General features: G+C 36.3%; 6 protein-coding genes and 2 long non-coding RNA genes across 8 annotated transcripts; 7 read left to right on the top strand and 1 right to left on the bottom strand.

Moving 5' to 3' along the window:
* Positions 1-4,233: 4,233 nt before the first annotated feature.
* Positions 4,234-4,947, top strand: LOC113360839 (F-box protein CPR1-like). The gene is made up of 2 exons (XM_026604289.1): positions 4,234-4,459; positions 4,559-4,947. Exons 1-2 carry the CDS (start codon positions 4,234-4,236, stop codon positions 4,945-4,947), a joined length of 615 nt encoding a protein of 204 aa, XP_026460074.1.
* A 14,410-nt stretch (positions 4,948-19,357) lies between these two features.
* LOC113316804 (ferredoxin-2, mitochondrial-like) lies at positions 19,358-20,142 on the top strand. The gene has a single exon (XM_026564956.1). The coding sequence runs from the start codon at positions 19,433-19,435 to the stop codon at positions 19,898-19,900; it is 468 nt and encodes a 155-aa protein (XP_026420741.1). The 5' UTR covers positions 19,358-19,432; the 3' UTR covers positions 19,901-20,142.
* A 1,290-nt stretch (positions 20,143-21,432) lies between these two features.
* Positions 21,433-25,181, top strand: LOC113337308. Its single transcript, XR_003354172.1, has 2 exons — positions 21,433-24,093; positions 24,449-25,181. It is a non-coding gene; the product is annotated as an uncharacterized LOC113337308 (long non-coding RNA).
* A 179-nt stretch (positions 25,182-25,360) lies between these two features.
* Positions 25,361-26,992, top strand: LOC113360849. Its single transcript, XM_026604296.1, has 4 exons — positions 25,361-25,369; positions 25,794-25,908; positions 26,044-26,510; positions 26,894-26,992. The coding sequence occupies exons 1-4, from the start codon at positions 25,361-25,363 to the stop codon at positions 26,990-26,992; spliced, it is 690 nt and encodes a 229-aa protein (XP_026460081.1).
* Positions 26,993-30,422: 3,430 nt separating this feature from the next.
* LOC113360863 lies at positions 30,423-31,691 on the bottom strand. The gene is made up of 2 exons (XM_026604303.1): positions 31,301-31,691; positions 30,423-31,201 (listed from the first exon to the last, which is right to left on the bottom strand). Exons 1-2 carry the CDS (start codon positions 31,689-31,691, stop codon positions 30,423-30,425), a joined length of 1,170 nt encoding a protein of 389 aa, XP_026460088.1.
* Positions 31,692-32,248: 557 nt separating this feature from the next.
* LOC113360875 lies at positions 32,249-34,871 on the top strand. Its single transcript, XM_026604312.1, has 4 exons — positions 32,249-32,384; positions 32,542-32,812; positions 32,990-34,399; positions 34,496-34,871. The coding sequence occupies exons 1-4, from the start codon at positions 32,249-32,251 to the stop codon at positions 34,869-34,871; spliced, it is 2,193 nt and encodes a 730-aa protein (XP_026460097.1).
* A 63-nt stretch (positions 34,872-34,934) lies between these two features.
* Positions 34,935-39,612, top strand: LOC113337316. The gene is made up of 4 exons (XR_003354176.1): positions 34,935-35,464; positions 36,890-36,962; positions 38,361-38,449; positions 39,312-39,612. It is a non-coding gene; the product is annotated as an uncharacterized LOC113337316 (long non-coding RNA).
* Positions 39,613-43,462: 3,850 nt separating this feature from the next.
* On the top strand, positions 43,463-44,777 carry LOC113360903 (F-box/kelch-repeat protein At3g06240-like). Its single transcript, XM_026604332.1, has 2 exons — positions 43,463-43,562; positions 43,945-44,777. The coding sequence occupies exons 1-2, from the start codon at positions 43,463-43,465 to the stop codon at positions 44,775-44,777; spliced, it is 933 nt and encodes a 310-aa protein (XP_026460117.1).
* The last annotated feature ends 22,275 nt before the right edge of the window (positions 44,778-67,052 follow it).

A 67,052-nucleotide genomic window follows, 5' to 3' on the forward strand; every position in this document is an offset into this window, starting at 1 on the left:
CTTATTTTTGTGATTCTCCATTAGTAAAGCGATGAATTCCGATACATGAATACTAATTGAACTAAAACGATGTGACAATAACTGAGGATCACGCCCATTAATGTTTCCCGTTTCAGCGGCGAACGTTTCATGAATTTTCTCCCACATCTTCGATTGGGACACATCCTACCGATAGCGACAACATCTTGTGTGTGAAAAACGTAGGCTCTGCAAATAGTTAATCCTCTTGTTGAGTGAATCTAGCACCACGAACTCTGGGAGGCATTTTTGTGGATGACTTGAGAGTGAAGAATGTGTAGAATGTGTGAATTTAGAGTTGAAATGAGGAGTATTTATAGAACTCAAAAATTATAGCCGTTAGATCACAAGAGTTTTCAGCAGACCAGATTCAGTCCTTGGCGCTTTCATGAAAAATGCGGCGCGTTTAGCAAAAACGCTGGCGTTTGAAGTAACAACGGGCAATGGAAAGACAAGAGTCAGCGTTTTTGGCTCATGCGCCAACGTTGGTGCCAATCTCACCCGGTCTTATATCGCGCGCGCTACATGTTCTATCTCACTCAACAAACCAACAAATTTGTTGGTTTGTACATCCGTTTTTCATTTTTGTTGAGTCCATAGTGGGATCAAAATCAACAAATTCTTGCTTTGTTGAGTGCATACGAGCTGCTCTAATAATATAGAAATAATAGTTAGATCCGGTAACAAATCTGAATAAATGATGAAAATCATATCAGATTCTTTTCAAATTAACTTATTCCTAGTGTTTACTTTTGCTAGTTGGTTTCATAGATGCAGCTACATCATCACCTTTATGCTTCTTCATTTTACGTTGTATACTATTGAAAAATAAATCATTGCCATGTTTGCTGGTTTCTTTGAAAAAATTATTTTCAAGAAAGGATGTAGATTTTAGTAGATATGAGAGAAGCTTCAATATGATAGAAAAAAATCTTAGGGTTCTAATTCTATTTTAAATGACTCTTCTATTTGTAAATTATATTCTTCGAAAGCTATTACGGATTATATGCAAATGTTATCATTTACTCTAAATAAACATTTAAAATAAAAAGTAGAAAATTTTACAAAGTTGATTTTAATTTGGGGGTAAAAATAAAATTCATACGTGACTTGTACTTGAAACATAAAATGCTTGAATCAAAACTTGCGGGATTACAAAATATGCATTTAAGTAAGAACCCAACTAGTGATCTAAGTCTTATTATTGGACACTAAGACTTGAATAGAGTCGCCAGTCGGTTTAATGTTTTGATTGTTGTTGGTTTGCTAGGACCTTTTTTTTATGGTTGTATACAAGTGATTAGTTTTGTACTCTTGGAGATATACTATGTGTATTTGACTTACCTTCACCACATTCAACTTGAACATGCATAAAGCCGTGAATTCTGAACCTAAGTGCTTTGTTTTAATAGTAGATATAATTTAGTGACTAGATGCATCTTGAAAAGTTTAACGAAATGATGAGCAACTGCACTTGGTTGGACATGTTAAAGTCATAAAATTCGTATTGATGAAATTGTCGAGAGAAATATGGAGCTGTGTTAGAGGTGCAACACTTGGGGATATTTCTCTCCATGAGACAATCCAATGGCCACAACAATATGTTAACTCGCGCACCTAGAAATTATATCATACGGTTTTAAATTTTAATTTTTTGTCTTTTTTTTATTTATTTTTGAACATGAATGAATTTTGTTGATCAAAAACAAATGTACGTATCTTTTATTGTTGAACTTGAGATGTTTGGGTTGTCAAGTTGTAAGTAAATTCTGGTTAATTTTAATAAAATGGGTTGCATTCGTTAACAAAATCCTTGTCTCAAGTATTAAATCTAAAATAAAACAATAATAAAAAAGAAACATTGCATTGAATCGGCTAAATCAGATTAAGATAAAATTGACGCAGCTGAACTTGATTTGGTTGAACCTAGTTGAATACCTATTCATGTAAATTTGTACATACATAGTTAGTCGTTATTTTGAACAATCAAAATCTGTTATTATTGTTTGACGCAAACCTCCCGTCCTTTAAGAAAAACACACTAAAAATATGACAGACTTTAGGACGGAATGAATTCGTCCTATAAGCCTCTTTTTCGACATATTTGGTATGTCCTAAAATTCGCATTTGGGATTAGTGTTAGGTTGTATTGGGGTAATACTTCCCAAACTTATTACGAGTATCAGAACCCTTTGTTCATGCTTTTCTTAGAGGATTTCTTCCCAATGTGGTCATCATTCTTCTTTCCACTTTGATAGTTCTTTGAGATGCTGCAAGAAGGATCATTAGTAAGAGATGAACTGATATAAGAGATATTTGAAACCTTTAGATATGTTTTTATCCTGTCGGTTGGATTTTCGTAAGATTTTCTTATTCTAAGGATTTCCTTATGACAAATCTCAGTTCTTTCATCGGAGGTTACAGGATTTCTTGGAACCCATTTCTGATTGATTTTCTTATTGGTAGAATCCTTTTTTCCCCTTTCTTATGGCTATTCTCCACAGGTGTTGACCCTTCATGCAAATCATGATGAACATGAGTATGGAGGAATCTTTTTACAGAAGATATTTTCAATTCATTTATCATGATCATTAGAGTTGACTGGTTTTGTTTGAGACTTGGATACAATGTCTACTGTAGAATGATCATTCATACATTTGAGACAATATACTTATTTTAACACTTTCACAAGAGTATTTTGAAGTAGCACTAGCTTTTTGTCAATGAATTGAAAGTTATATTCCTTATGATCTTCCTTCCGAAATTGATTCGAAGTCCCCTTTGAATCACATATCGGATGATCAATAACAATACCAAAATACCAGTAGATAGAGGAATCCCTAGATTTTTCTTATGACTTGATGATTCTAACATGTAATAAAACTTTAATGAGAGAATCATGATCTGTTATAGATGTGACAGAACCAGGCTTATTATCACAATCCGATAAAGTCGTGAAAGGACCTTTTGTTTTTTCATCGGAAGAAATTATGGCAGTTAGTTAGTCAGTGTCATATCTCGCAATACTTGTTATTGAGTAGGGATTTATTAAGAACTTCTACTTTGACAAAAAGAGACTTGTTCTCTTCGGATAAATTACTTAGTTGCATATCCTTATATCTGATCTCTTTTCTAAGAGTATTAGTTTATGCTTTCAACTTCAGAACCTCGGCGGAAAAAAGACTAATAGGCTTTAGGAGTTTTTCCAACTCTTTTTCATCATCTCTTTTGACAACAAAATCAGACATAAACTCTATATACATATTTTCCAGGACCATTAAGTTGTTCTTCTTGCAATTGTAGTAGGTTTTGTCCATACAGGTTGTCGAACGAAAAAGTTGGTGGTGTACTTGGTACCCTGTCATTTTCATTTAATAACAAGCATACCAATTTTAGTAACTCCCTGCACCAATTTTTGCCGCAAATAAAATAAACACGAACTTTGATAAAAAAAAACATATCGAATCTAAACATAAAAAATCGTTTTAAATTAAAATACCTTCTTATCTCAAATATTTGATAGCATTTGGGTGTGGAATCTAATGAATCTCGATCCCTCTTTTTACTTCCCCTCGAAAAATATATTTGTTTCTGATATATTTATGTTGTCCCGCGAACGAAAAATCAACATCTTTATTCCTATGAATGACTTTGAGAGATCGTCGGCTATATACAAACATTCTCTAGTATAAACTGAATCGCCAAGAAACGGTCTTTCGAGCCTTAGAAGTGGGTATACAAAAAGTTCCTAATATCTACAGTTTTAGCATACTCACCATAGGTTATCTATTTTTCTAACATAATTTGTTCAATCATTTACTACTCATAGTTTTTGCAGCTAGAAAGGACAATGACCATGAAAACTTTCTTACTCTCGAAATCAACTAGAGAAAACTTGATTTTATATAGCTTGTGATACAAAGGACTTCACTCCGTGTAATTGGTGGGTACGAATTAGCTTATATTAAACCAACTTTATCACTACAAAAAACTCCAATTTCTCTTAATTTTATGTAATCAGTATTCCTTTATTTTAAGAAACCTTACTAGAAAACTGAGAAGTTGATTCCCGTTCTTAATATCTTGGTTGTTCATAAAATAAATTATTTTCATTAACTATCTAATAATGATTTTGGCTTTTAATATATTACCATGTTTAACACAATTAACACTCTTCATGTGTGGAATCCAGCAACAAGAGAATACAAAATATTAATGGCAACAACACCAATTGGATTGAATAGAATCAGTGGTTTGAGTTTCGTTAACATGTGTGGTTTTGGATACGACAACAAGATTGATGATTATAAGGTAGTAAGAATTGCAGTTCCTTATAATATTGCTGACATTATGGTTTCTCAAGTCGATGTTTATACACTGGTCTCGGTTTCATGGAGAATGGTCAAAGACACACCTTACGAAATTATAGGTAGATCACCGGGTATGTTTGTGAATGGAGTTGTACATTGGTTGGCCAACCCCTATCCAGGTAGATCAAAAAGTAAGTTCTCACAAGTTTTTCTTTTTTTTAACATGTCAGAAGAAGTGTTTGATAAAATACCATATTTAGTAACTTTTGAAGAGTTTGAACATAAACGTGTCGATACATTGGAAGGGTCATTATGCATGCTTTGTAGTTCTGCTGTTGGTTTTGAGGTATGGATGATGAGTGAGTATGGATTTGGTGACTTTGGGACCAAACTCTACAGCATTTTCTGGCTTCTGTTACCGAAGATAGTTGATATTGTTCCATCCTTTCTGCACTTAAGGCGCATACAATCGTTAAGGAATGGGGAATTCTTATTAGAGATTCAGTTAAGTAGCTATTATGCGGGTTTATCTTTTTATGACCCAAAACATGAAAAAGCTCGAGTCATGATAATCAATCAAGATACTATTTGCCAAAAATGTGTTTTTGGCGTTACATGAAAAAGCTCGAGTCCTAGTAGTTACTATTCGCCAGTCGTTAAATTAACATTCTCACCAGTACTATTGAAATTGTGTGAATCAAAGGTCTTTATAATCAATCAGGTTTCCCCATAATGAATATTAAATATTTCGAACAATGTTTCGTTGCTTTAGTTCTTCCCCTATGTTTAAAAATGGAGATCAATTTCCCGAATTCCCGAGGGTCTTATTAAATTATTTTAACTTTTATTTACTATGGGTAGCATCCGAGTGAGTTATCTTATATTTGGATCATACCACCCAAGCCAAATAAGCTTTAATATATGTTTTGTCGAACATTTTGAGAGCAACCTTTTGTTACTTATCTTGTAAACCTTTCTCTTTCTGTGTATTGTACATGTTGGGTTGTGATCTTATACATTAGTATAATCTGAATTAGATACTAATTTTTGTTCGACGCAATACATATCTTCACCAAAAGCTTCGGCATACATGACCCTATCCAGTCTACACATGTTTCTTTTATTCCATCAAGTGAACTTTTCGTCAAATAATGGAGGATCAACTAGTTGGCTCTTCACAATGAAATCAATCACACTCTCCTTTTGTGGATCGTTTGCAACCTCCGGTTGGTTTCTTCATGGCCACCTAAAGTTACATTAAAATCGCCTAGTACACACCATATATATATTTTCTATCCTTAGTTGTGTTGATTCTTCCAAAAAACGTTTGTTTCTCTAGCTCTTACCTTAGCATATATAGGTAAGAGCTAGTATATTTATATATAACTTTTACACATTAAGATAATATTAATATATTGCCGATAACTTTTACTATTGAAGAGTTTTTCTATACATATTTCATAAACTTACAAAACTTAGCAGGTTGTATTGTTTATTTGTTTAAGAAGAATTAATTTTTACCCACTGCGTTCCTACTCACATTCTTGAGTGAATGTAGGTTTTGATCGAGGTTGATCAACCCATAAACAAAGGATTTGTCTCGTTTTTGTCAGAAAAAAGATTTTAAAAAGAAATAATAGTTAGATCGGGTAACAAATATGAATAAATGATGAAACCATATCGCATTCTTCTTAAATTAACGAATTTCTAATGTTTACTTTTGTTAGTTGGTTTCATGGTTGCAGCTGCATCACCACCTCTATGCTTCTTCATTTTTACCTTGCCCACCATGGGGAAATAAACCATGCCATGTTTGCTGGTTTCTTTGAGAAAAAAGGAGATGGATTTTAGTAGATAAGAGAAAAGTTTTAATATCATAGAAGAAAAAATCCTAGGGTTCTAACTATATTTAAGATGACTCCTCTTCTTTGTGGATTATATTCTGTCGAAAATTATTGTGGATTGTACGCAAATTTTATCATTCACTCTAGATAAACACTTAAAATAAAAAAAAATAAAAAAGTTACAGATTTGATTTTAATTTGGGGGTAAAAGTAAAATTCATACTTTTACAATATTTAATAAAAACGTAAAAGATAGCGGTTTGTGCTTGAACCATGAAACACTCAATTTAAAGCTTGCGAAAATACAAAAATATGCATTTAAGTGAGAACCCTACTACTGATCTAGGCTTTGTGAGAATATATATATGCTTATCATAAGCGAGAACTCTACCACTGATCTAAGCATTTAAATGATTATCATACAAAAATAAGCATTTAAGTGAGAATATATATATTCTCCACTAAATCATATAAAATATAATATTTTTCCAATATGTTTGTATATATTTGAAAAACACAAAACGATTTTAAATCTCTTAATCACAATTCAACATGCGAGTTGATAGCTTAAAATAAAAATCAAGTCATGTTACGATTCAAAAACCTTGTTGAAAAGAATATTATTGGAGATTAGTCTTCTAGTATATATGGTAATAAGTAATAACGATATCTAAAGCCCTGTTTACTTTTATTTTTATCAGTTTTAAATCAAAATCACAGTGTCGTTCACCTTATTTTCTACCATGTTTAGCGACAACAACTATTTTTCAGTATTGCTCGTATTTTCATTTGTTGCTTTAACTTCGTCTTCAGTAACATCATAAGGTCCTTCACCTTATTCTTCATCATGTTACCAGCAATACCAAGCTTTTCAGTTCTAACCGAACCTTCCTCAACTACCATTTCTCTATTTTTTAGACTCAAGTTTAACATCTGAAGTTTCCGTCCTTGTCTTTTGTTGCTCCCAAAATTCAATATTTCTCCTTATATATTTCCTCTTTTGTTTTGTTCTTTGGGTTTCACTCTTTCCTAGTTGCTCTTAGTTTTAGTGCTCACTCGTTCCGCTTGAGGTACCTTATGAATGTCGATTGATTACAAACAAGATTAATATGCAATTAACTAAGTAAAACATACAAGTATGTAATATCTAAAAAAATATAATTGAGATCTCTTATATTATTTAAGTAAACCACATTTTTTCTTAAATCAACATGTTCATGTCGAGAAAGATCTATTTGTGTGGAATTTTATTTTTTTTCTTCTAAACATTTTTTCTTCCTTTGACTCGAACAAGAGCTGGTGGTTCCTGAAAATTATTTTTGTTGGGTTGTGGAATTTCGGTCACGAAATTAGTCACCATTTCAGTAATTCGACTCTTTTCTGGTTCAGTAGAATTTTTCCATTTTTTTCTTAGAATCCTAACTGGCAGTCATAACATCGGTTCGGTTACTGAACAACGTATAATGATTGTTCGGTTTGGAAAGTTAGCCAGAGAACTAAAAGATTTTTTATGTTCATTTAAACACTTAAGAATTTAATCATAGTTCACACACATAAGTGTTTAAGTGATCAATGAATTCTTAGAAGTGTTTAACAGAGTTCTAGCAATGTTAAACATATTAAATTAACAAGTCTTTAATAATCTGCAAAACATTGTCAGGACAATCGGTAAAACTGTCTGCTAACTGTAGGGCTTGTTCACGAGTCAGGGTGCTACGATTTGTGAACCGAGCTCCCAACCCTTTTAGACTACCGAACTCAGTTGACCACGGTTCGTGAACCGGGTTCACCAACTGCTAGCCAATTTATCCAACTTATAAAAAAGTTTCACCACGGTTCGCCAACTGGGTTCGTGAATTGTTCCCGACTGAACTTGTGGTTTGCAAACTGGTTCGCCAACCTACCCCGAGTAGAAATTTCTGTATATTCATATTTCTCTCTTATGATGTTTGAAACATTCCCAAGTGATATAATCATTTGCATGGTCATTTTTCAATTGATCATCTTCTTTGTGAATATACTATAAGTGATACGATATAGTCTCAATAGAGAATGATGGTATAGTGAGTAAAATATAATGGTTCAGTCTTCACATACCTGATAAAACAAGTTCTCCAAATGTCTCCGTGGATCTTCAGTCTTCTACGGTGATCTCTGATAATCAACTACAATTCTAATGTATCCGGAACTTGACTTAGTAGACTAGAAATCAAGAGTTTTGGTCACCTAACATTTACAACAAGATTGGGATAGCAAAACTTTTGTGTTCAACCTAGAAATGCTCTAACAAATTGTTCTTCAAATGACTAACCCCTCTTACACACTAGAGAGTTAAAAAAAAGAGTCTGTACAAACAAATTGCCTAATTAGATTCCACTTTTTCCATGAACAACATCAATCATTGTATACATGAGTTATGTTTTAAAACCCTTAACTCCTTACCTTTTATTTTCTTAATTTGGATCTATCGTAATTGCATAAAATCTACCAACTACACCAAAGAAGGTCTAACGAGTGTAAACAATAAAATACAATATAAATGACCGATTACCACCATAAATAATAATTAAAGTGCATAAAAGTAAATATGAATACCACGTTTTTTATGTGGTTCGACATAAATGTCTACATCACGTGTTAAGTTACAACAAGAATCTTAGTATTGTTTCTTCACCTCTCAAAACCTCTAATAATCTCTCTCTTAGCTATCTCTTAATCTTCAACAATCTCTCCAAACCTGAATTTTGCTAACTCATGTTACATATTTATAGCCAAGAAAAATCACAAGATTTTTGTTCCACTATATTTCATACTACAAAGTTTGGTGCATCACTTTCTCGCTCAAAGTGACGTCTGTGCAAGCTCGTACTCCTTCTGTTACTGCGACAAATATGGTCTACTCCCCTGCCCTTGCATTAACTTTCAGTCCCATCGTCAAGCTCAACCATTAAATGGTTGATCAACTCTCCACGTGTTTTCATCTAGTCGAAATGGTAGATACCTTGGTATAGGTGCAATAATTTTTAGGGTTATTACTTAGAGGGAGGATAAATAGACAATCTTATATGGACACTATCTTACAATATTTGACCAGATTTTTATTTAGAGTCTAAACAACAATGTATTTGAAGCCAATACTTTGGTGAGACGCTCTTCTTATCAAACTTCACAATCCTACAAAAAAATAAGCATAATCCGAGACGTAGAACACCACCATATACCACTTTGAAAATCAACCGTTGAAAATTAACAGTCGAAATTACAATCGGTAGATGATGAGGCTTGGTATTTAGAATTGTGCTCATCTTTTACAGGAATCTAAAGTTCAATAAGAAAAATGTATCATCAAAATATATATTAACCTCAAATTCATTGTTGTTTGGATTCTAAAAAAAATTGGGCAAAATCTTGTAAGATAGTGTCCATATAAGATTGTCTATGAACTTAACTGTAGTATAACTACATTTTGGATCAGAAAAACCAAGGCTGCTAAGAGGGGGCACCATTTTTCTTGGGGGTGTACCATTCTAAAGAATAATGATGTATTGTCTTATATGGAATTCATGAATTTAGTACTCAAGTAATTTGGTACCCCTAATTTATTTTATTTTTAATACCATTTAGGCCTATTCCTATGCACATGCCAAAATATGTTGTTTGGCATACTATGTGACATGACAAACGAGTTGCGCCACTATGGGAAAATCACTGAGCGAAAGAGTTTCTAGCGAACGTTATCGACAATAACGCCAGAGCTGCCATGGATATCGACTCTAGCGCTAGCGTTATAATCAATATCGCCAACGTTTAACTTTCTAACGCCTATAAATACCGCACGTTGTCATCTATTCTTCACACTTTACCTCCTCTTCCCTTCTTAATTTTTCTTTGGCTTCTGTTCTCTTTGCTAAGAAAATTATCTTTCGTTTTACTTCCTGAACAAATATGGAGAGTGAGAAGAGAAAAAGAAACAGAAAACTAAAAGAATATACTAGTACCCCAGCCAGTGGCTTAAGTTTTGTTGTGGATAAAGAATATGAGTTTCAAAATGTTAGACAAGTACGCGGTAATGGTGTGTTCCCTAATCACATATCTGACCATCCAGAGTGAGTTAATTCAGTATTTCTAAGAGGTGGATGGTCTGAGTTCCGTACAATTTTGCAGTTACTTCCCCCTGTTGTTCAAGAGCGAGTCCGAATATATCCTTGGAAAATAATCAATATTTGTTCCTTGAACATTATGAGGAGATCGAACGTCTGTTAGTGTTGTGGACACTAGGCAAATGTCTATTTACAAATGATAGATCAGTGGTGTTAATTAATTTATTTTCTCAAGGTATTAGAAGATTTAGAGAAAATGCCAACATATGATTGGGGGTCTCCAATTTTATCAGAGATTTATGTATCCTTCGTTACTTGCTCGACGTATGTCAAAGATAGTTTTAATGCTTTTTCGGGAATGTTTGAGGTAAGAACCAATATTTTTCACACTATTTATTTTTTATTTTCACATAAAAAATTTACCAACAAATAATGTTATTATTTTCAGTATTGGTGGTATATATACATATTTTCGTGTTTCAGAACCTTCTCTTAAGAATCACATCGATGTTTTTCCGGTCATACTGAAGTACGATTCCGAGCATTCGCAAGCAGAACAAATTGAAGATGGTCAACATACTGCTATTGTTCATAAGATTCAACAGTTGTGTAGAACAATCCTTAACCTTGTCTCTCAGCCGTATGAAGCAATCCTTGAGTTCGAAGAAGAACAAGCTCACAAAATGGTACAATTAAACCTTAAAAGGATCGTGTTATACATCCCTATTTCTGAAAAGGGTGTTTGGTATTATGGTGAAAGACAACTTATTCAGTTGCAGAAAAGACTTGTGATACCCGTCAACCCCTATCCAAGTTCAGAGGTTTCTGAAGACGACTACCTGAAATTGATAAGGGAAGGTCATCATTGGCAAGAAGCTGATGAATAGATCCAGGAGCCAATGGACAGAATTGACTACCTATATTGGTTTAACACTATTTTCAAGGCCAATATTGATACGCAACTGCAAAGTTTGTGTCAGATGGATTACCCATCTTTAGGTAGGATGCCACTTGGCGATGAATTTATTCCTTACCAACCTCCACCAGAGACTGGCGACGCATTTTCATATCTTTATCAAGCGGGTTCATCGTCAGTGAAAATGCGGGGGTCTAACAACCACACCCAACAATTCGTTTGACAATCTGAGAGGACTTACTCCAATACACTTTCTAGAGAATCAAATAGACAAGCAGACTCAATCTAGAATAAAGTATATCAAAGAGTTTAATATCTCTAACTCTTAATTCAATCCGCAATCAGCAAATAGAAATATGCGATCCCGATTGAAAATAAGAGGAATTACTTGAACGGTACCAAAGACCAATGTTCAAGTGTCAATCACTGTAAATCGACAACCAAAGGTTGGATATTCTAATTTATTGATCTTAACGCATAACTTGTGATATTCAATTATATAACAAAATATAATGCGGAAAAGAAATAACACAAACACCACAATTTTATTAACGAGGAAACCGCAAATGCAAAAAAACCCTGGGACCTAGTCTAGTTTGAACACCACACTGTATTAAGCCGCTACAGACACTAGCCTACTACGAATTGACTTCGGACTGGACTGTAGTTGAACCCTAATCAATATCACACTGATTCAAGGTACAATTGTGATCCTTACGTTTCTGATCCCAGCAGGATACTACGCACTTGATTCCCTTAGCTGATCTTACCCACAACTAAGAGTTGCTGCGACCCAAAGTCGAAGACTTGATAAACAAATATGTATCACACAGAAAAGTCAATAGGATTGAATAAATCTGTCTCCCACAGAAATACCCAAGAGTTTTTGTTCTGTCTTTTGATAAATCAGGGTGAACAGGAACCAATTGATAAACCAGACTTATATTCCCGAAGAACAACCTAGTATTGTCAATCACCTCACAATAAACTTAATCGACTAGCGAAACGAGTTATTGTGGAATAAAAAACGATAAGAAGAAGGTGTTTGTGACTACTTTTCTATCTTGCCTATCAGAGATATAAATCTCAAGCCAATTTTACAATTGCACTCAATCACGATAGAGTCAACAAGATCAGATCACACAACTACAAAGAGAATACTTGGGTCTGGCTTCACAATTCCAATGAAGTCTTCAAGTCGTTAACCTACAGGATCTAGAGAAAAAACCTAAGGTTAAAGGAGAATCGACTCTAGTTATGAAACTAGTAACACACATAAGGTGTGGGGATTAGGTTTCCCAGTTGCTAGATTTCTCCTTTATATAGTTTTCAAATCAGGGTTTGCAATCCAAGTTACCTTGGTAACAAAGCATTCAATATTCACCGTTAGATGAAAAACCTGATTCAACCAAGCTAATATCTTTCAACCGTTATATCGAACTTAGCTTGTTACACACAAATGAAATGTACCCTCATTTAGGTTTATGTAATTTTACCCAAACGTGTACACCATGTTGGTTCACAAATAGTTAACCGAGGTTAGCCATATGATTACTCTCATATCAACCTTATTCATCTTAACCATAACTAGTTCAAATGACTCAAATGAAACTAGTTAAACAGTTTTTCAATTGCTATATTCTCATGGATTTATACAAGAATACAACTGAAGCGAAATCGGTTTGATTCACTCGAACAAATACATGAACATTATAGCCACAGTTTGCAAAGATTACATTCCTTATTAATAAATGTTTAAGTTCATGTACACTACCGATTTTAGAAAGTAACCACTTAAGTACGCGTACTTAAGTAACCGGTTTTTTGAGTTTGGTTTTTCAAAACTCGACAGAAATTCTCGGACGTGAACTTTCCTCTAGTATGCGTACTTAGGTAACTGAATGAGTTGGTTTTGAAAATCCAACATCAGCAGAAATTCACGGACGTGAACTTCCGCCAATATGCGTACGGGTACGCATACTTATCCAGTCTCCTTCAACCATTTTGTATACACACAAGTATGCATACTTTAGGTTCCCGGTTTTGGACTTATACACAAATGTACGAACATACTCTATGCTTATATCCAAAGAAGGTCACACGATTCTAAATCTTTATTTAAATCATTGAAACATTCTTCTATAATGACAATAGCCGTTTTCACACACTATTAACATCAAAGCAATTTTCAAGATATTGGAATAATCATTATCGAAACATTCCAAGTCTTACATCAGATGATTGTATCACACAAACCATGTAAGATGTTACTCGGTAATTTTCTCATGATATAAGATGAACTTGGTCGAAGCGAAAGCTTACCAACACATATTTCGAGAAATATGTAAGCGAGATATACTCATCTCGAAATCTCAAATGTGTATATAGAAAACTATATCGTAATACGACTTATGTCTCAATATAGGAGATAAAGTAGAAATAGACTTTCCAAGTGATAGATAAGTTTAAGTCTCCACATACCTTTTGTCGATGAAGTTCCACAAGCTCTCCTTAATAGTTCTTCGTCTTCAAGTGATAAACGTCGTGAAGTCTAAGCTCAACTACACAAACTATGTCCTAGTCCGAGACATTAATAAATATGTTAGAAATCAAGACTTATAATTTTGATCACTAACATTGACAAACATGCTTGAGATAGCAACGCATGCGAGTTCGACCGAGCAGTGCTCTAACAGTCAGCTATGCCACCAGTTTCTTAGGATGTACATACAATATCCGCCACATATTGAGAGATTGTTACTTATCCAATTGCTTCCTGTGCACTTTATCGTACTTATCCATACTTGGGGGTCAATGCTACACCGGAGCAATATCAGACCCAGTTTAACGATTATCATGCTTTATTACATGGATTTCAGAGATTCCACTTGGATGAGTTGTAAAAATTGAGGGAAAGCATGATGTTTGACATGAGTCAAGGATTTTTCGGTCAAGATGGTTCATGTAGTAGTGGAGGCATGAGTCCCAGTGTTAGAGTAATGAGTCCCAGTGGTAGAGGAAAGACTCATTTGAGTCTCAGTGGTAGAGGCATGAGTCCCAGTCGATCAAGTCATGGAAGTGCAAGAAGTTTGAGACGTCGTTCTATGAAAGAGGTACCAGAAAGTTCTACTCCAAACCAAGTGTTAGATACTCAAGTAGTACGTGAAGGTGAAGAAAACATTGGCATGGATACAACTCCTGCACGTCTGTTTAGGCAAATTGTTAGAGCATTGCTCGGTCGAACTCGCATGCATTGCTATCTCAAGCATGTTTGTCAATATTAGTGATCAAAACTATATGTCTTGACTTCTAGTATACTTATGACTAAGTCTCGGTCTAGGATAGTTAGGAATAGTTGAGCTCCAGACTCCATGGCGATTATCTTGCAAAGACGAAGAACTACTCAAGGAGCCAGTGGAACTTCATCCGACCAAAAGGTATGTGGAGACTTGAACTCATCTTGTCACTCAAAAGTCTATCTACTCTATCTCCTACTCTTGAGAAAAAAGTCGTATAAGTATGATAGTTTTCATACATACACATTTGCTATTTCGAGCCGAGTTTACTCGCCTATCTTTTTCTCAAAATACGTGCTGGTAAGCTTTTGCTTTAACCATCTTCATCTTTACCCGTGACGAAAGTCATGATGACCTTCAATATGGAAAATAACTTTGATGACGATAGTCGATTCTTTATGTCTAACGACTGTTATAACATTATAGAAGAATGTTTCAACGATTGAAATGTAGAGTTGAGAATATGTAACCACCTATGGATGTAAACATATAGTGTTTTCGCACATTAGTGTATAAATCCATGTGCCGGAAACCAAGTGCGTGCATATGTGTGCATGCAGTATTGGTGAAGGAGACAGATTGGGTACGCGTACTGGCGGAAATTCACGTCCGTGAAATTCTGCCGAGTTTGAAGTTTATGAACTCAAAAACCAGTCACCCGAAAAAGTCTGCTGAGTTTGGAAACTAAAACCAACTCAAAATCCGATAGCTAAGGTACGCATACCCAAGCTAGTTATTTCTCAAATCGGTAGTTCATGGACTTAAAACAATAAATTATAAGGAATGCAATCTTTGTAAACTGTGGGTATATTGTTCATGAATTGATTCAAATGAATCAAACCGATTTTGTTTCAATTGTGTCTATGTATAAAGACCTAAGCAATTAAACAACTCTTGAACTAGTTCTTATGAGTCATTTGAACTAGTTATGAGGAAGATGAATACGGTTAATATGAAATCACTCATATGGATAACCACTGGTCAACCATTTGTGAACCAACCAATGTACACGTTTAGGTACGGTTACTCAAACGTAAATGAATACATTTCATTTGTGTGTGACAAGCTAAGTTTCAATATAACGGTTGAAAGATATTAGCTTGGATAAATCAGGTTTTTCATCTAACGGTGATTATTGAATGCTTTGTTACCAAGGTAACTTAGATTGCAAACACTGATTTGAAGACTATATAAGGAGACGTCTAGCAACTGTGCAAAACTAATCCCCACACCTCATGTGTGATACTAGTTGGTTTGCTAGAGTCGATTCTACTTTAATCGTAGGTTTCTTCTCGAGACCCTGTCGATTAACGACTGAAAGACTTCATTGGGATTGTGAAGCCAGACGAAACTACTTCTCTTGTAGTTGAGCGATCTGATCTTGTCATTTTCTATCATACGAGTTCAATTGAATAATTGACTTGAGATTATATCTCCTATAGGGCAAGATAAAAATAAATCACAAACATCTTCGTTTCATCGTTTGTGATTCCACAATATCTAGTTTCGCTACCATACGATTGAGATTATTGTGAGGTGATTGATAATATTAGGTTGTTCGTCGGGAATATAAGTCTGGTTTATCAATTGGTTCTTGTTCACCTTGATTTTTATCAAAAGACAGAACAAAAATTTTAGGTTTATCTGTGGGAGACAAATTTATCTATCCTTGTAGACTTTTCTGTGTGATACAGATTTGTTTATTAAAGTCTTCGACTTTGGGTCATAGCAACTCTTGGTTGTGGGTGAGATCAGCTAAGGGAATCAAGTGCGTAGTATCCTGCTGGGATCAGATACGTAAAGAGCGCAATTGTACCTTGAATCAGTGTGAGTTGATTAGGGTTCAACTACAGTCCAGACCGAAGTTATTTTGTAGTAGGCTAGTGTCTGTAGCGGCTTAATACAGTGTGGTGTTCAATCTGGACTAGGTCCCGGGGTTTTTCTACATTTGCGGTTTCCTCGTTAACAAAATTTCTGGTGTTTGTGTTATTTCTATTCCGCATTATATGTTGTTATATAATTAAAATATCACAGGTTGTGCGTTGTATCGATCAATAGTGAAATGCAACCTTTGGTTGTTGATTGGATATTGATTGATCCTTGGATATTGGTCTTTGGTACCATCCAAGTTTATCTCTCTTGTATTTAATCGAGACTCGCAGATTGCTTGAGTAAGATTTAAATCAAGAGATAGAGATATTAATCCTTGATATACTTTTTATTAAGATTGAGTCTGACTGTCTAGTTGATTCTCTTAAAAGTATATTAGAGTTAGTTCATACAGATTGCTAATCGAAATATTGGGTGAGGTTGTTAGACCCCTGCATTTTCACAAATGCCAACTGACATAATGACTTATGGTGGTGGTGTGAACATGGAAGAAATCAGGAAATCGACTTTGTATACCCCAATTTCCTCAACCCCCTCAATTCCCTCAAGCTCATCAACATTTCAACCATTTCAGCAAACTCCACCAGCATATCAACAACACGCATTTCAAGATTTGTATCATGTTCCCTGCGTCCTGGACCCATTGATTATCAAGGTTATGGTGATTCTGATGAGACTCAACCACCAAGTGAGTCTCAAACCGGTTCGCTAATTGATATGTTGAACAACACTCTTGATCCATAAAACGCGGGTAATTGGGTCTTTGGTCAAGAAAGAAATGAGTAGTTTATGGATGTAATTTAGTTTAAATATTTCAAATGTAATCTTTTTATTTTAATTAATGGAAACTATCTTTTATATTAATATTCAAATATAAACTAGTTTTACATTTCATTAAAAATTAACCTTAATTTCATAACACAATATTTAAAACTTGAATCCCTACACGTGAACCTTGTAGAGTTCATAACATTCGTCGTGACTAAACCAACTTCTGTTGTCTTCAGCAAATTTGGTATGAGCTCTAATTTTTCGTTCTTCATTTGACAACCCAGGATTATTCCCTTTTATCATCCACATAATTTCTTGGTACTTTCTCACATTGTTATTGATGAAACAAAAACGATTTTGAAGAAACTCATTTGTTCTGCTTGAATTTACGTGACTTAACGTCATAAACCTTTGAAACACAGTGTCCCATAAGTTAAAAGTCTCTAAATTGAAATCTCTATTACTTGCAACTGAAATCCAACATCGAACTAGAGAAATATTTTATTCTCGAGTGAATTCCACTTCGGTTATGCGAGCACTAGGCATAGTGAAATGAATTTGAAGTTGGGATAGTGTGAGTTGAAATTGGTATTTGTGTGTGTATGGGGGGGGGGATGATATCCATTGGATGATGAACTGATGAACGATGATCAGAACATCGAGCGACATACTAACTAGTGCTGGCGCTGGAATGACCAGCGAGAGATATTTAGACCATCTAGCGATGAAAACTCTATCGCTCGCTGAAAAGTCTATCGTTTATGCCTACATGTTATAATTGACATACATGCATATAAGTTTGGCACTTTGGCACACCCATAATAGGTGCATATATGAGACCAAGTCTTATGGTGGAAGAGTTCCATCTTCCATCTTCCACGCCACCTCAGCATTTGAAATTGTCGACGGAAGTGTAAGTGTAGTGGTGGAATAGTAGAAACGCTATTCAAAATAGCATAAAACGCTAATTAGAACAGCGCCAAAAAAGCGCTATTATGAAAAGCGCTGGACCACATCAAGGGTCAGACGCTAATAACAATCGCGCTCAACGCTGATAACAATAGAGTTTTACAGGAAACACATAGGCTCTCTTCTCCCAAATCTACTGCTCGCTTCTTCATATTCTTCTCTAAAAAACAAAAAGAAACCCAAAATCCTACTATAGTTTTTTCTTTTCTCCTATAAGAAGCGTCATTGAAGATTTCTCCGTACAACGAGGGAAAAAAATTGGATCATGAAAGAGTCTGATTTGTTTGACATATGCATAGGAACAGGCCTTAGCACCCCTTTTAGCAATCTTGGCTAGGAGTGTGCAACGGACGGAAGGTTGCGGATTAGGAGTCACCCGCGTCCAATCCGTCAAAATTGCGGATTTGAAAAATCCAACCGTGTCCGGTCCAATCACCCGTGGATTTGACATCCGCGGATTAGCGGGTGATACGGACCGGATGCGGATTAACCGCCGATTTAGTCCAAAAAGAAAAAGAAAAAAGTTAAGTCATAAAAACCAAAATATCCAAAACCGTAAAGTGAAGCCATAAAAAAGTTAAGTCAAATTATTTTCATAGTTTAGGTGAACCATACTTATTCCCATTAATGTGATCCAGTTTCTTGTTGGGGAGATATTCAATTTGGCCTGCAACCACTGAACACTTGAAACATTTAATTAATAATCACAGTCAGAAGGATTGGCGATTCAATCACCAGGAAGGAGTACTTGAGCTTGAAATATAGAATTCAGTTCACTATTAAAGGTCATTTTCTTGACCAACTAATGGACCATTAGATTTATGCATTGTCGTCTACCTTCATATACCTTCATATACGCACAATATGGGAGCGCTATATTTTACTAAGCACCCATTTCCCATTTCCCATCCAATAGATCGCAACAAGCTTTGGAATAATGAACTAATTAAAAACTCTTGTTGCGCGTGAATATGCGGATTTCAAAATCTAATCGCAATCAAACCATTAAAAGTGCGGATTCGAGAATCCCACCCGTGTCCGGCTCATAGATCCTATGAATTGGATTTACCCACAATTTTACGGACGGATACGGGTGAAATCCGCGGTTCGGGACTCTTCGCCCACCCCTGATCTTGGCAAAAAGAAGAAAAAATGAAAAATACCCAACACACAAGTCGGATGGAACTGCGGACCTATAAGGGCAATCGGGTCTTAGTTATGCCCACAATATTTAACTGAGAAACCACGTCATTTCCTCTCATTTTCTCCATCAAAATCCCCAATTAAAAATTCCCAGAGAGAAACGAAAGCCTAAGCCATGGCGATGGCTAGTCTCCAGAGATTTTCCTCACAAATCTCACGAACTCCATCACTCAAATCCATAATCAGATCAACCACAACATCAACATCAACATCTTCAAAGAAAGTATCAGATCGGATCGTGAAACTATTCGCAATCGATTATGAAGGTCAAAAACGTGAAATCATAGGATTATCAGGTCATACTTTACTAAAAGCATTAACAAATAATGGTTTAATAGATCCAGCTTCACATAGATTAGAAGATATTGATGCTTGTTCAGCTGAATGTGAAGTTAATATTGCTCAAGAATGGTTGGAGAAATTACCAAAAGCATCTTATGATGAAGAATATGTGTTGAAAAGGAATTCCAGAGCTAGAGTTTTGAATAAACATTCAAGACTTGGTTGTCAGGTTGTTTTGACTTCTGAGCTTCAAGGTATGGTTGTTGCTGTTCCTGAAGCTAAACCATGGGATATCCCATAATTTCTGACCAGAGCATCATGCATTGAGAAGGTAAGGATTTGTTCTTTTTCTTCTTTTGGGAGATGATGAAAGAACAAAGATTTATAGTGGGATCTCTTTGTTTTTGAAATTTGAATAAATTTTTGTTGTTGAAACTTCATTTTGATGTTGTTGAACTTGAATTATTGATGTTGTACTGATTCATGAACGGTACTACTGAATTTCTTTCGGTTTTTAGTTATGTCTATTTTGTGTTTTTGTTATCTTATCTTGTTAAACGAAAAATTGTTTGGTGATGTTAGTGGAGGAATGAGAATTTCACATAACATTGGTAGAGAATCGTGTTTGTTTGATAAGATGATGTATGTGAAGACTTGTAAAGAAAATGAGTTGGCTTATGATGCAAGGAGAAATACTTTGAAATGCAAATACGCTTAGTTGAATGATTGAAAAGAAGTTTGAATCATGTTAGGGAAAATAGTGGTCTGGTAGTTAGATAAATGGTATTTAGTAACTACAACATAGTAGTATTTCTCTGATTGTATTAGGCTACTTTTGGACTTTTGATATCCTGATACTTGTTGAGTTGTTTTTTCGGCATTTAGATTTTATATTGATTTGCTCGAGTTTAGTACCAATTATGGTAGCACTAGTAAACAAGGGAGATTTACCTTGTAGGGAAGATAGAAAACTGAAACGTGCTTAAAGAATGGGGATGAAATTTGACCCTTCGGCTTATTCTGTTACGCCTTAGAGATGAATGCAGCTCCCTATATTGAACCTCAATCTTCCACTGATGCTGCTAGAAGTTCTCCAAATCTAGCTGCAAACAAGGAAGATGTGACATCCGTTTTCTAGTATCAATGTATTGATGAGCTTTCCAAATATTAAATAAATCCTTAAGAACAGCACTTTTAGGAGACTAGAAGACACAATCTCGTTAAACCTTGGGGTATCCCATAATCTGATCAGAGCATGCATAAAAAAGATAAGGATTTCTTCATCTTTTTTTTTTTTTTTTTTGGAATGAAGAAAGTATAAAGACTTCTAATAGGATCTCTTTATTTGAAATTTGAATAAGTTTATGTTGAACTTGAACTATTGATGCTGTACTGATTGATGAACAGTACTACTGAAGTGTATGGATATTCCTTCTGTTTTTCGGTATGGTTATTTTGTGCTTTTGTTTTTATCTTGTTTGTAAATAATGTTTGTTTGGTGAAGACTTTTAAACAAAATGAGTAGGTCGGCGATGTTAGGGGAAATACTTTGAAATGCTTATGTAGTTAAATGGTTGATGCTTCATTAGAGGAATTTGAATTATATTAGGTGACATTCTAGTTGGGTATTTAGTTAAATGAACACGTTTTCTGTTCTAGAAGTGCTACCTTCTGGAAGCCAACAGGGCATGATTATTCACCCAATCGACATTGTACAATTAAGATTGTGTTTCGTATAGGCTAGTTTTATTAGACTTGTGATTTCCTGCTACTTGTTGCGTTTTTGTTAGGGTGGTAATAAGGTCGATACCTTATTGTCTTTGTGTTGAATTATCGCGTGTTTTCATTTTTGTTAATTGTGGTTCGATCGAGTCTTGTATCAGTTATGGTAGCACTAGTAATGTGCATTGTGGGGAATCTAGAGCTGTCATATAATCTGTGTATGGCTTTATTTATAAAATGAGAAAAGAGCACTCTGTATCACGCTGTAGGAATATGCTTATTCTGCTTCTCATTTTGTGTGAACACAACATAAATATTGACTACATGATAATGTTGTTTCTCTGATTGTATTAGGATACTTTTAGACTTGTGATTTCCTGCTACTTGTTAAGTTGAATTTTTCGGCTTGTAAAAATTTCATATTGATTTGCTCGAGTTTCGTTCCAATTATGGTAGCACTAGTGAACAAGGAAGATTTGGCTTGTAGGGCAGATAAAAAGCTGAAATGTACTTAAACAATGGGGCTGAAATTTGACTCTTCGGCTTCTTTTATTACGCCTTAGAGATGAATGCAGCTCCCTACATCGAACTCATCTTCCTCAGATGCTGCTAGAAGTTTCCCAGATCTAGCTGCAAACAAGGAAGTTGTGACATCTGTTTTGTATTATCAATTTATTGATGTGCTTTTTAAATGTTAAATAAAAAGTAATGTTCTTTAAATACAGCACTTTTAGTGGGCTAGAAAACAAAATCTGCTGAGCGCGCTGCAAAATTATACCATGCAAAATTTGTCCGTAAACCCCAAAAGAGATCCTGTTTGCTTGTAGATAACCTTTGGTACTTATGGTTAAGTTGGGATGTACGCCTTTAGGTGCCTCGTCGCCTCTTAAAATAAAATTGTATGATATTTTCTTTGCTGGAATTATGTATAATCATCTATATTTCTGGCAGCTGAAACTATGTATTTATATCTGCTGGAATGTAAACATCTTCACGACCTTATCTGTGTCATATAATTTTGTTTGTGTTGGCATGACTTGTTCATGGTTCTGTATATTATTTTCTGTTAAACGGTTCAAGCATATAAATTTAGAGTTGGCTCATATCCTTTTTGGTGCTAGATAGAGAATATATTGATGAAAACCATTGTTGTTCAACTGTCCAAGGAATACCCCTAAATATTTAAGAATTTGACATGTTAAGGTCCAGCAGGTATTCCAATTCCTTCTTGAAGCGATTGTAGACCAACTGTGGCGGTGAAATTAGGGCTCAGAGAAGTTCATAATCTAGTTGGTGTGTTGATTCTGAACCTAGTTAGGAAGTTTGATGTAGTGCATATCAGTCTGCTATTTCAACCACATTATCTTCTTATATGAATAAGATCATAGCCTCATTAGTCAAGAGTTGATTGCAGATCTTTATCCATTGGTTATTGGTTTCATGCTTGATGGTTCTGTGGCTTTTTGTTTTTGTTCTTTTTGTGGTGTTTGTTATCTCATTTACCACTAATTTTAATGCTTTCAGAATTCTAGAAAGAGCTACCATCAGACTTGCTTTGTTTATTTACATAATAAATGACTTTGTCTACTTAACAGTGTATATGTGTAGGCTGGTTTAGACAACATGGTAGGTATAGCGTAGTTTAAAATATTGCCGAATCACTTGTGTTATACTGTGCAAATACAGCATAGGATACCCTTATTTTCATAGGCGTGTTATGTGTGGGCTCTTATCCGTGTCTTCAGCAGCAGCAACAATAAACTTGGTCTTTTTTGGAAACGACAAAAAATCCAAGTTTATCAGTGCTTTTGCAAAATTGCATAGAATGTTGAGATGATGAAAGACTGCCCTTCAAGAGCAAGCACAATGGTTGGGAAGTCTTGAATGGAAAATTTATTGGCATATCGATTAAATATCGCAATCCCTGGAAGACCAAATGCAATGGTTCTTCTTTTGAAGTCGAAGTTTAAAACCGAGAGGTACCACTGCAGTTGGTTTTTCAGATATTTCCTTTCAAACTGATATGTTGAAATGCTTCCGAGGGAATAACTCCTAATCATTGTGCTTGCACTTGAAGGGGTTTTCTTACTTTCTCAGAAAAATCTGCTTAAGAGGCGATATTTTGCATCAAAACCACGAGAGTCGTATTGTTCTTGATAGATTGCTTGTTGTCAATCCGAATTAACAAAAAGAACGATGCGCTGTCAAATGTTTTCAATACCTACTTTAGCTTTCTTGATATCCCCACGCCTAGTAGTTTTCAATACCTACTTGAGCTTTCTTGAAATCCCCACGCCTAGTACAAAGCTAATATATTGAACACAATTAAGCCTGTAAAAGTATAAAATTCTAAGCAACAATGTGATATGAGCATATGACTGACTTGTTTTGGGAGATAAATGGTTATTCCTGATCTGTGTCCAAATCTCAGCTGAATTGTTCTCTTTGGTGTCTGTAAGACTTGTCCATGTATATGATTTATAATATTATAATCAGTTGGGGTGATCATATGAATTTAGAGTTGTGTTGTCTCTTTTTTGGAGCTAGATGGAGGATGTATTCATGAAAACCATTAGTCCGTCAAAGGAGTACCTTAAATGTTAAAGAATCAAAATGTCCAGCATGTGTTCTAACTTTTTCTTGAAGTTATTGCAGCTTAATTATGTTGGTGAGAGGTTGAAAGGCAAGTTTGTGTGCTGATTCTGCAAACGAGTTTAGGAAGTTTTGATGTAACGTATAGCAGTCTGCTGGATAGAACCACATCATCTTCATGTAGGAATAAGATCTTAGCCTCGTTTAATTTAAGATCTTCATCTGTTGTTTTTTTCTTACTTCTCATGTAATGCTTGTTGGCCTTGCTGGGACCACTGAAACCAACCCCTGGCACTGGCATGATAAGCCAGCTGCATGAACACCAGTAACGACGCCCGCCTACAGCTCCTGTACGCTAGACTCGTTAGTGGTGGCCATGCAGCTGGCTTATCATGCCAGTGCCAGGGGTTGGTTTCATGGTAAGCCAGCATGTAGGACTAAAATCTTAGCCCGTTTCGCCAACCTTGTGCTGTATGATGTCAGAGTTAATTTCAGATCTTTATCTGTTGGTTTTTCTATTTTCTTACTTCTTCAGGAAAATAAATTTGGTGGAGAAAGTATAGAGTACGTTTATCTTTTAAGTTTTAAAGGCATGGTTGGTGAAGCTTGATTGGTGTCTCTATGTGTACGCCTAATACATCGCACCATTATTGAGTTTGTAAAATATTGGATTGTAGCAGCATTGTGACATGAGTATGTGACTGACTTGTATGGGAAGATAATTGATTGCTCCTGATCTTTGTCCAAATGGCAGCTGAAGTATATCATATCTGTTGGGTTTAACATCTTCACAACCTTATTTGTGTGATGTAATTTCGTTTGTCGTCGGCATGACTTGTTCATGGTTCTGTCTAATATTTCTGTTAGCTGGTTCAAGCATATGAATTTAGAGGTGCTAGATAGAGGATAATTTGATGAAAGCTATTGTTCAACAGTCCCAAGGAATACCTTAAATAGTTAAGAATCTGACATGTTAAATGTCCAATTCCTTGTTGAAACTGTTGCAGACTAACTGTGGCGGTGAAATTTGGGTTGAGGTTGATAATCTAGTTGGTGTGCTGATTCTGAACCTAGGCAGAGTTTGATGTATCAGTCTGCTGGTACAACCGCATCATCTTCTTGTACGAATTAAGATCATAGCCTCATTAGTCGAGAGTTGCAGATCTTTATATGTTGGTTTTTAGTTTCGTGCTTGGTGTTTTCCTTGGCTTTTTCTTTTTTGTTCAAATATGGTGTTCATTTATCTCATTCACAACCATTTTTTCTGCTTTCTGGTATAGTGTTTTGGGAGACGCTCTCTATTATCTTTTCGGCTGAGTTTGAGATGTTTGATGTTTTTTTTGCTTTTATTCCATTACAATTACCCTGCCCATCCTCCTTGAAAATCTTGGACGTCTCTTTTTCTGCAAAGTGAGATCACTAATTTGGGTTATCTTTTCATATATGTATGGCTGGGGTAATAAATCAGTGAACCCAAGTGCAGTAGTTTTCTAGTAACAAAATTTGCAAACTCAATGTCATTAAGGCTCAGTACCGTCTCAAGTCTCAACCCAATTTTGGAGAGAGTTATGTTTTGAAGTTCAAACTCTAAACTTTCGACTGATGCATGCTTAAATTTATAAGAACACATCTTTGGCCGTCTGACCGTAGGTTCTTCTCGTGCTCAATCATTAGAATGTAACATTGACCTTCAACTCTATCATAAAAGAGACGTTCCATCTTGGGAAAACCACCGTGCTGAAAGCTCCACTTAAGCGCGTACTTAGCCAGCAGCTTTATGAGTTGTGTAGTGCAAGGTCAACGCTTCTAATCCAAACTTTCTCTTACGACTGTTGAAGTCGGTATTCAAACTTTTACTTAACGGGGGCTGATTGTCGAAGTTGGTGTACCACGTATATGAGGGATGCAAGCGGATATGCTCACTTGCGCAAGGTTTAGTTTGCCCATCATATTTCAGAAGAATTGCAACACTTATTGTCCATCCAAAGACCCTGGGTAAGTTGATGGGCGCATTGCAAATGTGATAAAGAGAAGAACGTTTCTAACCAGAAGGTGCTGTAGGTTTGAAGCCCTATTGCCAAAACAAAATATATATCCGCTCTATGCCCTGTTGTTAACTACGCTTGCTAGGAGGTGAATCGGCTAGACCCATTTACGATTCACGAATACGAGTCGACTACGAAACCGGTTTAAAAAGTACTAGTCTATATATTCACCAAAGGATTTTCGAGTGTTGCGATGATAATTATCAGCCTCCTTATATTTACTACCTCCCTGCCGCGTGTCCAGAGGGTTACCGACCACCTTCCCCTCCTCATTTCAACCCTTCTAACCCACTTCCCGAATTCCTCCCTGCCGAATCTCCAGATGGTTACCAACCTTACCCTCCTCATTTCTACCCTTCAACCCCATTTCCCTCATCATACACCACATACCTCCCTTATCCCTATAAAGGTTATGATCTTTCAGGTACTATGCCTCCCTACTCGGAAGTTGGGGATAAAGAAGGCTGGTATGATAGGACCCCTAGGGAAAAGACCCTAGCCGACTGTCGTAAACAGCTTGAGTATTATTTTGATCCTAATCCCAATAAAAAGGTAAGAGATGTTGTAAAAATCCATTTTGGTTTATGCATCTATGTTTAGTCTTTTATACAGACTCCACTTTGTACAGAAGAATTGCCTCAACCCGCATTCATGAACATGCAAACAAAAATGAAATTTCAGTATACAAAAAAATATACATGCAAAGATAATAAACAGAATCTAAACCTTCGATAGATACTGATGGACAACCGAAATCACTTTAGATTCCCACTTTAGACAGAGGAAAAAAATTGTGTTAGGTTTTGGTTAGTTGTTGAACTTTTTACCACCTGAGTATGCATCTTTGTGCGATTCATTAATCTACGATCTATTCCCTGGTTTGTGTGTACCTTGTGCAGTAACTTATAGTGCATGCAATTTTCCTTTTCTTTCAGTGGCCTTTTGGGCCTCGAAAAGCAGGTCCAGAGGATTATCCGAGTTTGAGGAGGGCAGAAGCTTTGAAGAGGGGAGAAGGAGGTTCTACATCTTCTTAGTTTGTAAGTTTTTGTTGCCTCATTGAGTTACTGTAGTTTATGCTTTGATAGTATTAAAGACCCTGTATAGACAATCATGCTTAAATATGAAAAGAAGAACTACAGGAAGCTTAGACAGACTTAAGATAACCTTTTGTGCTTTCCTTTTGTTAATGTATTTTTTGCAAAACCTGAAGTTTGGGAGTTGATTTGTCAATTTTACCATCCTTGAATTGGGAGGCTATTGATGAAATGAGAACTGCCTTTCAGGGAGCTAATCTGATTTTTCTCTCGGAAACCAAAAATGTGAAAACTTATTTGTATTCCAAGAACTCCTACTCATAATTGAACATTTTGACCCCAATTCTTGCAACTACATGGCCTCCATACTTAAGGTAGGATTTATACACGACGAAACTTGCATGTCTGATTCTTTGCTATCTGCTTTTGCAGCGGCTTTATCTATAATGAAATCACGTGGCTTTTGAGCAGGGTATGGCAGGAGATGGGAAGAACTGTCCCCACATTTGCAGGGTTTACAGTGACCTCCTTCACATCTTTTGTGTTTTAAGTAATGTTTTGTTTTCGACTGACTCTTTAATTTACTTCAAATGATATTTCTCTTCTGGGGGGTTAGGATTTTGCCCACAACTACTGTCCTCTAAGAACCAACTAAGTTTGGGTCTGAAGCCTATGCTCATCTTTGCAATGTGTAAGCTTTAGGGAGGCGTTTTTACGCAATGGGGGCTGGCTTTGTTGAAATCAGTAACCTTCTGATTAAATGAAAACATCTCACACACCAACTTAAAAGAGGGATGCAAACCGGTACAGAGTTAACCCATCTCACACACCCACTTAAAAAGAGTGATGCAAACCGGTATAGAGTTAACCAAATTTGCTCACTTACCTCTGGTGCAGAAAAAGTGATATTTTTATTATTTTTTCATTTTTGACTAAGTTATTTCAACCACTATCCATCCAAACATTTTTTTTTATAGGCTGGCCAAGTGTTTTTTTGTTTTGAACTAGTAAACCATATTATTACGAAGTAGTTGTTACAATTCGCGGATAGGATATCCCATTCCTGTCATTAAGTACAATGTTAAGTAAAAAAGGTGGGCAGGTGAATTCCCAACTGATTGTTGTCGTTGAGTTGTGCTGCATTTGATTTTTAATTGTCTGATTTGCTAATTCGTCAGCCGCCTGGTTTGCCTCTCTTTTAGCATGTGTGAACATGTAGGTTGGAATGTCTCTCATTAGGCCCCTTCCTATGGGTGTGGCAAACATTCATGTTTGCCATTTAAGCACCCATTATGGAGGTGGCAAATTGGCCTGGCTAAGTGGCAAATTTGCCACTTAGCCAGGCTTGGTCAAGTTTCTACCGAGCAGTCGAGTCTCGCCCGCTCGGTGTCATTTACACCGTTAGGTGTTAGATACACCGCTGACCGGTTTTATAAGACCGGACGGTTTAGTTTGCACCGTTGAATAGAATCTGATCCAACAACCATAAATCTTACCCCCTATAAATACCACATTCCTCTACCATTTTAACTCACACCTTCTCTTCTCTACTCTTCACATTTGTTAATCTAAAACAAATTTCATCATCTAACTATTTCATTCACGCGTATTGTATAATTTCTTTAATATGTCCCAGTCTAAATCTAAACAACAAAATAAGAAGATTAGGGGTCCAAAATTTACCGTACCCGAAGATGAAAGCATTTGCAGAAACTATGTGTTCTTTACACAAGATAGTATCGATGGTGCCAGTCAACAATCCACCAAGTTGCGGGATAATATATTTGCTAACTTTCGTCAAGAAACTATGAACATCAACGAGCGTGATGCAAATGGATTTGCTGGTCGCTTTGTTACAATCAACGCCCAAGTTTCCTTGTATGTCGCTGCTATAATGCAAGCTGCTCGTGGTCGAGAGAGCGGTCTTGTCGATGTTGATGTCGAACGAAAGTGCTGAACTGATTGGCACCATAAACATGGGACAAATTTTTCTTATGAAAGTTGTTATCATATTTTTAAAGTGTTGCCTAAATATAATCCAGAAGTGTTAGCAAACATGCAGAATATACCTGCAAGTTCACCATACACTTCTTCACCTTTAACGCCAGCTTCACAACCATCTTAATCATCTCATCCCCCTTCAGATAATCCATTTTCTTCACCGGAAACCACCAGAAACAACAATTCCAACTTGAATGTCAATACTGCAATTAAGAGAAAATTATTAGGAAGAAATCATGCAAGAGCAGCGAGAAAAGCTGCCCAAGATGGAGAAGCAAGTGGAGGAGGTAGTAGTACTATGGAAACTTTGATAGAGCACCAGAAGACCGTCGAAAAATAAAGAGTTGTAGACCGCATGTTCTTGACTAAGGAGATGAAAAAACATCGACTAACTTAAGAAAAATTTGTTTCAGACTATGACAAGAATAAGATTCTAAATGCAAACACCGAAAAAATGAATCCCAGACAATTTATGGTATGGGAGATGGAGACGGACAGGTTAACATAGGAATTGGAAGAAAAAAGAAACAAGAGAAACGTGGAAAAACAATTTGGAGTTCAAGCTGAAGATGAGGATGATGAAGACGACGATGAAGTAGTGCCACTTAATTAATTAATGTATCAACTTTAATTTTAAAGAATATGTAGTAGTTTGGTTATGGTGAATGAAATTGTTCTGGTTTTTTCATTACATTAAAACTTAAACTATTTTTTTCATTACATTAAAACTTAAACTTGACAACATCCATGAAAACATTATTAAGCCTAACATCCAATACGAGTTATTAAAAACTCCTTAAGAATTTGGTAATGCGCTTCGTATTCGAAATCTTTTCGTTTCCATCTTCGCCACTCGTCTCGAGTTTGTATTCCCAAATGGTCTCACCTCTAAGACGGTATCGAGTGACAATCCTTTTCATAGCTATAAAATCCACAAGCTCTTTTTTGATATCCATGAATCGGCAAAACAAAGCAGCACGACCCCGGTTATGAGGATTACTTGTCTCTATGCAGAAGGCATCATGAATTTTACCCAAATAACTCATACTAGGTAAACCTTTCATCCGTCATTCTTCACCTCTCTTCGGGTAGTGTATTACATAGTTTCTACAAAGAGATAAATCTTCATCTTCAGTGAATCTAGGATGATCCATAATTTAACCAGAAAGTAGAGAAGTTTTTGTAGAGAAGTGATGTGTGAGTTTGAAACGGATGAAGTGAAGGATTTATAAGGAATGATAGCGGTTGAGTCTAGACCGCTAGCGATTAAGTCTAGACCGCTACTTTTATTGACCGTTAAAAAATTTAAACTTAAAACAACTACAAAACAAAATTATGGAACAACAAATGAAACTTTAACAATTTAAAAAAATAAAAATAAATAACAAATGAAACAATAATAAAAAAACAAAAACAAATAAAACAAACACTACTCAATTCGTCCCCCATCTCTTCTAAACTCAGCCCACAGATTCGCTCTGAGATCTTCCCTCAACTTGTTATACAGAGTTCTGTTCTCAATATGACTGGTCATTTGCACATAGTTTCTTGCAGGTAATCCCCTAGTTGGTATAATCTCAGGCCTTAAGTCTTCATCTTGATGGTTAGTCCAATTCTTATTACGACGAGTCTCCTGGATAACCATGTTATGCATAATGATGCAAGTCAGCGTAGTCTTATGCATTTCACGAGCACTTAAACCACGATAAGGCCCACAAATGATTGCGAACTTCCGCTTTAGAATTCCAAAAGCCCGTTCCACATCCTTTCTCAGACTCATCTGTTTATTATTGAAATACGAGTATGAAGGACCCATTTCACCGGCAGGTGGCTGACAGTAACATTGAACTAAAGTTGACCATTTTAGATAAATTCCATCTACAAGATAATAACCATGAGTGTAGTGATTCTTGTTGATACTGAAATTTACTTGAGGAGAAATTCCATACTTTAAATCTTCAAACAAAGGCGATTTGTGTAAAACATTTATATCGTTTTGAGATCCCGGGAGACCAAAAAAAGCGTGACATATCCAACAATCATAAGAAGCTGCAGCCTCAAGGGTCACTGTTGGTTTTGCGTAGTGACCCTTATACTGACCAGACCAATAGGTAGGGCATCCGGTACATACCCAATGCATGTATTCAAGACTACCCAGCATTCCAGGAAATCCCCTTTCCTGATTTTGCTTTAATATTTCTCTAACATCTGCATCAGTTGGTTTTCGTAAATAGGTAGGACCAAAATGATTAATCATTGTTTCGCAAAACAACGCAAGATACTTGTATGCAGTTGTTTTTCCAATGCGAAGGTACTCATCATTAGAATCTGGAGGTCTGCCATATCCTAAAATCCTCAAAGCCGAAGTAACCTTTTGTTCAGGGCTATGACCCCTAATATTCAGTGCATTGTACTGATAATTAAATTGAGGTTCTACCTGACAAAGCTCACCAATAATCTTTAGCACCAAATGTGTGGGCATGCAGAATCGACCTTGGAAATTTTCATCAGAGAACACACAGTCTGGATCTCTAGGTATTTGCCCCGATGAATATAACTGCATCAAGTTGTTGGTTAGTTCTTTATCTTCATCTGACTCATCATCAATTTGATTCAACGTCTGAATGAATATTCTTTGTTGTTCTTCAAACCGATCCATATGAATACGCACTTCTTCGTTAGAAGAATCCATATCCATTGAGTTGGAAAAAAAATTAAACAGATGATTAAGGTACAAAAGAGTGAGTAAGATAGAGTTAATGAGAAAATTAGGTGTGATTAAATTGAATTGAATGGGGTGAATTTATCTGTAAACGTGGGGTGGGGGGGAGAAATAGTCGTTATTTCACTATTTAATAACCGATGATTACAAGACCGACCGGTTTTAAAGAGACCGTTAGCGGTTGAGACTGGGCCGGCAGCAGTCGAGTCTCGACCGCTAGCGGTCTTCTTAAGGCCGGTCGGTCTTTTCTCAACCTTTCGGTGGAGACTCGGTCGCTTATGTTTTCTCCCATAGTGGCGCGACAAGTTTGTCAGGCCAGCTGGCATGGAAAATGGAGGGTTTAGCCATTCGCCATAGGAACCGGCCTTAGGGATATGATTTCGTTTAGCATATTTAGTATATACCATGGTTTGGGTTCTTTGTGTTTGTAGTAGCGTGGCTGGCCTGTTGACGCTGCTTACTTTTGCATAACTCACTTGTGCGGGCCTCCCTAAAAAAAGAAAGAAAAAAAAGTCCATCCAAACATTTATTCCATGAGTAACATTGCCATGCGTGTTGTGTGGGGCTGTTGCAAAAACTATAGAGGTCAGCTCACAGCTATTCCTTCACATCAAGAGATTCATGATACTCTTAAGAGCATGGAAAACAGGAGTGCACTAGGTCCAGAAGGTTTTCAGCTGGATTTTACAAGAGCCAGTGGAGCACTGTTGGAGATGATATCTGTCAGATGGTTATTAAATTTTTTCAAACAAAGCATATACTAAGACAAATTAACAAGACCTATATCTCACTTATTCCTAAGAAGAAAAGCCTTCTTGTGTTGCAGATTACATGCCAATTGGGCTATGTAATACCTCATATAAGATTATATCAAAGCTCATTGTTCAAAGACTCAAGCCATTAATGGAGAAAATCATCTCTCCTTATCAAGCAACATATGTCTCTGGGAGGCTTATAAGTGACAATACTGTCATAGCCCAAGAAATAATACACTCTATGAAAAAGAAAAGAGGGCAAATAGGATGGATGGCTCTAAAGTTGGACATGTCTAAAGCCTTTGACAGACTTGAATGGGATTTCTTGATTAAGGTTCTCAGGTATTTTGGCTTCAATGATGACTTATGTGCTCTTATTTATCAATGTATTAGCACAACCTCTCTTTCTGTGATGCTTAATGGATCTCCTTGTGAATAATTTTAACCCACAAGAGGGATCAGACAAAGTGATCCTTTGTCACCTTACTTATTTATTCTTGCAATGGAATTTTTGTCTAGACATCTCTCCAATGCTCAGCATAATAACTCCATTAAAGGCATTAAAGTGGATGCTAGTTCTCCAGCCATTAATCATCTACTCTTTGCAAATGACTGCTTTATTTTCACTCAAGCAACTGTTACTTCAGCTAATAATCTTTTGGATCTTCTCCACAACTTCAACACACAGTCAGGTCAGGTGATAAACTTTGATAAGTCTTCCATACGTTTCAGCAAGAAAACTAATCCTGAATTGGTTGATACAATCACTCAGCTAATGGGTGTCAAGCATATGAGTTCTAAAGAAAAATATCTTGGTTCTCCACTGCTTCTGGGTCATTCAAAGCAAGAGGATTTTAAATCAATTGAAGACAATTTCTTGAGTAGCTACTCCTCTTGGTCCTCTACTTCTCTTACTCAAGCTGGAAGGTCCACCATGATCAAACATGTTCTCAACTCAGTACCAATTTATCAAATGGGTACTTATAAATTACGTTCACAGCTAATAAACAAGTTAACCACTATCCAAAGAAGGTTTTTCTGGGGGCATAATTCTAATAGGGGTTCCAATCCTTTGGGTTGGCACAAAGTTTGTATACCTAAAGAATTAGGTGGTTTAGCCTTTAGGGATCTTGAGAAGCTAAATTTGGCTCTCCTTACTAAGCTGGCATGGAGATTGTATAATGAAAATGATTCTCTTTGGACTAACATCATGAGAAGCAAATACTTTAAAAATGGAGACATTCTACATCAAGAGTTGAAGGCTGGTAATGGTTCTTATACTTGGAATGGAATTGTCAAAGGAATTCAGGTGGTAAAACAAAATTACTTCACGGAAGTTGATAATGGTAAAAAAACCAAAATCTGGCTGGACAGATGGATTCCAGGCATGATTTTTCCTCCTGTTCCAATCAATGACTTATTCAGATTTTATCAGAATGTTGAAGAACTTATACTTCCTGAAACTAATATATGGAATGATGACTTGCTCCATAAACTCTTTGATAACAACACTGTTCAGAAAATTTTAAGTATCATTCTTGATACTTCAAAAGAAGACACAATGCTTTGGATGCCAGCTAGAGATGGTAAGTTTTCTGTGAAGAGTACATACAAGCATCTTACCTTGACCACTTCAGTTGTTCAGGTTAATGGCAGAAATATTGAAAACAAAATATGGGGATTATTGTGGAAAACAAATACTGCTCACAGAATTAAACTGTTTTCCTGGAAGTGTATCAGAGACCTGCATAACACCAGATATAAGTTATCCACTTATAATGAGAACATTGCTCCTCATTGTGTTATCTGTGGAGGGGGGGAAGAAACAATAGAACACCTGTTCTTTGAATGTGACTATGCCAAGAAGATCTGGAGGCTTTTAAGTGTGAATATTGACACAGTTCACAGTACTCATCATTATGTGTCAGAGTGAGTAGAAAGCTGGTTTCTGGATGACAGCATATATAGAGATAAAACTAAGCTTCTTACCCTGATGATAACTACTTGGGTTATTTGGAAGGATAGGTGTGATGCAATTTTTCAGGGAGTATCTCTCAACTCTGTTAGCTCCATACATAAAATAACTTATCATATGCATTCTCATTTTCATGAACCTCTAAGCAATAACATTACTCTGAATATCAGCATGATCTCTCAATGGAAACCACCCTTACATAATATTCTTAAGCTCAATGTTGATGCCTCATTTTGTCATACTACTAAAACACTTGGAACTGGTGTTGTTTTGCGCACAGGTACAGGAAGCTGTGAAGGAGTTAAAGGAAGCTTCTCAAATGGAGTTCTGAGTCCAGAAGCTAGGGAATGCATGGCCATACGTGAAGCTTTAACTTGGGCAAATGACAGGAGGCTTTTGAAGATTCACATAGAGGCTTATGCATAGCTAGTTATCCGGTCTATTACAGATGATGTTCTTCTCATACAATGAGAGAATAAAAACATCTTAAGAAAAATAAAACATCTAAATTTAAATTTTCAGCAATGCACTTTTTCTTATGTTAGTAGGAGAGATAATCAGGTTGCAGATGCAGTTGCTAAATCGGTTAGAAGCACTGCTATAGACATCAACCTCTCTAATAATTTCCCCTCTGAATTTTGAGTCTCCTGGCAAGAGACAATCACTCTTAAATCAGTTACATTTTCTTTATAGAGGTCGGACCTTCACCACCACCACTACCGGAATAACCAGCAACTCCATCGCCACCATCTCCTCCGTAACCTGTACCACCACCGTGGAACCATATACCTGAGCATTTCGTATTTCCGTTTCTTACTCACCACCAGCACCACCACCTTCTTCCTCCACCTCTTTCAGTCTCGAATTCTACCCTCCACCTCCAGCAACACCATCACCACCATTACAGATTTTTTTTTTTAACATTAGCTCAATTCTATTTCAATTCATACCAGTTCAATTGGATTTCAGTCCATGCCAATTTCGATTCTGATAATCCCCAGCATCATTACCAGCACCAGGTACATAACCATCCTCTTTTTTAATTACAATCTGTAATACAAACGCAATTCGATTTCCAACTAAATTTTTGAATGGGTTTAGATTTAGTGGTGTTCATGAAACGAACCTTTGATTGAACTGAGTGGTAATTTTTTTACTTGTGTAAAATACTTCTTTTTCATGCACTTCAACTATTTGAGAAAATACCCCAATAGAAAACTTCTAACTTAATTAGATTCCACCAGTTAATCTGAATATCAAACTGGGGGTTTAAGTCATCAGGTTTAAGTCATCAATTTTGTGAAATTAATTAGTTAACCTTGATATGACTTTGGTTCGACTGAATTATTTCAGTTCCTATTTCAATAAGGTATCATGCTTATACTTTGGTTCGACTGAATATATTGGTCATCATGAGGAACTTCCCCATCATGACCAAATGTTTAATGTATCTTCACAAGAATTAGGAAACTGTCAGTGCAACCCATCTTGGATATATTGGTGGCAAGGGAACCCGACCTCTGTTCATGGTTGTTTAATGTATCTTCTTAGGCAATCCTGAGCTGTTTATAATTTTATGATCCATCAGTTATTCGATTTGTTAGGTATTCTCGCAATAATGTGGTCAGACTCCCCCCCCCCCCCCCCCCCCCCCCCCCCGAAACTTTATCGGATCTTGAATCTTGATGAACATGTCCTATTCCTTGTAGTCGCTACATGACTGGTAATACTATATAATGATTGTAATTGTATCAAACACGTTTGAGCTGAGTAGCTGATTTTTTCAACTATACATATCAACTTCTATCAACATCATGGGCCATATGTGAAATTCCAGACTTTTTTCTAAAGTCCAAAATGTTCTGACGCCATTCATAAGTCCCCCAAACTGCAAAGACATCCAAATAAATAGTGTTATCTTCGGTCTACAACTAAAATGAATTTCACAGCTTGTAATGGGAAACTCTATTTTGTGTGATCCCCCATTCTAGAGATAGAATGTCTATACCTCTATGATTTGTGCAATGTGCAGCTCCATCAACTTGCTTCACCTGTGGTAGCTTCTTTCGACTGGTTTCCAGCATAATGTTTTCTTTCCCTGAAGCCTCGGAAAGCAGCCTAAATTTGAAAAGCAACACATTGGCTTAATTGACAGTACCATCCTGGTACCACGTGGTGACTAAAAGCATGATTTTCAGAGGGAACCCGACTCCATAACCTAAAGCTAGTACCACCTTACCGACGAAAAAATAAAGATCGATTAAGTTCTATTGAGACTGAATCATAGTGACTTGTCAGACTGGGTATTTCTAGTACAAGAAGTACAGTAGGCTGAGTTTCACCCTAGACAAGTTAAAATGGAGAGAGAGAGGAATGAGAATTCATATTTTTCCTTTCGCCTAGCATCAGACATTTTTTCTTTTTTTAACGATTTCTCAATACAGGCCAAGTTTGCCAAGTCTCACCAAGGAGAAATTCAGTTTGCGAGGTCAGTGGTCACCAAGATTCTAGGATCAGGTATGTAGCATTATCATCCTTTATTCTGAGTTGCTGTCAGTTTTAGCTTCTGCTTTCAAATTGTTTCTTGTGAGAAGCTGGAACAGACCAGCTTCTACATGAGCCTGATGCAAGTATTCCTCTAATCGGGCTAAGGATTTTCAGTTGGACACTGAGAATTTGGTAATATCTAATATTTTAGGTCTTTTCGGTACACTAAGATTGTAAATGTGTGTGAAAGAATTACAATAGAACCCCTATAAATTAATCCGCGATAAATTAATAATCACGATAAATTAATAAATTTTGCCAGTCCCGAGTCGGGACCAAAGGTGTTAAATTAACAATTCGCTAAATAATAAAATAATAATTTTTTTGAGCTTTCTATAGGTCCCTTCCAATATATAAATTAAACTATCCAATTTATATAAATTTAGTTTTATATTTATGCTAATTTGGTAAAGAGTGATTCAATTGTAACTTGGTTTTTCTTAAAATTGATATCACATTAAATTTTGTCTTGGATTTTTCTCAACATTAGAAGAGTTTTTGGTGTTGTCGTTTCCCGACGCAATAAAAACCTATTCAGTATCTTAGCAGATTTGATATCTTTTTCACGAGAAGGTGGCTTTATAACAACATTTTCATATTCCCCTTCCATATCATCACTTTCATCTTTTCCCGTGACACCCTCAATTATTTCTTCGCCAGTCAACAAATCTGAAATAGGGTAGTTTAAAAAAAACTCCCATTGATTAAATTTACAATTCTTTAGTGCCTTTATTATCTAAAGCTTCACTTGGATTCTCTGACGCGGTGTCATCCATGAAATTAGCTTTCACTAACTACCACTAAAGAATATATCTAATAAATTAGTATCCATCAACCGTACCGACAATAATTTGCATGATGAATAAGGTGTATTGGTTCATTTTGTTGATTGTTTTTATAAAAATTCTACAAGACTTTGATAAATTAATAATTATTAATTTATGCAATTAATTAATATCGCGATAAATTGATAAATTTTGCCGGTCCCGACACTATTATTTATAGGGGTTATACTGTAGGTGACGAGATAGTAATAGTCATGGAAGGATATAATAGAGATGTTAACGGTCTGCTCAGGATATGAAGCTGAAGTCTAGAACCTGTAAATGCTTTGAATTTGAAATGAAAAACTGCTGCTGAAACAACCTTTTCCAGAAAATATTCTTCCTGTCCTATGTTGGGGCCTGCATCTTCAGTTGTTAGTTGTAACATGTGGCAAATGGTTATTTATACTTCTTTTTTATTATCATCTAGAATCCTCGTGTCTGTGTAATTTCCTTAAATTTGCGCACAGGACTGTGTGAACTCATGAGTTAGATTGTTACAGTGGTCATATCCTCATCAATCTGATTTTACACATCGATTCAGAATTACAGTGGTCATATCCTCATCAATCAGAAGAAGGGCTGTGACTAAAGTAAAAGAAACTCCTGCTGGATCTCTGTCAGTATTACCAGGTGTGCATCATTTGAATTGCTTATAAATTATTTTTCATAAATTATTTCGTTCGTGAATGAACCTTGATCAAGCAATGGTTACTTTTAGTTTTTAAGTTCTTTTCTAGAGTCTAGATCAGTTTGGAAGTAAGTTGCAATTTGTAAACATTTTATCTAGATGGTGCTGTTTTAGTGTCAGTGTTGGTACATTTAAAAAGGTTGTTTTCAGTGAACTACTCTATCCAGGATTGTCAGACCTGTAGTTTTTACTGGCAGATTAATTTTAAACAACCATAATTGTGGAAATCTTGTTGCTTTAAATTTCAAAGATAACATTGCCACCACCATAACGTTTTGTTGTAAAATGTTTTCTGCACCCAGGGAATTTGAGAAAATTCAATTTCTCGGAGTGTTATTGCCACCACCATAAGGCCCTCCCCACCGGGGCAAGGGTGTTCTAGTGTTGTGTGTTTGATTATAATCGAGTGGATGCAAGTCATCTTCTTGTTTGGATCTTGAAACGATTCAATCAATTATACCTTTTTACAGGACCTGCAAAATTGAATCAGTATCACTCGCCTATTTCGATTCTTTCTTTATCTGATTCTTCAGGCCCTTTGAATACTAATACATCATTGGGTACATGTTTGGAAAGCATGAGTTCATTGATCTGATAGTGTAGGATTGATTTGTATATTTGTATGATTTAAGGTTCGATCGATGAGCAAATTTAGAATTTCTTAAATTTGGGAATTTGTTGGTTTTACCTTCTTTTTTTTTTTTTTTTTTTTTTCTTTGAGTAAATAGCTTTCTTAAGCATATGTGTAAATAGCTTTCCTAAGCATACATACATGCGAATTGATTAAAATTTATTTTTCTGCAGACTAAATATATATAAGGAAATATGGTGGTAGGACAATCCACAACTAAGCTGATCTAGTAGAAGCAAGCAGATATCAAAACTCAGAAGCAAGCAGATATTTATTTATTTTTTCAATGGAAGACTTTTATGAAGATATCCAATTAGAAAATCCTTCTCATGTTTCTGTTGAATCTGTCTTTCATAAGATGGAAGATTTTCATGAAGATATTCAATCCAAAATTCTTTCTCAAGTTCCTGATGAATCTGTCCTAAATTGCAAACTAGTCTGCAAAAGATGGCAACAAACTTCTTTCCAACAGAAGAGTGAGTCTTGGTATTTATTTCTCTATCTCAAGTTACCGCACTAACATTCAGCATTACTATGCAAGTTATGACGTTATTAAAAGTACCAAACCTGGCGTCTCAGAATATTAAAAGTACCAAACCTGGCGTTATTAAAAGTACCAAACCCTCTTAACATCTCAGAATATGAAGTGTGAGAAACAGCACAATTGTCCCTAAATCTCAACAAGGAAATTGAAAAAATCAATAAAATACATAACACAGTGGATCAGATTATGGAAGCTACTACAAATCTGGGGGCTAATTTTGGTAAGAATGCAGATAAAATCAGAGACATGTATACTGAACTTGTGGCAAAACAATTTAGATTGGGGGAAGAGAGAGTAAACAACAAACTTCCTTCAACAAATGAAATTATCTCCGTTAAAGACACAGTTGAAAATTCTGGAGAAGAAAAGGATGGAGAATGGAAGAGTATGAAGATGCAGTCAACTTGGCCTCAGAAGGTTTAAATGGATATTAAAATTCTTATTTGGAATGAGAGGGCTTACTGCAGTGGACAAAATGGATTCTTTGAAGGATCTTATAAGGAAAATAAAACCAACATGTGTGCTAATTCAAGAAACACACATGATGAAGATTAACAATTGGTGGGTGTCAAATCTGTGGGGTAATGATAATTGTCAATGGCAGGCTATCCCAGCTCAAAGATTATCTGGAGGTATTTTAACAATATGGGATGACAACCTATCGGAGAAAACAGATGAGTTAATTGGACCAAACACTCTCTCACACAAATTCAAATCTAAAACAGAAGATTATGAATGGACAGTCACAAATGTATACTCCCCTTGTACTTACTGGGAGAGACTTGAATTCTGGGAAGAATTAGAAGATACAACAGGATGGGCGTCTGCACACTGGGTTATAGCAAGAGATTTTAATGCTACAAGAAGAAGAAGAGAGAGGAATAAACCAGGAGGAAATATGAGAGCAAGAAGATTTTTTAATGAGTTCATGGGGGCAAATGAACTCATTGATTTGCCACTAAACGGAGGTCTGTTTACCTGGAGCAACATGCAGTCAGATCCACTCCTTTGCAGACTAGACAGAGTTCTAGTCTCTCCACAATTTGAGAGTAAATTTCCTCTTCTAACTCAAACTCTTCTTTCAAGAACATTATCTGATCATTCTGCACTACTTCTCACTACTGCAAATGTTGATAGAAAAAACCCTCCATTCAGAATTGAAAATCATTGGTTAACCAATCCAGAATTTTTGATTAATATTGCAGTATGGTGGAACACAATGATATTTCATGGTTCTCCTAGCTACATATTCTCAAAAAAACTTCAAAACCTTAAATTTTTCTTAAAAAGGTGGAGTAAGAGAACATATGGAAGAATGGCTGAAAAGAAACAAGATCTCACTTCTCAAATTGACTCATTAAATGCTCTAGAAGAATTTGGGGCACTCTCTAATAGTCAATTCAGCAATAGAGTTGAGTTGAGAGTTAAACTGAAACAACTCAACCTAGATAATGCAAGAAAGTGGTTATTAAGATCTAAGTCTCAACATCTAAAGGAAAGTGATGCTAACACAAAATACTTCCACTCATTAGCAAATGGTAGAAGGAGAAGAAACACAATTCAGAAGATGGTGATACATGGGGAGGATAATTTCTGCCAAGCAGATATAAATGATGAGATCTCCAGATATTTCTACAATCTTTTTCAAGACAAGCACACTCTGAGACCTCAACTAAATGAAGAATACTTCCCCAAAATCTCTGAACAAGAAAGCAGCTGGCTTGAATCTGAAATAACAGAAGAAGAAATATGGATATGCATCAAAGATTTCAAGCACAACAAGTCACCGGGACCTGATGGATACATCATGGATTTCTTCAAAGTTGCTTGGCAGATCATCAAGGAAGACTTTATGGCTGTAGTTAAGGAATTTCAGTCAAATGATAGGCTTGATTGGAGAGTAAATTGCTCCTTTATAAGTCTAATTCCCAAGAAAGAGCAAATTGGTTCTCCGCAAGACTTCAGACCAATTAGTTTGGTCAGTAGTGTCTACAAGGTTATTTCTAAAGTCCTCACTCAAATACTAAAGAAAGTTCTACCTCAGCTTATTACTGAAAATCAAGGAGCATTCATCAAAGACAAACAAATCCTTGACGGTATATTGATTGCAAGAGAACTCATAGACTCAAGACTAAAGAGCAAAGCACCTGGAATCCTCTGCAAATTGGACATACAGAAAGGCTTTGATAATGTGAGTTGGCACACTATTCAAAGAGTTCTACAATGTTCAGGTTTTGGACACAAATGGATTAAATGGATTATGTGGTGTGTTACATCTGCACAACACTCGATTTTGGTGAATGGAAGTTCTAATGAGAGATTCAAACCTCAAAAAGGATTGAGGCAAGGTGACTCTCTCTCACCTTTCTTGTTCATAATGGTGGCTGAAATTTTCACTAAACTTATGAAACGAGCAATGGAATTGAACATGATCTCTGGCTTCTCCATCAACTACAATATCAATATTTCACATCTGCAGTATGTTGATGATACCCTAGTATTTTTGAATGGAACTGTTGAGGAGGCCGAGAACCTATTGTTGATATTACAAGTATTTGAAGGCATTACAGGACTTCCAGTCAATCTCACCAAAAGTTCTGTAATAAGCATTGGAGCTGATAATAGCATCCAAGATGTGGCTGATATCCTCAACTGGAAGATCGAAGAATTGCCTCTCAAATATTTGGGTATTCCAGTTGGAGCAACAAGCAGGAACTGTTCAATTTGGGATGTGGTAATTGAAAATTTTCATAAGAAATTAGCTCCCTGGAAAAGAAGATACTTCTCTAAAGCCGGAAGAATATTACTCATCAAGACAACTCTTTCCAGTTTACCAATTTACTTCATGTCTCCGTTTCCAATGCCAATCAAAGTGGAAAAAAATTAAACTAAATTATGAGCTCTTTCCTTTGGGGTTCTACAACAGAAAAGAAGAAAATCAGATGGGTTGCGTGGAATAGAGCTTGCACTTCAAAGAAGGCTGGAGGTCTTGGTATCAGAAATCTTAGACAAACCAACAAAGCTCTCATTGCTAAATGGACTTGGAGATTTTCTAAAGAGAAAAACCAGTTGTGGAGAAAGATCATTCAGATAAAGAGACAAGGAATTCCTTCGGCACTTTCTGTGAAAGACTCTAATCTTCCACAGGGAAGAGGCATTTGGAATGACATACAACAACAAAAAATAATAATTGAAGATATGTGTACTCTGGAAATAAGAAGTGGCAAAGATATATATTTCTGGTGGGATAAATGGAAGGATAATCAAGTATTAAAAAGTAGATTCCCAAACATTTTCAAAATCTCGACCCAGAAGAATGCTACATTGCAAGAATTAGTGACCAATAACACTTGGGATATCAAGCTAAGAAGAAATCTCAACCAATCAGAACTGCTGGAAATGATTCAACTATTTGAATGGTTAGGATCACCTCCTTCACTAAATGATCAGGAAGATGAATTAAAGTGCAACATTGCAGGTGGATTCTCTACTAAAAGCTGCTACAACTGGTTGATAGATCAACAACAGCAACAACAACCACTCCTTCCTCCTCCTCCTCCATATCAATGCATCTGGGTTAAATTTGTGCCACCTAAGACGCTGCTCAAAATGCAATACCAACAACTGATAATCTGGTCAGAAGAGGAGTTCAAATTCAGAACATGATGTGCTCTCTCTGCAACTCCCAAGCTGAAACAGTTAATCACCTACTGCTTCACTGCAGTTATACACATAAGATTTGGAATTATTTCATAGGAGGATATAATGTGAGATGGGCTAATGGAGGATCATTGGAAGCTCAGCTACAAGCCTGGAAATTCAGAAGAGGAAGAAATAGAGGAAGGAAAATTTGGCCTTTACTCATCTTTGCCATTGTCAGGTCCATTTGAGAAGAGAGAAATCACAGGGTGATGGCCAACAAATCCCCCAGATCAGAAGGAGTTATAATCAATGAGATTAAGGCACTTATTTTTCACTGGGGCAAAGCAGAGAAATGATTTTGGGGTTACTCTTTTAGAGACCTTGTTACACACTGGAAAGTACTAATTGATAGAATATAAGCTAATGTAACTCAAAATTGGGACCTTCGGCCTTATTACATTTTCTTTTTTATACGATATTAACCTTACACTTCAAAAAAAAAAATACCAAACCTGAGGAGGAGGATTTTTACGAGACAAGGATAACTAAGATCAATCTTCCTCCAATAAAAGAAGAACGTGTTGAACATGATGTTATAATTGATTCTTGTAATGGTTTAGTTTTCTTGGCAATTCCCTATAAAGGATCTTTTTGTGATTCTGTCTGCATCTGCAATCCTTGCACAAGCGAATACACGATTCTCCCAAGAACAAGCACCATCAAATATTGGGTTGGTAATATAGTGAGCGGATTCGGTTACCTTCCTTCAACAGACGAGTACAAAGTTGTAAGGATCTTGTATCCTTACAAAGGGTATAAGAGGCCAGCATCTGAGGATGACAAGATCCTGGTCCAAGTATACACTCTCGGAAAAAACAGTAGTAGTGGTTGGAGAAACATCACAGCAGTCCCTCCTGGTTTATTACATCGCGAGGGTATTTTTCCAAATGGGTCCCTTTATTGGAAGTACCTCAACGAGGACAACAACAACACCAACGGGCTTGTTGCTTTTGATTTGGTGGATGAAAGTTTTCAAGTGCTCCCAACACCACCGTGTATCCAGTTTCCCAGCGAAAAGGATTCAGTTTATTTTGTAAAGATGTTGGGAGGGCATCTGTGTCTTATAGATCATGCAAACGGAAGTAGTTGCGGGGACGTGATAGAACAAGAGTATTACCGCGATTGGATTTGGAGCAAGGATTTTAGCGTTGAATTGGAACAAAATGGTAGATTCTATGAACCCTTTGCTCTCACAAAGAACAACCAAGTTCTGATTTGGTCTCAGTCTAGTATAAAATGTTATGACCCGATTACCAAGTCTTTGAGTGTGGTAGTTGAAAGAGAGAGAGACTCATCCTTCGAGACCTTCAAAGGAGTACTACACATGAACACCCTAGTTTCTCTGAAGTGGAAACTACAAGGAAACCCATTCTACAGATTTTCTATACCTTGAAACTCACGGGCGGAAAAGTTCACCCGCGCACCCGATTTTCGTGAGAAAATTTCTTCCAAACCCACAATTTATAAAATTTGGTTTCTTCGTATCTTTTCTTCTTCTTCCTCACGGGAATTTCTTCTTCAATTATTTTTCTATTCTTCCTCCCAACTGTGACTTATGATCAATAATATTGATAGACAGTATAATCACATGAAGATTGGAAACAATAGATGAATGAAATCGAAAGCTAGGATTTGAGGTGATGTTATGAGATGAATCAAGATCTTGCTGTTTGTTATTTCCGAAAGATGTATGAATGTTTTTTTTTAATTAGGTATTATGATTGAGAAGATGGATCTGAGATGTGTTCTGAGATGGAGATAAGGTTTTGTAATTGTTTCAATCAAGTAGAACAGGAAGAAAAGTTAATTTGAGATTTAGAAAATATAGGGAATAATAATAAAGCTTATTTGAGCTTGGATGATGAACAACGAAGAAGAAAAAGAAGAAGAAGAAGAAGAAGCTGTTATGAGTGCATAACATGTCATGCAGTCAAAAAATGGATGAATAACACATTATCCGACATCTTTGTTATTTTGTGTGAAATTGAAAATTGATGCATAATGCATCATGCAGTCGAGAAAATGGATGCATAACCTGATATGCATCCAAAATACGGCTGCATAATGCATTATGCATCGAAAAAATTGTTACATAATCTTTTATGCATCGAGAAAATGAATGCGTAACCTGATATGCATCCTTAAATATGGCTGCATAACCAATTATGCATCAATTTTTTTATGTACGGACTAAAATCAACCAAAACAATGGCTGCATAACTCGTTATAGATGCATAATCTTGTTATGCAGTCGAGAAAATGGTTGCATAATTCGTTATGCGTCTGCATAATGTGTTATGCATCTGTTTTGGAGGCTGCATAATGAATATGTAGTCAGTTTTCGAAAATTTTCCCTAAAACGATGATCACCTCCGACTTTTTCGTGAAAAACAAAAATTTGATATTGTTGTTTGTACTCGTTGTGTAGCTCTCTTAAAAAAATTACAACGATATAAAAATTGTAAAATTCCAAGGCGCGGATTGTTAGTCCTGTTATATCCAAGTTGCGTTGCCAATTATACCCCTGAAAAATTAGGCTGCATAAGGAGTTATGCTTGAAAAATAGTATGCATAACGAGTTATGTATTGATTCTTAATAATTTCGGATTATTTTGGGTGTCACGGTATCTAAAATTAATTGTGGGCCTGACAATAAGAATACTATATTTTTTGGGCCTGCGCCTAATTTTCCCTTTCTCTGAAAGATCTTGGAGTGTCATCAAAGACATGGGTCGGGTTGGAGTCGAAGAGGAGCACGGATTAGGGGTGGGACTTGGGTTGGTTGTGCGGGTTAGAAGGCTTTCCCGAGGCAGACCCGAGTTAGGAATCCTTTGTCCAGATTGCCCATCGAACTCGTGAAACCAATGGAGGTACTGCCCAATTCCGCCCAACTTATGTTCCTCGGGTTCCACGGGTTCCTCGGGTTGGCCCAAGTTTCTCTGGACATGCGATTTTGTTAATATGATAAAACAAATTTTAGTAATACTAAGATTTAATTGCTCCATATATCTCCAATTTCCAAATAACTAAAGATTATTTATACTTAAAATATAATTTTTTTCATATTGAATGATTAATGAGATAAATATAATTTATATTTTCATTATTAGATTTGAAGATAATATTTGAAATTACTCCAAATAGATAATAATACCAATTCTAAAAATATTTTTATATAACTATATCATGGTTTTTCAGGTTGGGCGGGTTGCTTGGGTTAGAATTATTTGTGCCCATGCTTGCCCAAATTTAACTTGGGTTTATGAAATTTATACCCGAGCTTGCCCAAAATTTTGATATACATTGCCCATGTTCACCCAATGTTCGGGTTGGACATGGGTTGGGTGGGTTAACCCAACCCAAGTCCCACCCCTAGCACGGATTAACCAACATACATATTATTATGGGAACGTCTTCGCCGAAGTTATTACTACCTACGTTCCTTTTTAATAGGCTGGTTTTTATAAATAGATGTTTCAAAAAATAGGTTGGTTTCCTAATTGGGAAAGTCAAATGTTACTTTAGTTTTCTGGGACCACTTTTCTCTTAACTTCTTTTGATGACAAGTGTCATGTGGACCATTTCAGTTTACTTCTTTTGCTGACAATCTTCTTTTATTGACAAGTGTCATGAGGACCACTTTCAATGATTAGTTCTCTTAGTTTCCTTAATTTTCTCTAAAAAGAAAACCAACCTATTAAAAAGGAACGGAGGGAGTACATTTTAATCTTATTTGTTTTTAGAATTGTTAAGTATTACTTAAAACTTTGTTCCATCGCCTTCCTTGAAAAATTTGCTATGTTTGTTGATATTTTTTGGCAAATTGGGCGAGGGCCTGAAGGTAGGGAGTCCCATTTATGACCATTTTTTTTTTGTAATATACTAAACTGAAACCTAATGCAAATGTATAATTTGATAAAAAAAAATTGCAATATAGATTCACTTTTTCATGTATACGACAGCTTCTCTCTCTTTAATTCTCGGTTAAAGCCGGAATTTCTAGTCGTTATTCTTGTTTTCTTCCCCTCAATGACTCTTTCCCCCTGGATTTTGTGCCGACTTTTCTCTATGAATTCGAATCCCCATCTATCTTTCGTCTCTGCTCACCGATGAATCACTAATTATCATTCTCATTTTTTTCCTCTGAATCTATGGATCACACCCATTACAGAATTCACTGTTTATGCAATTGCATCACCATCACTTATGACATACTTTCCATCAGCGACAAGGACAACAACTATCAAAGTACCAATCTCTCCAGTCAAAACATGAGCAACCAAACGACAACAATTACAACAATCAATCACAATCTCTTTGAAAGAGTTAATCACATTCTCAATCTCTCCACCAATTTCACTGAAGATAAACAAGTTCAACCTCCAAACTGCTTCCCCTGTAACTACAGTCCCAACTATAACTGCAAACCTAGCTACAACAACATCAATATGCTTCATCACCCTTCCAGGATTCCTTTACATAATCACACCACTTTACAACCAACCCAAACCCAACATTGCAAAACCGCCCGATAAAACCACCTCTTCAACCACCTATTCTCAACTCCATCCGAATCAAGTCCTAAACCTACAAGGACTGGAAACAAATCATACATCAACCCTTAACCACCTCAATCATAAAAAATTCTCTAATTCTCTATCACCCAAAACCAGTATGAAGATGGCTCATTCTTTATAATTTGGGCTTTTCTCTGTTCTAGTCGACAAAGACTACACTGTTACTCATTTCCTAAGGACTAAGTATCTCTGGTATGATCAGGTAAGACTCAAACATCCTCTGTTTTTGCTAGATCTAATATCCCTAATGAATGACAATCCTGCAAACTTGAATATTAGTACTATCATCCACCCTAAACAAACCAATTTCATAATCTTCACATCTTGGCTTAAGCATTTGATTTACAACCAATTTTTGATAAATATAAACATTCATTCATACATTCTCATCATGATCATCTGTAACATCAAGTTTAGCATTCTTAAACATCCCATGAGTTTAAAACCTCAAAATAAAATCCAAAAAGTGAAATTGTTTGAAATTCTTAACACGAAAAGTAACATTACTATACCCTCTCAGCACACAGATTCAAGTTGCAAAAAACTCGTCTCTGCAACTCTGATTTCACGCCTCTGTGATGCTCTAAACTCCGCCCAAACTCTCCATCCTCCTCAATGAGACCCCAGGAACCTATTTATACCGCAAAACACCAAGAAATCTCGCTCGTTATCCCACAATAATCCTCCATTACTCGGTGTTAAAGAAAATATTCTTGGGAATATTTCCTTTCCATTCTGGTCTTCTCACGTGATTCTGTTGATGTCGAATATCCTTATTTGTCTTATACACGTTTCTTCTCCAGTTTAACACACTCCAAACATGTCTAAATCTTATGCAATCCCGTGATAGCCTCTTCCGAGAATAAACTCCCCTGAATTTTGCTTGCGGGTTATCTAGTCCAACTGGACTGAATCCAGCACCTATACCACGCCTGTTGAGCCGAATAACACCTCCCCTAACGATTTCAGACGTTGAGTCTCATCAAAACACAATCGAAAGTTCGAACAAAAATTTGCAGCGAGTCTGCAAAAAGTTTCCCGCCAAAAACCATATTTGAAACTTTTGCTTCAAATCACTGTTCTAGCCATTTTTGCTTCTGTCGGACGACCATACCAGGCCTGTTTAGGCATAAGAAAGATACCCATTCAATATCAGCACTTTAGTCTTATTGTAAAGCTTCCAATTATCAAACCCTAATTCTGGCCATTCAAACCCTAATTTTCCCGCCAAAATTTAAATATTCAAAGGTTGAAGATGAAGTGCCCTGATCCAATATACGGGTGCCTTTAACAACTAGGATGTCTGGGGGTTCCCTTATCCAAAATGAGGGTGCCTTTGACGCCTTTTCTGGGATGCCTTTAACACTTTTTCTGGGGTGTTTCAAGTACTTTCTCCGGGAGTTCTCCGAGCAACTTTTCGAGCCGAATTTTCCAACAATATTTATTACTCAAAAATACTTAAAATACATAAAAAAAACACAATATTAGTACAAAAATCGAGTTCCAACAATACAGACATTGAGGACAATTTAGACACAAAAATGTGTATATCACTTGGTCAAATATTTCGCATATCATGGGTCTCCCGAATAGCTTGTCTTCTGGTTGCTCGTCTTGGTCGAACAGGGGGTAGGATCGCCTGTTTTTATCTCTTACAGGTGCAGGTACTTATGGTGCTGCTGCTGGTGTCGGTGGCTCTGGTACTATAACTAGCACTGGTGCTGGTCCTATTGGTGGCTGAATTGCTTGATCTTGTCCTGGTAGATTTACCTCTCCATACCATGCATTTTCCATAGCGGCCACCTCAGCTGCAATTCGACTAACCACTGGACATAACATGTCAAGATGTGGAAAAGCAACTGCATGGGGAGGAATGAGAATAGTAACAATTATTCGAATCTCAGATCTAACGGGTGCTGGCATAACATTATCAAAGAATCCTTGGCGCACTCTACCAGTGACAACATATCGATCCCCAACAAGTATTACACCTTCGTTTGTCACAAATTGACCAACTTGGGTTTGTGCAGCATACACAACCCATCCATTTGCTGCGCTCCAAGCATGCCCTGGTTCACGACTCAAGGATTCTGGTATGGCTCCATCTTCAATACTTTCAGCAGAAATGTCATCTCCATGTCCAATAGCATCACTGCCACTTCAAGTCTCAGTCTCACTATTATGGAAGATCACTTTATCTATACTACCACCACCACTACTATCCCCCACTTCATAAACACTATTCTGATCATACATCTACTCAATCTTTACCCTTCGATTATAGCGTGGATTCTCCCAGCGCCAATTGAAATTGTTGGTATAATTGATTGCCTCTCAACCATTTGGAAAAGCAATTCCATAAAGAAAACTAGATATGGGGTAATTGGGGTTGTACCAACTCAATGTATACTCCTGCAATATCTCTGGTGTTTCCTCAACAATCCCTTCTTCACTATGGAACACTCGAGGCATGGTTTCTGGAATTTCTGAAAGAAAGAAGTCTCTCTCTGGGTTTTTTCTGAGATGAAGAAGAAAATGAAAATTAAGAGTTGACTCTTCAATACTAACTTTATATTCAAGGGGAGAGTAACAGACTCTCTTTTTCTACCGTCAAGAATAAATGACCCATTTTACTTTTGCAAAACTCTCTCAATATAACATTATATCAGACGCATCCCTCATCAGTCGCGTCCTTGGACTGCAAAAGACATCATCGTGTATATAAACCATTTTTAAAAGGTTGCATCAAGAGGTATACACCACTTGGCATGCCTAAGAAACATGCGACATATAGCTTAGCCATTTCTGATTACACCCGTGCTCTTAGTACGTGCCTAACCCTATTAACTCTGAAATTATTTTCTCTTGGGCTTTTTGAAATTGGATGCCCATAGAACCCACATCCTTTATCCAACAAGGTTTGTTAACGAAACCTCAACGACTTATCTCTCTCTCCGATCACAAAGGTCACAAGTCTAAGGTATGTACATTAAAAAGTTTACTACAATTTACAGTTAGTGTTGTTAGAGAACTGCTCGGTAGAACTCGCAAGCGTTGCTATCTCAATATTGTTTGTCAAGTTTAGTTTCTAAAATTATAAGTCTTGATTTCTAATCTACTTATAGCTAAGATTCGGACTAGGATAGAAAGTGTAGTTGATCTCTAAACTCCACGACGTTCATCATGCAAATACGAAGAACTACTCAAAGAACTGGTGGAACTTCATCGACTAAAAGGTATGTGGAGGCTTGAACTTATCTATCACTCAAAAGTCTATCTACTTTATCTCCTATCTTGAGACAAAAGTCGTATTGCTATATAGACTTCGATTATACAGATTTGTTATTTTGAGCCGAGTTTATCTCGCTTATATAATTCTCGAATAAGCTTTCACTTTGGCCAAGTTCATATTTACAAGTGACGAAAGTCATGTTGATTATTTCAATATCTTGAAAATCGCTTTGATGAAAAATAGTTTGTGAATAACCTCTATTTAACATCCTCTATGAATGTTTCAATGATTAAAATGAGAGTTTAGGATATATAACCTTGAATGGATATAAACATTGTATGTGAACTCATACTTGTGTAAGTCCAAAATCCTTGAACTAAAGTATGCGCAATGTACTGGTTCAGGAAGTCCTGAAGCTAAGTCCGCGTACCCGTACGCGTACTGCCGGAAGTTCACATCCCGTGAATTTCTGCTGGAGTTTCTGAACTGAAACAAACTCAAACTGAATACTTAAGTATGTGCACCGGTATGCGTACTTGAGTGGGTTATTTTCTAAAAACGGTTTATTCATTAACTAAGACATATATAAACTAAGAAATGCATATTTGCAAACCTTGGCTATAATGTTCATGAATCGATTCGAGTGAATCAAAATCGTTTTTGCTTCGATTGTGTCTTATATAATTCTATGAGATCTAAGAAATTGCACAACTCTCTAACTAGTTCTTTTGAGTCATTTGAACTAGTTATGGTGAAGATGAATAAGGTTGATATGAAAGTGCTCATATGGCTAACCATTTGGTTAACTACTGTTGAACGAACTAGGTGTACACGTTTAGGTACGGTTACACAAACCTAAATGAACGTGCATTTCATTTGTGTATAAAAAGCTAAGTTTGATTTAACATTTGAAAGATATTAACTTTGAAAAAGTGGGGGTACAACAACCACAACCAATATTTCTCTTAGCAATCTGTATGGACAAGCTCCAATATACTTTCTAGAGAATCAACTAGACAGTCAGACTCAATCTAGATAAAAGGTATATCAAAGAGTTTATATCTCAATCTCTCGATTTGATATATACTCAAGCAAATAGAAATCTGCGAGTCTTTATCAAATACTAGAGAGATAACTTGGATGGTACCAAAGACCAATATCCAAGTGTCAATCAATTTAAATCAACAACCAAAAGGTCGGATATTCTAATTGATTGAACAACGCACAACCTGTGATATTTCAATTATATAACAAAATATAATGCGGAAAATAAATAACACAGACACCAGAATTTTATTAACGAGGAAACCGCAAATGCCGAAAAACCCCGGGACCTAGTCCAGTTTGAACACACACTGTATTAAGCCGCTACAGACACTAGCCTACTCCAAATTAACTTCGGTCTGGACTGTAGTTGAACCCCAATCAATCTCACACTTATCCAAGGTACAGTTATGCTCCTATGTCTCTGATCCCAGCAGGATGCTACGTACTTGATTTCCTTAGCTGATCTCACCCACAACTAAGAGTTGCTACGACCCAAAGTCGAAGACTTTAATAAACAAATCTGTATCACACAGAAAAGTCTACGGTAATAGATAAATCCGTCTCCCACGAATATGCCTACGAGTTTTGTTCCGTCTTTTGATAAATCAAGGTGAATGGGAACTAATTGATAAACCGGACTTATATTCCCGAAGAACAACCTAGTATTATCAATCACCTCACAATAATCTTAATCGACGCAGCGAAAAAGATATTGCGGAATCACAAACGATGAGACAAAGTGTTTGTGATTTCTTTTATATCTTGCCTATCGGAGATATCAATCTCAAGCCAATTATTACAATTTTACTCTTACGATAGAAACAACAAGATCATATCATACAACTACAAGAAAGTAGTATCGGTCTGGCTTCACAATCCCAATGAACTCTTTAAGTCGTTAACCTGGTTTAGAAGAAGAAACCAAAGGTTAAAGGAGAATCGACTCTAGCTTAGCACAACTAGTATCACATAGAAGGTGTGGAGATTAGGTTTCCCAGTTGCTAGAGTTCTCCCTTATATAGTCTTTCAAATCAGAGTTCGCAATCAATGTTAGCTTGGTAACAAAGCATTCAATATTCACCGTTAGATGAAAACCTGATTAGATTCAAGATAATATCTTTCAACCGTTAGATCGAAAACTATCTTGTTACACACAAATGAAATGCACGTTTCTAGGCTTGTGTAACCGTACCCAAACTTGTACATTTGTTGGTTCAATAATAGTCAACCAAATGGTTAGCCATATTATCACTTTCATATCAACCATATTCTTCTTCACCATAACTAGTTCAAGTGACTCAAATGAACTAGTTAGAGAGTTGCTCAATTGGAAGGAAATCTTATGTAACTACACAAGACACAATTGAATCAAAAACGATTTGATTCACTCGAATCGGTTCATGAACTATATAGCCACGGTTTGCAATTTGCATTCCTTAGTTTATATAAGAATAAGTTCACAAACAAAGTTTTTAGATATAACCTACTCAAGTTCGCGGATTGGGTTCGCGGACTTAAGTTCCCGGACGGAATTCACAAACTCCAGCAGAATTTCTCGGGTCGAGAACTTCTGCCAGTTCGCGGGCTGAGTTCGCGGACTTGGCTCACGCCACCATACTGGTTCTCTTGATCAACAAAGTTTGCAAACTTTGGTTCAAGGAATAAGGACTTATACATATATGTGTTTCAACAACAATGCTTATGTCCTCCAATGGTTATATTATCAAAACTCTCATTTCAATCATTGGAACATTCTTAGAGGACGTTGATATTCTATAGTTGTTATTCACAAACTATTTTTCGTCAAAGTAAGAAATTTCCAAAGTGATTGAAACTTGTCATGACTTTCGTCACTAGGTAAAGATGAACTTGGCTAAAGCGAAAGCTTACCAACACATATTTCGAGAAACAGATATGCGAGATAAACTCGGCTCGAAATAGCAAATGTGTATAATCTAAGTCTATGTAGCAAAACGACTTTTGTCTCAAGATAGGAGATAAATAGACTTTTGAGTGATAGATAAGTTCAAGTCTCCACATACCTTTTAGTCGATGAAGATCCACCGGTTCCTTGAGTAGTCCTTCGTCTTGTATGATGATTGCCATGAAGTTCTTGAGCTCAACTACACTTTTTATCCAAGTCCGAGACCTTAGCTATAGTAGACTAGAAATCAAGACTTATAGTTTTGATCACCAACATTGATAAACATGCTTGAGATAGAAACGCATGTGAGTTCGACCGAGCAATGCTCTAACAAGCTTGAATCTAATCAGGTTTTCATCCAACAATGAATATTGAATGCTTTGTTACCAAGGTAACTTATATTGCAAACCCTGATTTGGAGACTATATAAAGGAGAACTCTAGCAACTGCGAAACCTAATCCCCACACTCATGTGTGATACTAGTTGTATAAGCTAGAGTCGATTCTCCTTTAACCTTAGGTTTCTACCGAGATCCTGTAGGTTAACAACTTGAAGACTTCATTGGGATTGTGAAGCCAGACCCAACTATTTTCTCTGTAGTTGCGTGATCTGATCTTGTTGTTTCTATCGTATTGAGTACAATTGTAAAATTGACTCGAGATTAATTTCTCCGATAGGAAAGATAGAAAAGTAGTCACAAACATCTTCGTCTCATCGTTTGTGATTCCACAATATCTTGTTTCACTAGTCGATTAAGATTATTGTGAGCTGATTGATATTTCTAGGCTGTTCTTCAGGAATATAAGTTTGGTATATCAATTGGTTCCTTTCACCTTGATTTATCAAAAGACGGAACAAAACTCGTTAGTATTTCTGTGGGAGACAGATTTATCTATTCATGTAGAATTTTCTGTGTGATATAGATTTGTTTATTAAAGACTTTGACTCTGGGTCGTAGCAACTCTTAGTTGTGGGTGAGATCATCTAAGGGAATCAAGTGCGTAGTATCCTGCTGGGATCAGAGATATAAGGAGCGCAAACGTATGCTGGATCAGTGTGAGATTGATTAGGGCTCAACTACAGTCCAGAACGAAGTTAATTTGGTACCGTTCAGGTTAATTTTTCTTGTATTCAATTAGACTCGCAGATTGCTATTTACTTGAGTAAGTATTGAATAGAGAAATTGAGATATAACTTTTTTATATACTTTTTTGTAAGATTGAGTCTGACTGTCTAGTTGATTCTCTTAAAAGTATATTGGAGTTAGTCCATACAAATTGCTAACCGAAATATTGGGTGAGGTTGGTGTACCACCACTTTTTCAATTGGTATTAGAGCAGGCAAACACGTTTAACGACCTCACAAGTCTGTGTTTGTAGCGATCTGACTATATGGACAGTAAAGTTTCTATAAATGTTTCACCAGGATTAAATCCTAATCGTAGAGAAAGTTCTGAAAAGCTTGTTATTCTCCAGAAAAAGTTGGATGAACAAATCCAGATCAACTCTGATCTTGTTGCTGAAATTGCAATATATAAGGATTTAAAATATGTCAAAATTACTTCAATGGATTTGAATAACTCTTCTCATTCTTCACTCAAGAATGGTCATAAGTCAGGTGAACGAGGTCTAGGCTTTGTGAAACCTGATAGAACTCAGAACTACTCAAACGAGATTAAAAATGTTGGTCCATGTATGTTATGTGACTCCTACAATCACTTTCAACACACATGTATGTCCTTCCGTAGAAGTTTAAAAGTTGCAAGTATCTTCATAAGAAAGCTGAACAACTGTTTACTTCTCTGAAGAAATGTACAAAACTAACAAGAAATCCTAAACATGATAGTAGTGTTAGCATTGGAGCTTTTGCTTTAAAATCAACATCTCCCTTTCAATGGTTTCTTGATAGTGGATGTAGCCGACATATGACTGGTAATCTCTCGTGGTTTGTAACTTCAAACGACTATGAAGGAGGTCCGGTAACATTTGGAGATGGGAGTTGCTTATACATAAGAAAGAAGGGGACGATCAAACTTCTAGGCGTTCCTGAAATCCATGATGTAGTATACGTTAACATCGCGTTCGGTTCAGGGAATTCAATTCCTAGGGAATTGGCTCAATTCCCTGAAACGAACAACCACTTCAAATCCAGAATCCAATTCTCACGGAATCCAATTCCGTGAAAATATGTGTTTTGCATTGCATTAATTAGGGAGTGGAAAAGAATCACTTTCTGTCGGAATCGAAGGTCATTCTTATAAAATATCAAAACTGCCCCTTCTATTAAAACTCCATTTTCGGGCCTGGAAGAAGGAACGAGAGATTATTAGACGAGAAATAACATTAAGACAGTGTTTCTCTAACTCCTCGTTAATTTCATCTCATCGACGATCTCGTTTAGAAATCGATAGTTTTTTACCGAGCATCATTGGTGTATCATGAGTACCAGAGATGCATCACACCTCTGTTTTACATTGAAAAAACAGAGCATTTAACAAAACAAAAACTTAAAAAATAATAAAAAAAGTGAAATTGGTTCTTACATTAACAAAGCAGAAACTCTTGAATTCATAGTGACTCTTAAATGATCCATGGAATAACTGGACAGGAATTAATGCAATTTTTGAAACTGCTTTCGTTTAGGAATAGGAATTTCAAAGTATAAGGGTATTTAAGTGATATTATAAAAATGGATTACCATGGAATTCAATTAATTGAACCAGACAATATTTGTTTGATTAAGGAATTCATTCCTTGGAATTCAATTCCAGGAAACGGATTGCCCCATAATTGGATTCCCGGGTGTTGAATATTCTGAACCGAACGCGCTGTAAAGGTATGACTGCAAACCTTCTTTCTATTAGTCAAATCTGTGACAAAGGCCATAGAGTTGTCTTCAATGCAAATGGATGTGACATTGTAGACAAAGCTGGAAAAGTAATTTTTCAGGGAACTCGTGGTAAAAATAATTGTTATCTTCAGGATACTCAGTTCAGTAATTGTTGCAACTTGACTAAGGTGGAATCTACACATCTTTGGCATGAGCGTTTTGGTCACATCAATTATCGTCTTCTAAATAAGATAATTAATAAAGAACTTGTTAGAGGCGTTCCCAAAATCAATGCAAAGATTAATGGTGTATGTGGTGCCTGTCAAAAGGGTAAACAAACGAAAGTTCACCATAAATCATCTCGAGATATTCTCACTAAAGCTCTACTTGATTTAATTCATATGGACCTCTTCGGACCTATTCAACAACCCACAATTGCGGGTAAGAATTATGCTTTAGTTATGGTAGATGATTACACCATATTCACGTAGGTAGCATTTCTATCTCATAAGAATGAACCCCTTGATGAATTCAAGATTATTGTTAATAGAATCCAGAACGAACAAGGTCGCAAACTAGAGAAAATTAGAAGCGACCATGGAACTGAATTCAAGGACACTGTGGTGTTTGAATTTTGTGACGAACTGGGGATTATTCAACAATACTCACCACCCATTACTCCTCAAGCTAATGGAGTTGCAGAAAGAAAGAATAGGAACATTTAGGAAATGGCCAGGGTAATGCTCCTAACAAAAACTTACCTTTAAGGTTTTGGGGAGAAGTTGTCTTCACGGTATATTATTTGTTCAACCGTGTCTACCTACGGTCTAAAACCCTAAATACTCCTTATGAGTTATGGTACGGTAGAAAACCCAACTTATACTATCTCAGAGTGTTCGAAAGTAAGTGCTACATTCTAAAAGATCGAGAATAGAGAGGGAAATTTGATACTAAAAATGATGAAGATATCTTTCTTGGGTATGCCTCTGATAGTCGTGGTTTTCAAGTGTTTAATCTCAGAACCCAAGTTATGATGGAGCCTGCTAATGTTATCATTGATAAAACATAACTCCCCAAAAGAAAATAAGATGGAAATGAGTTTTCATTGGAAGGTTATGTATCAAAAGCTCTCATGAAACAAGAGTTGTTTCAAGATTCATTAACAACAACTGGGATCTTAGAAGAGTGCTGAAGTCTCTCTTTGGAAAAAGAGAAGGAACTACTATTCTATAAGACTTGGAAGCATGTAGGACTATAAAATTTTTAGACAAGGGGGTACAAGAGGTATCTTCAAAAAACTCATTGTCCTAACTTAAGTTCCTCCTAAAGGGACTGACTTTATAGATGAAGCTAACTTTTATGTTGTGAAAATTTGGGTCTTAGTGAAGAGGATCCCCAAGCACATCATTCCAGATATCAAGAACATTCTCAAGCCTTATGGTAGAGATGAAGATGAGAAAAATTTGGAAGTTCTATTAAACACTGATATAACTAGGGCTCTGAAATATAGTATCAATGCATATGAAACTCCCACCATCTCCCACTGGTTAGAATTTGGTTATGCTCTCACTGGTATTATATTATGCAAAGTTTGTAGAATTCTTGATCATCCTGGGCCTCTCTGTGAAGACAAAGAAGAAAGCAATATACAATCTAACATCAAAAATCACCCAACCATATCAATCATCTCCAATACCCCACCCAGATCTCCCATCTCTATAACCAAAAGAAGATCATATTCATAAAAATATGCATCTGAAGAATTTACAATTAAGATGAGATTATCCCAAAGACATATTACTCTAAAGAATAGCACAAAAAAACTATATGAGACTGGGGAATTCATAATTTTTAAAGCTGGTTTACAAGGACCTATATAGGAGATATCCTAACTCTCAATCCTGAGGCCTTAGCTTGTCATAAAAACACAGGAAAATTACATAAGGCCATAGAGTGAAAGATCAAAGTCAAAAAAGAAGAGGTATCAACATCAAAATTTCTGCTAAGAAGCAAAACAACAACAACAACAATATCTCTGAAGCTGTCATTAACCCTGATTCCATTTTCCCTAAGATTCATATTCACAACCCCAACCCTTACACTTTCATTCCCTCCCTTTCTGACATCCAGAACCAAAGCAATGCGGAATTTAATGTGCAAAAAAAACTTTTATAGAAAAGGAGGAGGAGTGAGCTCAAAAATAATCCAACCCCCAACCTTAACAATTCAACTACTTTTGAACCAAAAAGGAAAAACCTTACTATCATCTGCACCCCTGAACATATTATGGAATCCTTGGAGCTAATGCCACCAAGAAAGAAGAGTAGCACTGGAGATAAAGACCTGAAGAAGGAGCACTTGACAGACCCGACTACTAGCAATCTTGTGGGAGCCAATCCTTTCTTGAAGTCTGAGGTAAATCTCATCACCCACTTCATTCCCTTATGTTATACTATTTTCTTACAGCCTAATATGATCATTATCATCACATGCACTGTCTGCTCTACTTACTTTAAATTAACCACTCACCATAACACATGCATAATTCACACATTCATCATTATAAACATAGACATCAATAAAAGTATCAGTTATTTAATTCTCATTTTTGTTTATCCTAGAATATCCTATTTTTGGCAATTATTTACAATCATGACTTGGAACTGCCAAGGAATAGGAAAACACAACACTATAGAAACTTCAATAGCATCTTAAATAAGCAAAATCCTAACCTTTTTTTCTATATATGAAACTAAGGAACAATCCAAGAACCTTAAACCTATTCTGAACAACATTGGTGTCACCTACTATTGGTTTGTGGAACCAAAAGGAAAAGTTGAATCCGCTGGAGGGCTTGTGCTAGACTGGAAAAACAATGTCAATCTTTCTATCTTGGACTACTCTAACAACCATATCAGTTCTATCATCACTCCTAGCAATGGGATATCTTGGCTCTTTACTGGCTATTATGGCAGTCCTTACACCACCAAGGATAAATTGGATTCTTGGAAAATGATAGAAAAACTGAGAAGGCCAACTCTCTTCCCTGTCTAATTATGAGAGATTTCAACTTTGTCCTTCATGAGTATGAAAAATATAGTCAACACCAAATAGACTCATCTGAAACCAACCTATTCTTCGAGAAAATTAAGGAAGCTAATCTAACTGATCTTGGATTCATTGATTGTCCTTTAACTTGGATTAACAGAAGAATGGGTACCCATTTATTGAGCAAAGGCTTGTTAGGGCCTAGCTACTGACTCCTGGTTAGACATCTTTTCAAATACTACCATCCCTAACCTTCCTACTATAGGGTCTGATCACAATCATATTCTGCTTAATACCAAACCCAACTGGAAATCTGTCTAAATTTCATTTAAGTTCTTTGGTCCTTGGATGGATCACCAAGACTGCAGAGACATTATTGATGAATGTTGGAACAAGAGACGCTCTGGATCTTCTGCTTTCACTATAGCTAGAAAAGTGAAATATGTCAAAGTTAAAGTCAAGATTTGGAGTACAACAGCCTATGGTAACATTAAAACCAATATGGAGGAATGCCTTCAACAACTGGATTGGATCACTAAGAACCAGCTTGGCATAAAAAGAGGCTCAACCATCAAAGAAGCTAAGGCCAAAGTTGAGTAATGACAATATATTTAAGAAATCTTTTGGAAAACCAAAAGCATAGATCATCTCATCAAATTTGGGGATAGAAACACCAATTTCTTCCATATCTCTGCCAAGAAAATAGATATAAGAAACAGAATCCATTCAATCCAAATGGAGGATGGTATCTGGTTACACAACTCCAAGGATATTTCAGATTGTATTACCAACCACTTTCAAAATATAGCTTTTGCTGAAAACATATCTATTAACCACAATATCATCAACCTTGTACCGAACACCATCACCAACTCTGAAAAATAAGAACTTACTGCTGATCCCAGATGCCTTGGAAATAAAAAACATTCTCTTCAGTATGGTTGGTGACAAGAGCCCTGACCCTAATGGTTTCCATCCTAACATTTTTCAAACCAACTGGGAGGTGGTTGGCAGGACATCATTGACATGGTGCAAAACTTCTTCAAGTCTGGCTTCATCCTAAAAGAAATGAACTCTACCTTCATATTCGTTGTTCCAAAAACTGATAACCCTACTAACCCATCCCAATTCAGACCCATATCCTTATGCAACACTACCTACAAGATCATCTCTAAACTCCTTGCTCAAAGACTCAAGCCACTCTTACCCAAAATTATTTCTTCTTTACAATCCGCTTTCATCCATGGTAGACAAATCTCTGACAATATTGTTATTGCTCATGAGCTCATCCATCATATCAATACCAGGAATAGTAAGAAAGGCTCTAAGAGCATTATGGGTATCAAAATTTACATAACTAAAGATTTTGACAGAGTCAACTGGGATTTGCTGATGTACATTATGACGCAAATGAGATTTAGTGCCAATTGGTGTAATCTCATATACCAATGCATCTCTACTACCAACTTGGTTTTCCTGGTTAACGGCACTCCTGGTAAATTCTTCAAACCTTCTAGAGGTCTCAGGCAAGGAGATCCTCTATATCCCTATTTGTTTCTCTTCTGCATGGAAGCTCTCTTCATAAGACTTATCAATGCTGAAAATCAAAAGCTCATTCATGGAACTAAACTCTGTGACAATGCTCTTGCTATCAGTCATCTTTTGTTTGCTGATGATTGCATGATCTTCTGTCAGGCCAACATGGAGGAGGTTAAAATTTTAGTCAAAGTGTTTCAGGACTTCAGCCTTACTTCTGGTTAGATGATTAACTTCTCTAAATCTGGCATCTTCTTTGGTAAGAATACTTCCCCATATATTGCTAACAGTATTAGCACCTTTATGGGGGTCAAATAAATTAATGTGAAGGATAAATACCTGGGTTCTCCGCTTTTCACAAAAAGAGCAAAGTGCAAGCTTTCAAACCCTGCATTGATAAGTTAAAATTTAGGCTAGCTGGATGGAAATCCACCATGCCTACAGTAGGGAAAGTCACCATGATCCACTATGTTACCTCTACTTCTAATATATACCAAATAAACTGCTTCAAGCTTCCAAAAGCCACTTGCAAGTAGATAAACTCTATCCAAAGGGACTTCTTCTAGAATAAGGTAGAAGATAAGCCAAAATTATTGTATTATTTTGACCGGGATGCTGTCAACAAATCTTAATATCTAGGTGGTCTGGGATTTAAGAATACGGAATACTTCAATAATGCTATGATCACTAAATATCTTGGAGACTGATCTCTGAGCCACATTCCCTATGGTCTTGCTTTATGAAGGCAACCCATTTTCCTAATCAGGAAGTCATAAGAATGGATATAGAACCTAAGCATTATGACTCCTGATTTGGAAAGGTATCCTAGAAGCTATAGCTAATATACAAAGTACTACTATTGGAGAGTTGAGAATGAACCTCAAATCCACATCTGAAAATTATGCAAGTGCACCCAAGAGGATACCACTCATGTGCTAATGTCTTGTTCTGCTGATTCTGTAATATGGATAAAACTATTTGGCATACATTACCATATGTTTGGAAATTCTCTTCTTTCCATGTCTGGCTCAATAAATGGTTCCAACCCAATACTCTGCTTGAAAGTTGGAATGTCACTCTTGTCACTGTATGTTGGTTTATCTGGAAAACTATATGTGATTTTGTCTTCAGAAATATCAAATCCAATTTTAGTACCACTGTAACTATGATAACTCAGCATCTCTGTTCCTTTAACAAAGTGATGCATAATCCAGGACACATTCTAAATAATATATATTATCAAATGAATACTAATAACAAGACTGAAAGGCTCATAAGAACCCATAAGGAAAAGTTTGGGGTTATGATTATAGATTTTCCGTGGTTGTAGTAATGAGGTTCAAACTCTCGGACTTGTGAAGGATAATTTTTTAGAAAATAAATATATATACAAATATTGAGAAATTGGTAGAGAGGTACTGGGACTAATGATTCGGCCAATCTTCATAACATAAGGCTTAATGATTTATTCTCAACAATAATAGCTCAAAACATATATGGACTCTTATTTTGCCAAAGTCGATTCTCAAAACATTGGTTGTAAATGTTAAGCATGGAACATCAAATCACCTAAGCTAAGCATGACCCATCTAATCAAATAATACCCAATTTAATCAAATCATATTTCACTTAATTTTTAATGCAAAAGTCTTAAAAAGAATTAATAAAATTACCCATTTATGAAGCTCGGCCTCCTCCGTCGCCCTAGTGTTGGGGTTTAACTCATCATAGTAAAAATGCTCTCAAAATATTTCATTGATGTTCAAAAGTGTTTTACAATGAAGAGAAATACAAGAAATTGATGTAAAACAGAACTCTGCGACCCACAGAAGGCGTCCAGAATCAACGACAGAGCTGAGGTGCTGTTGTCGTTGAAGAACTACGACCCACAGTCGACAGTCGATTTCACTGTTGAAGAACGACTGCTGCTGCTAGTCCGTTCTTCGTTTTCTTCAGGCGTGTTAATGGCAGCAGCAGCAGCAGGTAACTTCTCTGCAACTCCTCCTGCGCCTCTCTGCTCGCCTCCAAACCTCCCCAAACTCTCGACAGCCTCTCTAGTAGACCCAAAGATCCTTTATATACTGTTTAATGCCTTCAAATCTTCACAATAACTCCCCGAAATCTCCATTAACGTCGGGAATATTTTATTTGTATTTGATGCAGGATATGGGATTTTCTTCCCTGTTTAACTCTTCTACGCGTCTCTGGATTGTCTTAAATTGTTCGTATAATATCATGAGAGAATATCTTCCCAAATATCTTCTCCCAATTTTCACACAGCTTCCGTAATTAAAAATATCTCGGTCCCCTGTTTACTTCCAAACTCGGATTTCTGGCCCAAGTTTTTCAATCCAATTCATTGTACCAAGCCTGTTAGGCTATATTAGGTCCATCCCAATAATTTCCAGCGATTGAATCTCGCTCAAAGCCCACACAAGATCGAACCCTAAACTGCCAGTGAAGTGTGCATGACATAAGATTTTCCCGCCATTTTTTGAATCGTGAAGAAAGGGTGTCCTCCCCCTAACCAGAACTGGGGTACGAATAGCAGCTGCCTTGGGGGTGACCTGGGGGTGCCCCTTATTAATTAGGTTACCCCTTATCCAAAAGCGAGAGTCCGAATAACACTTGTCCTCCGGGTGCCAAAATCAACTTTTCGAGCCGAATTTTCCAAAAATATTTATTTCCAAAAAATACCTACAAATACATAAAATAACAAAATTAGTACAAAATCGAGTGCCAACAATATATAGTATTGAGATCAAATTAGACACAAAAATGTGTCTATCAAATACCCCCAAACTTATTATTTGCTAGTCCTCGAGCAAAATTTATTCTTGAAAAGTGACCGAGTTAATCTCGGGTGGGTTTATCAGAGGTGTACCCACAAAAACCAATACTCCAGACCCTAGCTATCTACGCAGAACCTTGGAAAGCACTAAAGAACCTCCTTGGTTGGCATACAATTATTGATTCTAAGAGGAAGAACCCTGATGCGAAATTCCAATTGCTGTACACGAGTTTGCACTCAAGCATACTAAAATTCATATAAGTGACAGAGCTCTACTAAGATAGTTTCACGATGGACATCATACTCGGAGTCAGACTAATCACATGAAAAGATTAAGAAGATGGAAAAAGAAAAATGTAGATGGTTGAAAAGTGAACGGTGTTTCCCATATCTGTCTGAAGGCCTCTGCCAAGATGAACCTAACCTAAATGACTGAGATACCGGTCTGACTAATATTAACACACTGGCATATACAAGGGAACCAGTGGTCAATAACTTAAATCTAGATCAACAAACTGGCAAATACAAGGGAACCAGCAGTTGACTACACATAACAATAACCATTTTTTTTTAACTTAACGACATGAATAGATCTTTTTGATCCAAGCGCATGCTTCTTGTCAGCAGATTACACGATAGTTTCCACGGGTCCTGCATTCCACGCTTGCTTAGGCGACGGAAACAGGGAGAACACACGCATATTGCTATCCAAGTGTTAATACTTATTCCGATTGGTCTAACTGGTCCGGTCTCTATTTTTTATTTTTTTTATTTTTTTTTTGGAAAAGGTAACTCAGTCACTCTATTTCACCCTAGCAAAGGTAACAACTTGAATCGTGTGCCCCACCAAATCACTTGAAATAAAAGAAAAAAATAGAAAGTGAAAAGGACTCGAAGATATGGCGAAACTATCATGTTATTTCTAACACCTGAGCTCTGTGCTTTTATGAATAGACTCTATAGATGTTTCCATCTAGTCAGATTGGTTCCTCAACTCCTAAAACAAAAATGTTTCCATCCACTTAGATTGGTTAGTGCTATCCTTAATAGGCATAAATTTCTAGGCTCTGGAGTTTATTTATTGCAACTAAAAAGTTTCTCCCATACCCCCAAACTTAAATCTAACATTGTCCTCAATGTTCTAAAGATGAAACTAAAAGCATGAACAAGGAGAAACTGTTACACTTGAAGCAAAAGAGATAAGGAAGGATATTACCGTTGCAAGAATATTGGGTTACCTCCCAAGAAGTGCTAAGTTTAAAGTCTTCAGCCAGACTTAGGAAAGGATTAGTCAACTCGAACCATAAAGTAACAGTCGAAATAATGTGGGTCTTCAAAACAAAAAGAGCTGACCAAAGGAAACTACAATAACCCAAGAAAGTGAACAAGAATAACATGCCCTTATCTAGTTTCCTGAAAATATCTAATTGCGGTTCAGGTTCAGGTTCTATGAAAGGGTCTAAATAAAATATTTTCTGGCTGTTTCCTCATAGGTTGGATCCAAATTATTAGGTCCTAGAGTCTGGAAAAACTCAAATAAGAACTTAGAATCAAAAATAATAACCTAAATAACTGAGGATCCTTAAGTCAATCAGTTGACTTATATAATTGACCACAGTGAGAGTAGTGGTCATTCTTAAAAATGTGTCGATTCTAACCTAAAGCTTAGGTCTAGTCTCAACTTAATATTCGACATTTGGAAACGTTCCCACAGTTGGAAGAAAACTATTTGGTGGGAAAACAAAGTCAATCTGGGTATCATAGCCTAGGCAAACCACATCAACCAGAGGATGGGTTTCTAATAACTGAACTCCTTCATGGACATCATTAGGCTCGGGAAAACGAGTATGAAGGTAATCTTGTAAAATGGTCGAGGCACAATATCAAGTCCTAAGTGTGGGGACTTTCTGAGAGTTAAAGGTAAGGCACTAGGAAGTGATAATCACCCCCAAACTTAGAGTTTTCAGTGTCTCTAGATAGACCTCTAATTATTTCTTGAATTTCCGTATCTTCAGAGTCCTTAAAATATTCAAGAGATTCTTCTAAGTTATTATCAGGTAGTGCATTTACTCATCTCTACGGGTATATCTTCTTCATCTAATACTATTGTTTCTAAGTCGCTAGACTCTAAAACAGCATTTTCGAAAAACCCGTTCCTCTAAACCACTATCGGCTTCGTAATCAAAAAAAAAACTACATCGTCTAAAACGGTGGTATCCCTAATCAAATCCTCGTCCTTTGAATAGGTGAATAATCATAAAAATTATTTGGATTTGAACTAGAAATAATATAATCATTATAAAGCTCAATTGGATTATAGATTCCTGATCACTATGCCTACATATTTCAGATTCTTCATTACTACTATCCTCATCATCATAATAGTACAAAGATGATTGAACCTTATCTAAATAAGTAGTGTCTTTTATTCTAACCTCGTCCTCTAGATTGGGCAAATATTCACTATTGATATCAAGGGTAGAATTGGAAACACTATTTTGGAAATTTAGATTATTTCGAGCAGCATTAGCTAACTGTTCATTTTCTGCCTCTAAACGTGCTTGAATTTCACTGAGCGTAACACTTATACTTTCACAAGTCTCATTGAATATCTTAGACCGTTGTGTACTCTCTTTCTTGAACTAACTGCACGTTCATACTCCCTTCGAATTTGTTGGTAGGT

The sequence above is a fragment of the Papaver somniferum genome, chromosome 1 (genome assembly GCF_003573695.1).
Source record: "Papaver somniferum cultivar HN1 chromosome 1, ASM357369v1, whole genome shotgun sequence".
Lineage (NCBI taxonomy): Eukaryota > Viridiplantae > Streptophyta > Magnoliopsida > Ranunculales > Papaveraceae > Papaver > Papaver somniferum.

Bases quoted from the DNA above. Each gene is read 5' to 3' on its own strand.
- LOC113360903 (XM_026604332.1), top strand. From the start codon at position 43,463: ATGGAGGATCATTGGAAGCTCAGCTACAAGCCTGGAAATTCAGAAGAG. The intron at 43,563-43,944 runs GTCCATTTGAGA...GTAATGGTTTAG, and splicing joins CTCATCTTTGCCATTGTCAG to TTTTCTTGGCAATTCCCTAT.
- LOC113360849 (XM_026604296.1), top strand. The intron at 25,909-26,043 runs GTAAGTTGATGG...TACGCTTGCTAG, and splicing joins TGTCCATCCAAAGACCCTGG to GAGGTGAATCGGCTAGACCC. The intron at 26,511-26,893 runs GTAAGAGATGTT...CTTTTCTTTCAG, and splicing joins ATCCTAATCCCAATAAAAAG to TGGCCTTTTGGGCCTCGAAA.
- LOC113316804 (XM_026564956.1), top strand. From the start codon at position 19,433: ATGGCGATGGCTAGTCTCCAGAGATTTTCCTCACAAATCTCACGAACT.
- LOC113360863 (XM_026604303.1), bottom strand. From the start codon at position 31,691: ATGGATATGGATTCTTCTAACGAAGAAGTGCGTATTCATATGGATCGG. The intron at 31,202-31,300 runs GCATTGGAAAAA...CAACTGATGCAG, and splicing joins TTCTAATGATGAGTACCTTC to ATGTTAGAGAAATATTAAAG.
- LOC113360839 (XM_026604289.1), top strand. From the start codon at position 4,234: ATGGCAACAACACCAATTGGATTGAATAGAATCAGTGGTTTGAGTTTC. The intron at 4,460-4,558 runs GTATGTTTGTGA...TTAACATGTCAG, and splicing joins AATTATAGGTAGATCACCGG to AAGAAGTGTTTGATAAAATA.
- LOC113360875 (XM_026604312.1), top strand. From the start codon at position 32,249: ATGAGTAACATTGCCATGCGTGTTGTGTGGGGCTGTTGCAAAAACTAT. The intron at 32,385-32,541 runs GTTTTCAGCTGG...CTTGTGTTGCAG, and splicing joins GAGTGCACTAGGTCCAGAAG to ATTACATGCCAATTGGGCTA. The intron at 34,400-34,495 runs GTGAGTAGAAAG...TTGGAAGGATAG, and splicing joins ACTCATCATTATGTGTCAGA to GTGTGATGCAATTTTTCAGG.